The 60948-nt window shown below is 36.5% G+C and overlaps 1 protein-coding gene across 2 annotated transcripts; it reads right to left on the reverse strand.

The window, feature by feature from the left end:
- Positions 1-22042: 22042 nt before the first annotated feature.
- LOC123801434 (complement factor H-like) lies at positions 22043-60098 on the reverse strand. Of its 2 annotated transcripts, XM_087858530.1 has the most exons (12): positions 59954-60098; positions 56092-56122; positions 54808-54839; positions 47348-47524; positions 41331-41507; positions 39696-39878; positions 39398-39577; positions 32910-33071; positions 30020-30202; positions 29342-29551; positions 23016-23189; positions 22043-22568 (listed from the first exon to the last, which is right to left on the reverse strand). In XM_087858530.1, coding segments are annotated over exons 2-12 (1677 nt in total). In that variant the 5' UTR covers positions 56094-56122; positions 59954-60098; the 3' UTR covers positions 22043-22371. The 2 variants fall into 2 exon arrangements, with proteins under 2 accessions (XP_087714656.1, XP_045667405.2); XM_045811449.2 differs by lacking the exons at positions 54808-54839; positions 56092-56122.
- Between the last annotated feature and the right edge of the window lie 850 nt (positions 60099-60948).

A 60948-nucleotide genomic window follows, 5' to 3' on the forward strand; every position in this document is an offset into this window, starting at 1 on the left:
TTGGTTCACCAAGTTTTAATGTGGTGCTTTTCAGGAGTGGTTCATTAGTCTCAGATTATAATTACATCATCCCCATAATATTTAACAGAAATTCTGATTTACAAATAAAAATGAGTTAAACCATACTTGAAAATATAAATTGAGGAGTACTGGATTAATAATGGAAAATTCTGAGCAAATGTATGTATCTTAATTATATGATTGCATTTTAACCATTGTTAAATGGTTTTTGTCCTCTGAAAGGGACAGAGACCATACAAAATGAAGAAAAGATGTCTCCAAGGGTAGAGCTGTGGACACAGAGGCCTGGGCCAGTAGGATTTTATATACAGTAGTAAAACATATGACTAACAGAAGTTGGCTTCTGTTAGTATCCCACAACTGGGATACATCAGTGTCCCTTCCTGGTGGGTTGCCTCTAATATATAACATGATGTCTTTTCACAATATCCATCTTTACACAAAAATTCAACAGTATCCTCTGTTTTAGAACATTTTTTTCTCGTATTTCCATCTTAACTGTATGGTATGTTTTTCCATGATTTCTTCTATTACATATGATCTGAAAGTGAAAAGAAAAGAAAAAAGAAAAGAAGGGAAGGAAGGAAGGAAGGAAGGAAGGAAGGAAGGAAGGAAGGAAGGAAGGAAGGAAGGAAGGAAGAAAAAGAAAGAAAGAAAGAAAGAAAGAAAGAAAGAAAGAAAGAAAGAAAGAAAGAAAGAAAGAAAGAAAGAAAGAAAGAGGAAGGAAGGAAGGAAGGAAGGAAGGAAGGAAGGAAGGAAGGAAGAAAGAAAGAAAGAAAGAAAGAAAGAAAGAAAGAAAGAAAGAAAGAAAGAAAGAAAATATAAATCATTTAGCTTTACAAATTTTGCCACAGAATTTCAGACTTTCAAGTAAAATCTTCTACACTGGTCCAGAGATTCATTCTCAAAACTTTTTCCAAACCAACTCATTGAAAAACCATCAAGCACATTTAAATAATTTTAAACAATGATGTAAAACAAGATAATATATTTAATGTATGATGATTAAATGTTATAATCAAAGATTCATGATGTCAATTATCATATATAACAGACATATAAAATTTAAACCTCTATGGTCAGAGTTCAATTCCACTCCCTAACAGCATGTTTATCATTAACCTTCTTCTGTTAATTATCTCTATCCTACTTGTCATAGGATTTCCTACACTAATTGAAAAAGTTTTAGGTTATCTACAACTCCATAAAACCAAACATCATCAATCTTCATGGCCTGTGACAACGTATCATTGATGCTGTCAAACTATTCATTAAAAACCACTATGACCACTATGTCATCAATATCCAGATTTATTATTGCACCAATGCTAGCCCTCACTTTAGCCCTAACAATATGAATCCCATTACTGTTAGGGAAGGTCATCAGAAGATGTGACCGTTGGTTGACCAGTGAGCTGGACCGCAGAATTTGGAGGCTCCCCACCCCCTCTCCTTGGAATGTAGGTTCTACTTGCCTTTTTCATCCCCAGAGGCTGCTCCAAAGACTTAAGATAGTGATGAGAACACCTACACAGTACACATGACTGAACCCAGTTTGGGCCTCTTTATAAACTTTTAAGATTTGACAGGTAGGTGTGGAGATCTATTCATCTTGTTGCCACACAAGACAAGCCTCATATGTAAGTTTCCTTTGCTTATTAAAACTGCCACCTACCAACCTGGAGTGGCCTGACTCTTCAGGCTCTCCCTGCCCTCCAAGCACAGGGGCCAGTTTCAGATGACACCAGGGAAGCTGATGAAGAGCTTGTCAACCAGCAATTAGTGAGTCAGCCAGGAGACTGAAGAAATGGGCCTTGGGAATAAAATGCACATGGGAGGAAATCCCAAGTTGGCCATCAACCTCTATGTAGGGATACCTGTGGGGATGCCTCCATATGTCAGACGCCTGTGGATCACTGCATGATTACGAGGATGCCCCGAAAATGCCAGCCAGTCTCATGCATTTGTTGGAGGAACCACACAGAGCTCACTGTAGCAGATAAGGGAAGTGCACGGTAGTTGCAGTGAGCTGGTCTCCACTGTGACCACTTTGAGTTAGAAAGCTAGAGGAAGAGATGAGATTAGAGAGGGAAGTGGTTGTGTCCACTACTATGCGAGCTTCAGGGCTGGCAGACAAGATGGGAGAGCAGGATCATAAGTTAGAGGCCTCAGCCCGCAGTTCCGCAAAGGTAGGAGGGTGCAAAATGCCTCAGATCAAGATCCAGGCACTTGTGACAAAGCCTGATTAGGATGCCAAGAGGTAGGGGCGCCTGGGTGGCACAGCGGTTATGTGTCTGCTTTCGGCTCAGGGCGTGATCCCGGCGTTATGGGATCGAGCCCCACATCAGACTCCTCTGCTATGAGCCTGCTTCTTCCTCTCCCACTCCCCCTGCTTGTGTTCCCTCTCTTGCTGGCTGTCTCTATCTCTGTCGAATAAATAAATAAAATCTTAAAAAAAAAAAAAGATGCCAAGAGGTAGAAATCTCTGAGAAAGTGATGAGAATGAAGAAGAGGATTGGGTTGATTGAAATGCTCCATGCCCTCTGACCCCTAATATAAAGGAAAATTTTATATAGTTATTGCCCCAAAATTCCTAGGAGAAAACTTGCATCCTTTCTCTGTCCTCTGAAGTTGCAAGTCTTATCATGCCTTTGAAATGTATCCTGGTTATCCAGGAGATAACCAAAATGTTGCCCACAGAGACTGAAGGGGGGGGGGCTTTATAAAACACAAACTGCTGTAGGATTTTCCTTGCCCCACATCCAGGCTGCAGCCTCCACAAGAACACGAATATCAGTCAAAAGCCATGTGAGTGGACACCTGACTCATGGCTAGAGTCTGGGAATAAAAGCTGAATGGATATAGAAAGTTGCAGAAGGTTTGTGGAAAAGGAATATTGAGAAAGGAATTTTATGGGTAGTCAAGCTAAAATTGGAATGAATTTATGCAAAGTAAACAGAAAAAAGGGGGAGAGTTTTAATATCAAAAGTACACTGGTGTAAAATTAGAATTTGGTTTTCTTTCTCTTAAAAGAACAAAGTTTTCGTAGATTATTGGCCTGCTCTTCATAAAAAATTGTAAGCAAAGGTTTCTTCTTTACCTGTAATGTAATCTGACTAGAAAACAAAGAGTCTGTGTTTTGTCTTTATTAAGTCTTGATTACTTAAGAAAAACAGGTCTTCTCTATGGGAAGTATTAGCAAATAAAAAGTGATGCTAAGGGACACGTGGGTGGCTCGGTTGGTTCACACCTACCTTTGGCTCAGGTCATGATCCCAGCCCGCATCAGGCTCCCTGCTCAGCGGGGAGCCTGTTTCTCCCTCTGCCTGCTGCTCTTCCTGTTCATTCTGTCTCTCTCTCTCTGATAAATAAATAAATAAATAAATAAATAAATAAATAAGTAAATAAAAAATATATTTTTTTAAGTGACACTAAACATTTTTTAGGATATATTTCAATGAAATGCTTAAAATCTCACATGTCCTAGTATAATGGTATCAGTCATAATTTTAAAATCTGTCACAGAAATAACAAAATTCTCTTGTCAACTGCATTATAATGAACTCTTGTCACATCTTTAATCATGGCCATTTCAAGTCTTTTGTCATTTGCAGATAATTACTGTTTTACTGCTCTTGCTTTGGCAAAAAGTGTTTCTGCAAAAAGTGCTTCATTTTCAAGGAAATTCATGCAAAAGACTGACAGGTTTCTGATAACAAAGACCCAATTGCCTTCATGTGGGAGGGATAATAATAAACCTTTCAAGTGCTTCCCCAAGGCTATCTGCATAGCCCCACCTGTCATGAGATGGTAGCTGGATACCTGCCCTTGTTCTCCTTTCCCACATTGATAAAGTGGGCCTATTACATTGGTGATATAATGTTAACAGGTGAAAATTTGCCTCTGCTGCTAGGATGAACATCTGCAAGGGAGAAGGTGGGCAAAAAACCTGCAAAAAATTCAAGGCCCAGGTACCACCATCTGGTTTGAGGAGTCATCTGGGCAGGTAAGATGCATGTTGTCTCCAATGTGATTGATAAAGTACAAGGTCATCCAACCCTTAAGCACGTGAAAAGGATGTAAACCTTTGTGGGGATTTGGGGGCTTGGGAGGACTTTCATTCCCCCCTTACCCTGGCATGGTGCCTCCATCCATTATATACCCTGGTAAAGAAAGGGCATATGTGGGACTGGGGATCAGAGCAGCAAGCCATCTTTGAAAAAGCAAAAATACCACTGAGGCAGATTAGAGCTCTGGACATCTCCTAAGCAGGGCTAGATGTATTTAAGTTAGATGTGTCTAGATACTTGCGAAGGTACGGGTCAGGCACTGTGGCAGAGACAACAGAAGAGGAGAATTCCCCTAGGATTTTGGTCCTAGCTCTGGAAGGGGGCAGAAGCCCAATATACCCCCATAGAGCAACAGCTCCTAGCAATGTACACAGAGCTCCTCAAGGTAGGACCTCTCACCCAGCAGCCAATACAGCAGCCAGTGCGCTGAACTTAGAGCAATTTGGCAGGTGATTACTCATGAGCCTTGGTTATTAACCCTTTGCACTGACAACTGGGCTGTTCTAAAGAGATTAATCCTATGGCTTGGACAATGAGAAACTGAGGGATGGATAATCATAAAATAAGCCCATTGGAGGGGGGGTCAGGATATGTGGAAAGACATTTGGGGACATCTGCAAGAGCCTAAAGCAGCCCTCCTTGTTTTCCATGTCCCAGCACATTAGGCACTGACACTTCCAATCAGGAAGCTCATGTCCTACCACAGGTGTCAGCCTGAGCTACTGACCCTTCAGTAGGTACAGCAGGTTGGGTGCCTAGAAAGATGGCTACCACAGAGGCTCAATAAAATGGCATATTGCTAAGGATGCCAGATGGCCCTTAAGGTACTTGGTTAGCACAGTGAAAGCATGTCCTGTGTGTTCTAAAGAGCACCCAAAGCAACTGCCGAAGGAGAAGGAATCTGGAGCCGTCCACCAGAGTTACCAACCAGTGAAGAGTTGCCAAACTGATTCTCTTGGCCCCCTCCCTCTGCGTGAGAGTTCTAGATATGCGTTGGTTTGTGTAGATACTGCATCTGGCCTAACCCAAGCTTCCCATGTTGTCATATAAATCAGGCTGCCACCACTAGGGGATCAGGGAAGCTGGGTACCATGTATAGATACTCTTGTGGAAAAGATAGTGACTGACCAGAAGTCATGCATCAAAAGTCACTATGTGCAAGACCGGCCAACAAAATATGACATTGAGTGAAGGTTCCATATCCCCTATAATTCACAAACAGCAATGTTGGTAGAAAGACAAAATGGAGTATTAGAACAGCAGATTAAATTATTAACGAGTAAAACCTCCTTGGCTGAGTGGACTAAAATACTGTCCTTGGCTTTAATACATTTGAATAACCAATCAGTAGGGCCCCCATATGCCAGGCTGGTGACCCCTGCCAAGACACCTAATACCATAAAGTATGGAAGTCATGGGAAACAGTCATTACCAAGCTACCATATGACATCATATTCTATAGTAAGGTCAGCTAAATAAGCTATCAGGTTCATACCCCAAAATATTGCTTTATATCTTTATTGTACTAATATATCCCCTTATCTTCTTCACATTGAATGAGCTTTGAAATAAATAAACAAGCCATTATTCCAGTCTTAATTAAAAAATTTAATCCATAAGACCTGGAAATATCTACTAATTATTTTTTAACAAAAGCCACTGCATCAATACTTCTTATAATAGCCATTAGTATTAATCTAATATATCCTGGCCAGTGAATAATTACAAAAAATTTTAATCCAACAACATCTACCTTTATAACAATGGCCCTCACTATAAAACTTGGACTTTACCCATTCCACTTTTGAGTATATCCACAGTTACACAAGCTATCCCATTAATATCAGGTGTAATTTTATTAACATGATAAACACTTGCATCAATATCAATTTTATATCAAATTTCACCATCCATTAATCTAATTATACTATTAACCATAGCTATTTTATCAGTCATACTAGGAGGATGAAGAGGAGTTAATCAGACTCAATTATGAAAAATTATAACCTATTCATCAATTGTTCACATAGGATGAATAACAGCTATTATAATTTGTAACCCAACTATAACAATCCTAAATTTATTAGGTTACATTATAATAACACATACAATATTTATATTATTTAAGTAAAACTTATCTACCATAATACTATTGCTCTCATAATATGAAATAAAATATTTTGATTACCATATTCATTCTTCTTATTATATTAGCATTAGGAGACCTCCCACCACTTTCAGGATTCTTACCCAAATGAATAATTATTCAAGAAATAACAAAAAATAATAACATTATTTTATCAACATTAATAGCTATCATAGCACTACTTATCTATATTCCTATATGCAATTAATTTATTCCACATCACTAACTGTATTTCCATCAATAACATAAAACTGAAATGACAATTAGAAAACATGAAACCACCTTTTTATCACCACTAATCATAGTTTCAACATTATTTCTCCCTTTAACACCAATATCATCAGTGCTAGACTAGGAATTGAGTTAGTATAGACCAAGAGCCTTCAAAATCCTAAGCAAATATAATTTAATTCCTGAAAAATAGGGATTGCAAGACTTGATTCTGCATCAATTAAATGTTAATCAGATACTTCTATTAAACTAAATCCTTGCTAGATTAGCAGGCTTTCACCCCACAAATTTTTAGTTAACAGCTAAACACCCTAGTCAGTTGGCTTCAATCTATTCTCCCTCTGTTTAGGGGAGAAAGCCAGAAGGAGTCTAGTAGAATTGAAGGTGAAACCCTCCATGGAAGTAATATTACATGACCATCTGCCATATTATGAGTCTTAGGTTTTATTTTCCGACTTACGTTAGGAGGTCTAAAAGGGATTGCTCCAGCTAATTCATCCTTGGATATTGTTCAGAATGCATCCTGTGTAGTAGCACATTTTTGTTATGTCTTATTGATAGGAGTGGTATTTACCCATTATGGGAGGATTTGTTCACTGATTCCCATTATTCTCAGGTTATACATTCAAGTCAACCTGAGCAAAAATCCACTTCACAGTTATATTTGTAGGTGTTAACATAACTTTCTGTAACACTTTCTTGCATCTAAATGAGATGATCAATAAAATTAACTACTTAATTTTACATGACTTCATGGAATCGCTGCCCCCACCATAGCATACATCTGAAGAAACTAATGACCTACTTACATAAACTTAAAATAAGAAAATAATTTTCTGACTGGTTTCAAGACAATATTATAACCACTATGTCTTTCTCAAATGAGAAATTAGTAAAAATTGCATAACTTTGTCAAAGTCAAATTATAGGTTCAAACCTTTTATATCTCTATGGGAGCTATTCCAGCTGAGTTTTCAAGATGCAACATGACCTCTCATAGAAGAACTTACACTAGTGATCATACCCTAATCATTGTTTTCCTAATTAGCTCTTTAGTCCTTTATTTCATTTCCCTAATATTAACAACTAAATTAACTCACACGAGCACTATAGGTACACAAGAAGTAAAAACAGTTTGAATTATCCTATCACATTATCTTAATCCTAATTGTCCTACCATCACTACATACTCTTTACATAATAAATAAAATCAATAATCCTTCCCTGACTATATATTGAAGCTATAAATATACAAATTATGAAGACTTATACTTCAATTGCTATATAATTCTTATATCATACCTAAAACCAGGAGAATTATAACTACTAGAAGTTGACAATTGGGTCGTTTTAACTACAGAAATAACCTAGGTTATTTTATTCAGAGACTTCCTACATTCATGGGCTGTCCCCTCTTTAGGCATAAAAACAGATGACATCTCCAAACATCTAAATTGAACAGCCAGCATATCTTCACAACTGGGCCTATACTATGGACAATGTTCAGAGATGGTAGGTCAAACCAGTTTTATTCCTATCATTCTTTTTTTTTAATGTTTTTTTATTATATTATGTTAGTCACCATACAGTACATCCCTGGTTTTTTATTTAAAGTTCGATGATTCATTAGTTGCATATAACACCCAGTACACCATGCAATACATGTTCTCCTTACTACCCATCACCGGCCTATCCCATTCCCCCACTCCCCTCCCCTCTGAAGCCCTCAGTTTGTTTCTCAGATTCCATATTCCTATCGCTCTTGAATTAGTTCCACTAAAATATTTCCAAAAATGGCCTGCATCTATACTGTAAAGTCATTAAGAAAGTAAATAGCCTTAACCTTTTAAAGACTTAGAGTTTAAACCTCTCCTTAATGATACACCACAACTAGATATATCAACAAAATTTATTACCATTATATCAATAATTATAGTATATTTTAACAAAAAATTTCAAAACATTTCTGTCCTTCCGGTCCTAAGGGGGAAATACATAGCCACCCAAGCCTCACTCAAAAGAATAGAAAAATCTAGGTGGAGAGGAGTTAAGATGGCGGAGGAGTAGGGGTCCCCTTTTTCAGCTGCTCCCCTGAGTCGAGCTGGATAGGTACCAGACCAGCCTGAACATCCACGGAATCAGCCTGAGACGGAGGAAGATACAAATGGATCTCTACAAATGAACATCTCCAGCGCTGAGTATTGAGGTATGAAGCAGGGAGCCGTGAAACCACACACAGATATCGGAAGATACACGGAAGAGGAGGGAGCCGCCGTGTTCGGGCGCCAGGAAGCAGTAGCCACCTGCACGGGGGAGTGGACGGACTCGCGGACCGACAACCCGTGAGAGAGCAGACTGAGACCGTGAGCTGGGGAACGCATGTGACCACACTGAAATGGAGCTCCGGTGTGCTCACTGGAACCAGACTGAGACCGGGAGCTCCGGAGCATGGGGGGGGGGGGGCGGCTGGCGACTGGTTAGAAACACAAAGGACAGAGACGCGCCGGCCCTGGAAGTGAGGGCTGGGACGCCGGGTGTGGGGCGCACATCCCCGGACGCTGCAGGGTTGAGCAGCACCAACAGAAACAGAATTAAATTGGACAGAACATCAGTGGAGAACGGTCCGCAATCCCTCTGTTCTGAGACAGAGGCTGAAATTCGGCCGCTGCTGCTCTGACTCTCAGAAGAGGCACAGCAGACCGCCAGGGAAAGCTGTCAGAGAACAAAAGCCTGGAAATACCAGCTCACAGTGTGCCCATCCCCATCCCCCCTCGCAGGGGACAGGGTGACTCTACCCAAACAGGGTTGCCTGAGTATCGGCGCGGCAGGCCCCTCCCCCAGAAGGCAGGCTGAAAAATCAAGAAGCCCACATCCCTAAGATCCCTATAAAACAAGGGCGCACGGCCTGGGTCCTGGTCAATAATTTGGGCTCTGGACAACCCCGCAACCTCTCCTCATCAGAATGACGAGAAGGAGAAATCCCCCCCAGCAAAGAAAAGACAATGAGTCTGTGGCCTCTGCCACAGAACTAATGGATATGGATATAACCAAATTATCAGAAATGGAGTTCAGAGTAAAAATGTTTGAGGTGATATGTAGACTTGAAAAAAGTATTACTGAAAATGTTAATGAGAATATAGAATCTCTAAGGGCAGAAATGAGAGCGAATCTGGCAGGAATAAAAAATTCTATGAATCAAATGCAGTCAAAACTAGATGCTCTGACGGCCAGGGTGAATGAAGCAGAAGAATGTATCAGCAAATTGGAGGATGGGTTAGTAGAAGAGAAAGCTAAAATAGAAACCTGGCACAAAAAAATCCAATCTCAAGAATGTAGGTTACGGGAGATTACTGACTCAATGAAACGTTCCACTGTCAGAATCATCAGCATCCCTGAGGGGGTGGAGAAAAACAGAGGTCTAGAAGAGATATTTGAACAAATTGTAGCTGAAAACTTCCCTAATCTAGCAAGGAAAACAAACATTCGTGTCCAAGAGGCAGAGAGGACCCCTCCCAAGCTCAACCATGACAAACCTACACCACGACACGTCATAGTGCATTTCGCAAATATTAGATCCAAGGATATAGTATTAAAAGCGGCCAGGGCAAAGAAATTTCTCACATACCAAGGCAAAGGTATCAGAATTACATCAGACCTGTCTAACACAGACCTGGAATGAGAGAAAGGGTTGGGGGGGGGGCATTTTTAAAGTTCTTTCAGAGAAAAACATGCAGCCAAGGATCCTTTATCCAGCAAGGCTGTCATTCAGAATTGATGGAGAGATAAAGACCTTCCAGAATCGCCAGTCACTGACCAATTTTGTAACCACAAAACCATCCCTACAGGAGATATTAAGGGGGGTTCTATAAAGGTTAAAAGGCCCCAAGAGTGATACAGAACAGACAGTTACAGTCTATGGAAACAAAGACTTTACAGGCAACATGGCATCATTAAAATCATATCTCTCAATAATCACTCTCAATGTGAATGGCCTAAATGCTCCCATAAAACACCACAGGGTTGCAGATTGGATAAAAAGACATGACCCATCCATTTGCTGTCTACAAGAGATTCATTTTGAACCTAAAGATACATCCAGACTGAAAGTAAAGGGATGGAATACCATCTTTCATGCCAATGGACCTCAAAAGAAAGCTGGGGTAGCAATTCTCATATCAGACAGATTGGATTTTAAACTAAAGACTATAGTTAGAGATACAGAAGGGCACTATATTATTCTTAAAGGATGTATCCAACAAGTGGATATGACAATTATAAATATCTATGCCCCCAACAGGGGAGCAGCAAGATACACAAGCCAACTCTTAACCAGAATAAAGAGACATATAGATAAAAATACGTTAATAGTAGGGGACCTCAACACTCCACTATCAACAATAGATAGATCACCTAAGCAGAAAATCAACAAAGAAACAAGAGCTTTGAATGCCATACTAGATGAGTTGGACCTCATAGATATATATATATAGAACACTACACCCCAGAACAAAAGAATACTCATTCTATTGTAATGGACATAGAACATTCTCCAGAATAGACCATGTTCTGTGTCACAAAACAGGTCTCAACCGATACCAAAAGACTGAAGTTATTCCTTGCATATTCTCAGACCACAATATTTTGAAATTGGAACTCAATCACAAGGAAAAATTTAGAAGAAACTCAAACACTTGGAGACTAAGAACCATCCTGCTCAAGAAGGATTCGATAAACCAGGAAATCAAAAATCAATTTAAACAATTTATGGAGACCAACGAAAATGAAAACACAACGGCCCAAAACCTATGGGACACTGCAAAGGCAGTCCTAAGGGGAAAATACATAGCCATCCAAGCCTCACTCAAAAGAATAGAAAAATCTAAAATGCAGTTTTTATATTCTCACCTCAAGAAGCTGGAACAGCAACAGAAGAACAGGCCTAATCCACTCACGAGAAAGCAGTTGATCAAGATTAGAGCAGAGATCAATGAATTAGAAACCAGGAGCACAGTAGAGCAGATCAACAGAACTAGAAGCTTGTTCTTTGAAAGAATAAATAAAATTGACAAACCACTGGCAAGACTTATCCAAAAGATTAGAGAAAGGACCCAAATTAATAAAATTATGAATGAAAAGGGAGAGGTCACAACCAACACCAATGAAATTGGAAGGATAATTAGAAACTTTTTTATCAACAGCTTTATGCCAATAAATTAAGCAATCTGGAAGAGATGGAGGCCTTCCTGGAAACCTATAAACTACCAAGACTGAAACAGGAAGAAATTGATTTTTTAAACAGACCAATTAATTATGAAGAGATTGAAACAGTGTAAAAACCTCCCAAAAAACAAAACGCCAGGGCCTGATGGTTTTCCTGGGGAAATCTACCAAACATTCAAAGAATAAATAATACCTATTCTCCTAAAGCTATTTCAAAAAATAGAAACAGAAGGAAAGCTACCAAACTCATTCTATGAGGCCAATATTACCTTGATCCCCAAACCAGGCAAAGACCCCATCAAAAAGGAGAATTACAGACCGATTTCCCTAATGAATATGGACGCCAAAATTCTCAACAAGATCCTTGTTAATAGAATCCAACAGTACATTAAAAGGATTATCCATCATGACCAAGTGGGATTCATCCCTGGGATGCAAGGGTGGTTCAACATTTGCAAATCTATCAGTGTAATAGATTTTATCAACAAGAAAAAAGCCAAAAATTATACGATCCTCTCAATAGATGCAGAAAAAGCATTTGACAAAATACAGCATCCTTTCCTGATTAAAACCCTTCAGAGTGTAGGGATAGAGGGTACATTCCTCAATCTCATAAAAACCATCTATGAAAAGCCTACAGCAAATATCATTCTCAATGGGGAAAAGCTGGAAGCCTTTCCCTTAAGATCAGGAACATGACAAGGATGCCCACTCTCGCTACCATTATTCAACATAGTACTAGAAGTCCTTGCAACAGCAATCAAACAAAAAGGGATCAAAGGTATCCAAATTGGCAAAGAAGAAGTCAAACTGTCTCTCTTCGCAGATGACATGATACTTTATATGGAAAACCCAAAAGAATCCACTCCCAAACTACTAGAAGTTACAGAGCAATTCAGTAATGTGGCGGGATACAAAATCAATGCTCAGAAATCAGTTGCATTTCTATACATTAACAATGAGACTGAAGAAAGAGAAATTAGGGAATCCATCCCATTTACAATAGCACCAAAAACCATATGTTACCTTGGAATTAACTTAACCAGAGACGTAAAGGACCTACATTCTAGAAACTACAAATGACTCTTGAAAGACATTGAAGAAGACACAAAAAGATGGAAAATATTCCATGCTCATGGATGGGAAGAATTAACATAGCTAAAATGTCCATGCTACCCAGAACAATCTATACTTTCAATGCTATCCCGATCAAAATACCAATGACATTTTTCAAAGAACTGGAACAAACAGCCCTTAAATTTGTGTGGAACCAGAAAAGGCCTCGAATCGCCAAGGAATTGTTGAAAAGGAAAAACAAAGCTGGGGGCATCACAATGCCGGATTTCGAGCTGTACTACAAAGCTGTGATCACAAAGACAGCATGGTACTGGCACAAAAACAGACACATAGACCAATGGAACAGAATAGAGAACCCAGAAATGGACCCTTGGCTCTTTGGGCAACCAATCTTTGATAGAGCAGGAAAAAACATCCGGTGGGAAAAAGACAGTCTCTTCAATAAATGGTGCTGGGAAAATTGGACAGCTACATGCAAAAGAATGAAACTTGACCACTCTCTCACACCATACACGAAAATAAACTCCAAATGGATGAAAGACCTCGATGTGAGACAGGAATCCATCAAAATCCTAGAGGAGAACATAGGCAGCAACCTCTATGACATCGGCCACAGCAATCTTTTTCATGACACTTCTCCAAAGGCAAGAGAAACAAAAGATAAAATGAACTTGTGGGACTTCATCAAGATAAAAAGCTTCTGCACAGCCAAGGAAACAGTCAGAGGCAGCCCACGGAATGGGAGAATATATTTACAAATGATACTACAGATAAGAGACTGATATCCAAGATCTACAAAGAACTTCTCAAACTCAATACACATGAAACAAATAAACAAATCAAAAAATGGGCAGAAGATATGAACAGACACTTTTCCAATGAAGACATACAAATGGCTAACAGACACATGAAAAAATGTTCAAAATCATTAGCCATCAGGGAAATTCAAATCAAAACCACACTGAGATACCACCTTACGCCAGTTAGAATGGCAAAAATCGACAAGGCAAGAAACAACAATTGTTGGAGAGGATGTGGAGAAAGGGGATCCCTCCTACATTGTTGGTGGGAATGCAAGTTGGTACAGCCACTTTGGAAAACAGTGTGGAGGTCCCTCAAAAAGTTAAGAATAGAGCTACCCTATGATCCAGCAATTGCACTACTGGGTATTTACCCCAAAGATACAGACGTAGTGAAGAGAAGGGCCATATGCACCCCAATGTTCATAGCAGCATTGCCCACAATAGCTAAATTGTGGAAGGAGTCAAAATGCCCTTCAACAGATGACTGGATAAAGAAGATGTGGTCCATATATACAATGGAATATTACTCAGCCATCAAAAAGAATGATTTCTCAACATTTGCTGCAACATGGATGGCACTGGAGGAGATCATGCTAAGTGAAATAAGTCAAGCAGAGAAAGACAATTATCATATGGTTTCACTCATTTATGGAACATAAGAAGTAGGAAGATCGGTAGGAGAAGAAAGGGAAGAAGAAAGGGGGGGGTAAACAAAAGGGGGAATGAACCATGAGAGGCTATGGACTCTGGGAAACAAACTGAGGGCTTCAGAGGGGAGGGGGGTGGGGGAATGGGATAGGCTGGTGATGGGTATTAAGGAGGGCACGTATTGCATGGTGCACTGGGTGTTATATGCAAGTAATGAATCATGGAACTTTACATCAAAAACTAGGGATGTACTGAATGGTGACTAACATAATAAAAAAATAATATTAAAAAAATAAAAAATAAAAATAAATAAAAGCTACCTGTATTTTAGCTTTGGAAACACAAATAACCATATAATGTATCCAGCCTTCACATAGCCCTGCAATAAAATTGACCCATTCAAGTGTCAAAAGGAAGAAGAAGAAGAAGGAGAGGAGGAGGAGGAGGAGGAGGAGGAGGGGGAGGGGGAGGGGGAGGGGGAGAAGGAGAAGGAGAAGGAGAAAAAGAAGAAGAAGAAAGAAAAGGAAAGAAAAGAAAAGAAAAGAAAAGAAAGGAAAAGAAAAGAAGAAGAAGAAGTTGTTTTATCAAGAAAGTATGCAAAAACTGCTCATTCATGCCTCCATATATAACAATATGGCTTTTTCAAGCTTTTAACCGATAGACGTATTCCACTGGTCTTAGGAACCAAAAATGGGTGAAACTCCAAATTAACCTAATAAATCTATTCATCACTTCTATATTAACTTTACTATTTATGTTAATTTTGCCAATCACAGTAACCACCTCTAACAACTGCAACAATCTATATCCATACTATGTAAAACCTGTCACTTCATATGCCCTCATCGACAGCTTAATTCCCACAATATTCATTTACTCATGCCAAGAAATAATTATTCCAAACAGTTACTGAATAAATTCAAACCCTAAAACTATCACCTAGCTTTAAATTACACTATATCTCTGTAATATGTATATCAGTAGCACTTTTTGTTACATGGTCAATTACAGGGTTCTCAACATGATATATACATTCAGACTCCAACATTAACCAATTTTTCAAATACCTACTTATATTCCTTATGACTATACTAATCTCAGTCACTGCCAACAATCGTTTTCAGCTTCTCCTCAGATGAGAAGGAGTCGGAATATATCATTTCTACTAATCAGGTGATGCTACGGGCCAAGCTGATGCAGACACTGCTGCCCTCCAAGCAATCCTATACACCTGTGTTGGAGATACTGGATTATTATACCAATAGCATGACTTCTGTTTAATTTAAATTCATGAGACTTTCAACCTCAATCATGTTAATCTTCCATGAATTGGACTTTTTTTATCCACAACTGGCAAATCCGCCCAATTTGGCCCTCACCCATGACTTCCCTTGGCCGCAGAAGGCCTGACACCCATCTCAGCCCTACTTCATTCAAGTACAATAGCTGTAGCAGGTATCTTCTTACTAATCCATTTCCAGCCAGATAGAAAATAACAAAGCCATTCAAACCCCAGCACTGCCTAGAAGCTATCACCACAAGATTTACAGCAATCTGTGCTTTTACTCAAAATAAGGTTTAAAAAATTGTTGTTTTCTCTACTTGAAGGCTTAATGATACTGACTATAGGCATTAACCAACTATAATAAGCATTTCTTCACATCTAAACACATGCATTCTCCAACGTTATGCTGGTTATATGTTTTGTGTCCATTATTAAAAAATCTAAATGATGAACAAGACATCTGATAAAGAATTTATTTAAATTTGGCAGCAATAGCTAGGATTATGAATAGGTATACCTATAGGAATAGGTAGACTTAATTTCTCCATACATTCAGATTTTTTAGTGCCAGAATTTTAAAAATGCCAGAATGAATCAATAATAACAAAAACAGGATGATATGATCATGTGAACATTGTAATGGTAAAATATATAAATGGCTCTATATATTTAGACATCAGAAGTATCCTGTCTCTTTGATGACAATTGATTATTTTCAATGAATTGCACTGAAAATAGAATTTTAGTTTGCATACTGTCCTCACCTACACACTGAGGTGGAGAATTCCATTTTCCCATGTAGCACGTTATCCCGTCTTCTCCAGATATCCTGAAACCATCTTCACAAATATAACTTAATTTAGTGCCATGTGCATAAAGCCTGGGATTAAATGTTTCTTTCCTTTCTTCTGAAGAACCAGATGTTTTCATGATATCATGTTCTATATGAGGAGCTGAGAACATGGAATCTTTTCTGTATGAAGAACAGAGATCAAAGAGTCAAGCACCAATACAATGCTTACATTGAAAAATACAATCAAACACTACTTGGGATTTTAAAATAAAGACAATGTGAACAAATTAAATCATTTAAAACTGAAATATTTGCAACTTGCAAGCATATATGTCTCCATAATATCTATGCTACTATCCTCTTGTTCAATATGCCCCTTCGTTCTTGTCTTGCTCATCATAGGGAGTAAAATAGGCATAAAAGGAGATTTTATCTCATGTCTACGTAGTAACCCAAAGTTTTTGTCTGTGTTCATTTCACCGAATCCGTGAAAGAATGCTGATTGATTTGTATACTGAGATTGTAATTTACTGTTTCAAGATAAAGTGGAATATAGAGAAGGTCTTCCTCTTGCTCATCTACAGAAACCACAGGGGAGTGTTAACCTCATTTGAAAGAACATCAGAAAGCAAATTATGCATTACTGACCAACACAATGTGGTATTGACTGCCATCTTCCATCTTTGATTACAGGTGTTGGGTAGGGAATATACCATGAGCCTGGAACATTCTGTTGTGCTATGAAGAAATGTTCAAAGATTAACGGGGATATAGCAAAGCAATCAGGAGCTAGTGGCAAGAAGCACTCACTAGCCAAATTGGGGTAACAAGGTTCAAAGAATAATACTATAATAGATTGTAACAAATCGAATAAAAATTCATGAATCCACACGGATACATTTTTCAAAAAGAAAGAAAAGAATCTTTAATGCCATCATAGAAGGTCACCATTACATGAAGTCCTCATTCCAAAAATTGGAAATTAAAGAGCAAAAATAAACATTTACTAAATCATATTAGGTGAAAGTTTTAAACAGAGTTGGTATGGGGCACCTGGGTGGCTCAGTCATTAAGCATCTGCCTTCGGCTCAGGTCATGATCCCAGGGTTCTGGGATCGAGCCCTGCGTGGGGCTCCCTGCTCAGCGGAGAGTCTGCTTCTCCCTCTCCCACTCCCCCTGCTTGTCTTCCCTCTCTCGCTGCCTCTCTCTCTGTCAAATAAATAAATAAAATCTTAAAATAAATAAATAGAGTTGGTAAAATAACACTCATCTTTATACAAGAATGACAATGAATAAGTGCAGAAAAATTATAGAATTGATCTTTAAAAATGAATACTTTGCAGCCAACAATGCAATAATTGGTTATAGGCCATACTAATTATAGGTTAAGTGTTATAAGTAGATTCCAGAAGCATTAGGTGAAAGGTTTTGAGCAAATAATATATATACCAATGTTAATATTAACAGCAAAGATAACTTGACATTTAAATGTGAGAAAACTGTCATTTGTTATTCAAATTTAGATAAATTGTTTCCATTGGTGACAGCCAGGTTTCTCATTCACTTTTTCCCCAAATTTTTATTTAAATTCTAGTTAGTTAACATTCTTAGAATGCCACCTGATTTGATGCAATATGAAGTAACAAGATAACACCTTAAAATTTTTTTACCTTAATTATTTATATCTTTATTTTCATCTTAAAGTTTTCATGTTTTTGTAGAAACTTAGAATGTTTATAGTCAGGGGCGCCTGGGTGGCACAGCGGTTAAGCATCTGCCTTCGGCTCAGGGCGTGATCCCAGCGTTATGGGATCGAGCCCCACATCAGGCTCTTCTGCTAGGAGCCTGCTTCTTCCTCTCCCACTCAGCCCTGCTTGTGTTCCCTCTCTCGCTGGCTGTCTCTATCTCTGTCAAATAAAAATCTTTAAAAAAAAAAAAGAATGTTTATAGTCAACTGATTTTATTTTTTTTTAAGATTTCATTTATTTATTTGACAGAGAGAGACAGCCATCGAGAGAGGGAATACAAGCAGGGGGAGTGGGAGAGAAAGAAGCAGGCTCCCAGTGGAGGAGCCTGATGCGGGGCTCAATCCCAGAATGCTGGGATCACGCCCTGAGCCAAAGGCAGACATGCTCAACAACTGAGCCACCCAGGCGCCCCAATAGTCAACTGATTTTAACTAATTATGTAGTGTGAAATGAACATAAAACTCATATTTCAGACTCTTGTTATTGAATATTAGCAAATCCCTCTATACCAACAAAATCATGAACGTGTTTTCAGATCTGATGATCATCACCCGAGTCTTGATAGGTCCCAATATGTATTATCTTAGTTTTAAATATATCTTTATTCTAAAATAATATATTCTTGTGGTCCAAAGGTGATATATGCTAAAGATAGAAAAAAACGGAGAATACCATTGAGTATTAAGGAGCTAAATACCAACTCTGATCACTAATATTTCTAACTATAGCTATTGTAAATATTCCATTGTACTTATGCTGACCTTATTCTGTAAACATTTATTTGGTGTTCAAAGCATGGTGTGTATGTGTGTGTGTGTGTGTGTGTGTGTGTGTGTGTGTGTGTGTTTATACTTGATTGAACCTAATTTCTTGCCATAGATATTTTATGAATAAGACACATAGCATTTTGGTTTGTCAAGTTTTAATGTGGTGCATTTTTTTAAGATTTTATTTATTTATGGGGGGGAGAGTGCACGAGTGGTGGGGGGAGGGGCAGAGGGAGAAGGAGAAGCAGACTCCCCACTGAGCAGAGAGCGCAAGGTGGACTCAATCCCAGGACCCTGAGATCATGCCCATCCCACTAAGCCACCCAGGTGCCCCTAATGTGATGCTTTTAAGAAGTGATTCATTTGTTTTTGTGCCAATACCATGCTGTCTTGATGATCACAGCTTTGTAATATAGCTTGAAGTAGGCATTGTGATGCCTCCAGCTTTGGTTTTCTTTTTCAACAATCTCCTGGCGATTCAGGGTCTTTACTGGTTCCATATAAATTTTAGGATTGTTTGTTCCAGCTCTGTGAAAAATGTCAATGGTATTTTGATAGGGATTGCATTGAAAGTGTAGATTGCCCTGGGCAGCATAGACATTTTCACAATGTTTATTCTTCCAATCCATGAGCATAGAAAGTTTTTCCATCTCTTTGTGTCTTCCTCAATTTCTTTCCTAAGTGTTCTATAGTTTCTAGAGTGTAGGTCCTTTACCTCTTTGGTTAGGTTTATTCCTAGGCATCTTATGGTTTTTGGTGCTATTGTAAAAGGAATCGATTCCCTAATTTCTCTTCCTTCAGTCATATTGTTAGTATATAGAAATGCAACTGATTTCTGTGCATTGATTTTATATTCTGCCATGTTGCTGAATTGCTGTATGAGTTCTAGTAATTTGGGGGTAGAGTCTTCTGGGTTTTCCACATAAAGTACCATGTCATCTGCAAAGAGAGAGAATTTGACTTCTTCTTTGCCAATTTGAATACCTTTTATTTCTTTTTGTTGTCTGATTGCTGAGGTTAGGACTTATAGTACCATGTTGAACAAAAGTGGTGAGAGTGGGCATCCTTGTCAGTTCCTGACCTTAAGGGAAAAGCTCTCAGTTTTTCCCCATTGAGAATGATATTCACTGTGGGCTTATTCATAGATTTTATGATATTGAGGTATGTTCCCTCTATCCCTATATTTTGAAGAATTTTAGTCAGGAAAGGATGCTATATTTTGTCAAATGCTTTTTCTGCATCAATTGAGAGGATCATATGTGTCTTGTCTCTTCTTTTGTAAATGTGTTCTATCATGTTGATTGATTTGCTAATGTTGAACCACCCTTGCATCTCAGGAATAAACCCCACCTTGTCATGGTGAATAATCCTTTTAAGGTACTGTTGGATCCTATTAGCTAGGATCTTGCTGAGTATTTTGGCATCCATGCTCATCAGGGATATTGGTCTGTAATTCTCCTTTTTGATGGGGTCTTTGTCAGGTTTTGGGATCAGGGTAATGCTGGCCTCATAGAACGAAGTTTTCCTTCCATTTCTATTTTGGAAGTTTTCCTTCCATTTCTATTTTTTTGGAACAACTTCAGTAGAATATGTATGACTTCTTCTTTAAATGTTTGGTAGAATTCCCCTGGGAAGCCATCTGGCCCTGGACTCAGGGAAACAGAACAGAGATCCCAGAAATGGACCCTCAACTCTATGGTCAACTAGTCTTTGACAAATCAGGAAAGAATATCCAATGGAAAAAAGACAGTCTCTTCAATAAATGGTGCTGGGAAAATTGGACAGCCACATGCAGAAGAATGAAATTGGACCATTCTCTTACACCATACACAAAGATAAGCTCAAAATGGATGAAAGACCTAAATGTGAGACAGGAATCCATCAAAATCCTAGAGGAGAACATAGGCAGTAATCTCTTCGACATTGGCCACAGTGACCTCTTTCAAGACATGTCTCTAAAAGCAAGGGAAACAAAAGCAAAAATGAACTTTTGGGACTTCATCAAGATAAAAAGCTTTTGCACAGCAAAGGAAACAGTTGACAAAACTAAGAGGCAATCCACGGAATGGGAGAAGATATTTGCAAATGCCATTATGGATAAAGGTCTGGTATCCAAGATTTATAAAGAACTTCTCAAACTCAGCACCCCAAAAACAAATAATCCAGTCAATAAATGGGCAGAAGACAAGTACAGACACTTCTCCAAAGATGACATAAAAATGGCTAACAGACACATGAAAAAATGTTCAACATCATTAGCCATCAGGGAAATAAAAATCAAAACCACAAAGAGATACCACCTTATACCAATTAGAATGGCAAAAATCAACAAGACAGGAAACAACAAGTGTTAGCGAGGATATGGAGAAAGGGGAACCCTCTTACACTGTTGATGGGAATGAAAGCTGGTACGACCACTCTAGAAAACAGTATGGAGGTTCCTCAAGATGTTAAAAATAGAGCTACCCTATGACCCAGCAATTGCACTACTGGGTATTTACCCCAAAGATACAGACATAGTGAAAGAAGGGGCACATGCACCCCAATGTTCATAACAGCAATGTCTACAATAGCCAAACAGTGGAAAGAGCCAGGATACCCTTCAACAGATGAATGGATAAAGAAGATGTGGTCCATATATACAGTGGAATATTACTCAGCCATCAGAAAGGATGAATACCCACCACTGCATCAACATGGATGGAACTGGAGGGGATTATGCTAAGTGAAATAAGTCAAGCAAAGAAAGACAATTATCATATGGTTTCACTCATATATGGTACATAAGGAATAGCACAGAGAACCACAGGAAGGGAGGGAAAATTGAATGGGAAGAAATCAGAGAGGGAGACAAACCATGGGATACTCTGGACTCTGGGAACCAAACTGAGGGTTACAGAAGGGTGGAGCTTGGGGGGTAGCTGGGTAATGGATATTAAGGAAGGCACATGTGGTGATGAGCACTGCGTGTTATACACAACTAATGAATCACTGAACACCACATTGAAAACTACTGATGTACTATATGCTGGCTAATTGAACATAATAATAAAAAAAATTAAAAAATAAAAATATCAAATAGATTCAAATGAGAGTATAATATCCTGTAAATGCATGCTCTAAGCATACATCCATTTCAATAATTATCTGCTAGAGTACCAATGGTCTAAACTATCAAGGGAAAAACTGATTTATTTTTATTCTTTTTATTATTCATTAAATATTTTAATGTAATATTTTTCCAACTTTATTAAGATATAATTGACAAATAACATTCTGTAAACTCAAGTTGTACAACATGATGATTTGATATACATATACAGTGCTAAATGATTATCATAAGATTAATTAACACTTCTATCACTTCACATAATTACCATTTTGTGTGGTGAGAACATTTATGGTCTACTCTCTTAACAACTTTCAAATATATAACACAGTTTTGTTAACTAAAACCATCATGTTGTACGTTAAACTCCCAGAATTTAATCATCTTATAACTGAAGTTTGTACCCTTTGATGAATAAATGTACATATTTTAGGACAGCATTTTAACCATTGTTTTATCCACAAACAGGATATGCCAATTTCCCTTCCCGACAGGTTACTCGGAATGTATGTTGTGGTGTCTTTTTACGATATCCATACATACATGTAAATTCAACAATATCTCCCATTCTTGCAGAAATTTGTTTCTCATTACCCCAGCGTAATCGTATGTTAGATATTCTCATGATTTCTTTGGATAGCACACATGAATCTGAAAGTACAAAAATTTAACAAAAAACATTAAGTAGTAAATCAGCATTTTCCCCAGACTTTTGGACTTTCAAGTGGAATCTTCCACACTGTTCAAGACTTCATTCTCAAAATCTTTTCTAAACCAACTGATTGAAAATCTGTTGGGTATGTTTAAATCATTTTAAGCAATGAATGATGTAAAAATGAGGTACTATGTTTAGTCTGCAATAATTAAGCATTATAATCAAAGATTCATAATGTCAATTATGAATTAAATTATGAATTAAAGAATATTTTGCTTCCTGAACAATAATTTTTTAAACTTTATTTCCTCACATATTGATATTTGATAGCTAAGAATTCAACAGAATGACTCTTAATCCATGAAAATTCTATTATAAATAGCAAAACATCATATTCACTACACTGATTTTCCCACTATCCATGAGAACATTAAAATATTTACCTAAGCACTTCGGTGGTTCTGACCACTGTCCATTACTACATATTACATTCCTATTTCCCTGAAGTTCATAGAAGGCCTGGCATCGGTACTCAACTGATGATCCTGGAGCGTAAGCTGGTAATGGGAATGAGGTAATGTCTCCATTGTCGATAGGTGGAGGGGGCCCACATTTTCCTTTAGAGTTTAAAAGACATTATTTGATTTATTGAAAGGCCAAAGAAAAACAGGTTAAAGCAATAAAAATATAGTATGATACTTAATGCCAACACTTGTAATATCTGCTCACATAAATGACTCATTAAAGAAATTTAAATCACAGAAACTGAAAAGCACACATTTAAGCCCTATTTATCACACATGAAAGCACACAGAAGCATTAACAAATACATCTGCTTTGCAGTATTGTGATATTAAAATGTTTTTCTTAATGAATAAATGCTGGATAGATGGATCGCTAATATAAACAAAGAGACTTGCTATATACAACATACACAGCATCTATTGAATCTCTAGTCATTGTTTATTGATTTTCACTTTTATTACAAAAGAAACATCTACTTCGTTAATAAAAGTCAAAGAACTACACATTTGTATAATGTGAAAGGGAATTGGTGGCTCCTATTCTGGACATGATGAGGTAGAAACATTTCTGTTTATCACTTCTGCTAATTATAACTAAAAATCCTGAACATATTGCAAAAACCCACCATAAGAGACTATGAAAGATGGAGACAAGAAGTCAATGTTTCCAGGACCCCAGAATTTAAGGACTCATACTGTAGTGAGTTATTTGGTTTTTCATCTTGCTTTCTATGAATCCTGGACTAGGCACTGAAGAAGACTGTAACCCAGAAATGATATCAAATTCAGGCAAAAAAAAGAAAAAGTTCCCAAGAATTTCTTTTGTCTCTTTAGACAAAGGCTCAGGAGAGGAGTAACCTAACAAAACAAACATTTTCTTACAATACTTAAATTACCTCAGAAAAATATCATAAAAGAAACCTAGGACCACCCCTCTCCCCACCTTGATCGCAGAGGCCAAGTGAGGAGCCCAGACTTACACCCTGCATGGTAGTAATAGGAGCCTGATAAATAAAAGACTTCAATAAAATCCAAAGTCTTAAAACACAATACCCAAAATGTCCAGAAAATATTGAAAATCATTTGTCATGCCAAGGACCAGAAATATCTAAAAAGGGAAAGATAATCAACAGAAGACCACACTAAGATGACACAGATATTGGAATTATTTGACAATGGTTTTTTAAAATCCAATGGGAAGTATAGAACTGAAAAATATAATAATAAAAAGTTTTAGAAGCCTACTGGATGGCTCAATTATAGATCTCAGATGACGGAAGGATACACAAACAAATATAGAATACAGATTATTTACTTTGAAAATAGACTGAAAACAACAACAAAAAGTAGACAGAGCTTCAAGGACCTGTGGGAAGATAGCAAAAGACTGGGTACACAGAAAGGGAAAACAAAGAGGTTGGAGATTAAAACAATAAAACAACTTCCAAAAATAATGGCTGAAAATTTCCCAAATTGGACATAAGACATAAATCTACACATTAAAAAGGCTGAACAGGATAAACCTAAAAAAGTCGTGCTAAGATACATTGTAATCAAACTGCTGAAAACTACCGAGAAAAGGAAAAAATATATATATCAAAAGCAGCTAGGGGCAGCCGGGTGGCTCAGTCGTTAAGCGTCTGCCTTCGGCTCAGGTCACGATCCCAGGGTCCTGGGATCGAGCCCCACATGGGGCTCCCTGCTCAGTGGAGAACCTGCTTCTCCCTCTCCCTATCCCTCTCTCCCTGCTTGTGTTCCCTCTCTCACTGTCTCTCTCTCTCTGTCAAATAAATAAATAAAATCATTAATAAATTTTTAAAAAGCAGCTAGATAGAAATTATGCAAACCTATAGGGGAAAGAGGATTCCAATATTGGTGGGGTTCTCATCTGTCACCATGGAGCCAGAAAGAAGTGACAACACCTCCCAAGTGCTGGAAGACGAGAACTGTCACCCCCAAATTCTATATGCAGAGATACTATCCTGTAGGATCTAAGGGTGAAATGAAGACATTCAGAGACAAAGGAAAACAGAGACTTTGTCTGCAGCAGACCTGTCCTTAAAGAATTGCTCAAGGAATTCTTCAAGTTAAAAGGAAAAGATAACAAGGATGGAGACTTCAGGAAGGAAGAAAAAAACCCAATAGAATTAATAAAAATAGGGGTAAATGTAATACACGATCTTTTTCCTAATGAGTTTGTTATGTTTGATATTTTGTAAAATTATATAATTTACTGTGGTGCTCATTATATGTAGAGAAAATACCTAAGAGCTTTATGTTACAAATGTGGGGAGAGTAAATGGACCTTCCCACATTTCACTTGATGCAGTAAAATGTCAATACCAGGGGGACCGATAAGCTATATATGTGCATCTTCATACCACCAGCAACACTAACAAAACTATACAACGAGATCTGTTTAAAAATAATATAGATATATCAAAATAAAATAATTTTAAAATGTTCCAAAAATCCACAGGGAAGGCAAGAAAGCAGGAATGAGAAACAGAGGAAACACACATAAATAATCTTACACAGCTCCTACTCTATCAATAATTACTTTATGTGTAAATATTTGGGGTTTTAAGATTTTATTTGTCAGAGAGAGAGTGAGCAAGCATGAGCTGCAGGCAGAGGCAGAGGGAGAAGGAGGCTTCCCACTGAGCAAGGAGCCTGACAAGGGACTCGATCCCAGGACCCTGAGATCATGACCTGAGCTGAAAGTAGACACTTAATCAACTGAGCTACCCAGGCATCCCTGCATAAATGGTTTAAATACTTCAGTTAAAAGAGTGGAAATGACAGGGTGGACACATAAACAAGACTCAACTATAAAAGAAACTCACTTCAAACATGAAAACACAGGTGGGCTCAAAGTAAAAGACTGGAAAATATATATGCCAGGCAAAAGTTGATTTGAAATACTACAAGGGGCTAATATAATCTCACCCTTGTTGGCTCCCTTTATTTCCTGAACTCTAAATACTAGAGAGTTCTGTGACCAAATACTCGGACTTTATTTTCCCTGTATTCACTAATCCCTGGGATAAACAGATAGTAAGCTACCTTGAAATATAATCCACATGCTGAAGAAGCCCAAATTTATATCACCTTCTATGATCACGCCCCAGCTGCCTATTCCATGTCTCAAAGTGGAATTTCATAGGTGGTCAAATGTACTTAAGTTAGCTTAATACATTTGTTCCTCACGAAATAACTGAGTGTCTTAATGCTTAAGATAGGGAATTTTCCATGATTCCAACTGTTCTTTTAATCTGGTCAAATATTTCATGAAACAAACACTACATTACTTAGTTCAGTCTGGGGGGAAAAATTGAATTTTGATGCCTTCATAACGTACTCTCTGACCAGGTAGATACCTAGGCATCTCGTTTAATATAATAGCGTTTTTCACTCTGGGCGGATTCACACAGGAAACATCTGAGACAGAAAAAAGTAGTATCTCTAATGTAATGATCATTTTGAGTAGTAAATCAACAAGTGAGATTCCAAATATATTTCAAGGGGGACTTAAAATCAATAGTTAATCTTCCATGGAACACTGTTAATTTTAAGAAATTTAGATGTAAGATTGCAGAAAAGGAGATAAAGCAATATTTTTATAAAACTTAAGCTTCTTTGAAAATATTTTTCTGGACATTTCCCTTTGAGTTTAGTAAAATCAATATTACACATCATATAAATTCAAAATCAATTTATAAACCACAATAAATCATAATAAAAATATTATTTGACATCAGAATTTGGCTTACAATCATCAAATTTGCATTTGCATTTCTATCAATTTCCCAAAAGAGGCTGATGTGGCTATTCCAGAGACCACACTCTAAGAACCATTGGGTTATAAGATTACCCAGTGAGTACACAATTTTATCCCTTTGTGTTAAGGCATAAACCTTTGTTCTGGCCTTAAAAAAGATAATCTATGTCTATTTTTTAATGATGCTAAAGGCAATTCTATGTTATATTCCTTTTTTATGTATCTTTTTTTATAATAATATTTTTATTATGTTATTCACCATACAGTACATCCCTGGTTTTTGATGTAAAGTTCAATGATTCATTAGTTGCGTATAACACCCAGTGCTATGTTATATTCTTAAGACACTTTAACAAATAGATTTCATTGAGGCACCTCTGCATATTGGCCTTCCTATCCAGTGGCTCTTAATACACTGTACAATATTGGATTCATCCAACTGGTAATATTCTGGACATTTGTAAGTCACTTTTTCCCCTGATCTATATGATTCCTTCTTTGGGCCTATGAGTATGGCATCACCAAAGTCAGGTAAACTAGAACAATACATTTATTTCTGAAGGAAAAAGAATAGGCACTTGTTCAGTAAATCTTTAAAACCACATAATAGCCAATAACTATAATCTACAACAATTGGTACATATCAAACCAATGAATACTGTACAAAATTTTTCTTATAACTTGAAAAAAATATGTTAGAAGTCTTGACTTAATTATATTGAATGGTTGGTTCTTCTTGGTTTTCTTTTTAAAGTTTTTCTTTAAATTCTAGTTAGCTAATGTATAGAGTAATATTGGTTTCAGGTGTAGAGTTTAGTGAATGGTTCTGTTTATCTAAAGTATAACAGGGGGATGGTGATATAAAAAGCCTAGAGAAATATGGACATGTGTAATGCTTGAGACCATACTACCTACATTTGCATTCTTTTTTGCCCATACAGGCCACCTGCATTATGCATGTATTTCTCATTCTTGCTTCTGCCAAAATCTGCTGCCTTTAATTATGTCAAATATCTTAGAAAATGATATACATATAAGGAGATGACTGACAGGCTAACAGTACATTAAACAATGATGTGATATAAGAACAGAGAATAGAAGTCTGAGAATGTGTAACAGAAGTTGTCCTAAGTGCACACAAGCTGACAGGAAAGTGAAATAATTTGGTTCATGTCACTAACCTTTTATTATTAGGGCTATTAATTCTCTACCAGAATCCAGAACTTTCTGGAGATACCTTGTTAAAGTCTAGTATTATTTAGTTTCATAGTTGTACCATTTATGCTCTGAGTAGAGGATATTCATCAGCCTTAGGGTCAAATTAAAGGCACTATACTTATGCATTCTGGTGGGTGGGACCATTTTCCTCCTAAACATTTAATAAATGCAGATCCATTAATCCCAAAACCTTCGGCACGGCTGTAAGTGACTTCTCATTCCATACTGGTAACTAGGTAATGTATGAGGTAGAATAACGTGCATCATCAAATATGGTGGGTAACCCGGGAGTCCTTTAAAAAATGAAAAAAATTACTCCATGTTTCACAAACTCTGAAATTTAATTTTATGTGCCAGTTGCCATATTTTGTAGTGTTATTTAAAAAGATATGATCACATAGGAGCTACGGTCATATCACAGAGCAGGTGCACAGATGCTTCCTAAAACCATCGTTCTGTGTGTGTGTCCAGCTGCCAACCTGAGCAAGAACTTGAAACTAAAAATGTCGACATATCTAGCAAAGAGATTTCAATGCTTCTCAAACCAATAATGAATAATAAAAGGAAAAACACTGAGAATTAATCATCTTAAAAGTACCACATATTGTAAGAAGTCAGAAGGAACACTGTAGGAAAAACAAGAATTTTGTTTTCAAAGATCCATTTTGCCTTTGTATGTGTTTTTTTTTTTAAGATTTTATTTATTTATTTGAGAGACAGCCAGAGAGAGAGGGAACACAAGCAGGGGGAGTGGGAGAGGAAGAAGCAGGCTCCTAGCGGAGGAGCCAGATGGGGGGCTCGATCCCAGAACACCGGGATCACGCCCTGGGCCGAAGGCAGACACTTAACGACTGCGCCACCCAGGTGCCCCAAAAAACAAGAAATTTTTTTTAAAAACCTCCTGGCAAAGCGGGCACTACAACTCACATAAACTGAATGTGACTAGGTAAACTTATACGAATAGGGAGGTTTAGTGTTACTGTGACTCTAGTTTTAATTTTTTAAATGCCATAATTAAAAGTGACCCTATAATGAATAATAAAATGAACAAAAATAGGATTGATTTGATTATACAAAAATTGAGTTTGGTAAAATGCATAAACATAAATGATTTTTAAATACTTAGATATAAGTGATTTCATATATTTAGAAACCTAAAGGATTCTGTATCATGACTTTGATGACAACTGATTATTTTCAATGAATTGCACTGAAAATAGAATTTTAGTTTGCATACTGTCCTCACCTACACACTGAGGTGGAGAACTCCATTTTCCCATGTAGCACGTTATCCCGTCTTCTCCAGATAACCTGAAACCATCTTCACAAATATAACTTAATTTAGTGCCATGTGCATAAAGCCTGGGATTAAATGTTTCTTTCCTTTCTTCTGAAGAACCAGATGCTTTCATGATTCCATGTTCTATATGAGGAGGTTGAGAACATGGAATCTTTTCTGTATGAAGAACAGAGATCAAAGAGTCAAGCACCAATACAATGCTTACATTGAAAAATACAATCAAACACTACTTGGGATTTTAAAATAAAGACAATGTGAACAAATTAAATCATTTAAAACTGAAATATTTGCAACTTGCAAGCATATATGTCTCCATAATATCTATGCTACTATCCTCTTGTTCAATATGCCCCTTCGTTCTTGTCTTGCTCATCATAGGGAGTAAAATAGGCATAAAAGGAGATTTTATCTCATGTCTACGTAGTAACCCAAAGTTTTTGTCTGTGTTCATTTCACCGAATCCGTGAAAGAATGCTGATTGATTTGTATACTGAGATTGTAATTTACTGTTTCAAGATAAAGTGGAATATAGAGAAGGTCTTCCTCTTGTTCATTTACAGAAAACATAGGGGAGTGTTAACTTCATTTGAAAGAACATCAGAAAGCAAATTATGCACTACTGACCAACACAGCGTGGTATTGACTGCCATCTTCCACCTTTACACACAATTTCTTCTGCATCCTGAATTACATAATTTTCTTGACAGAGAATAGATATTTTTTCTCCATCCTGGTAATTCACTGTAGTTGTCATATCTTGAGCATTGGGAATCTGAGGTGGAGGTGGGCATGGCTGCATTTGTAGCTCTAAAAATATTAAAATTAGATTTCTTGATTTAAAAATCACAGGTTAAAAATATCAGAAGGATAATTAAGCAGAAAACTCAAAATGATGCATCATAAATGATCGCATTAATAATGGCATTCTGGGTTTAAATATGTTCTACTCTTCAGCTTGGACAGTACTTTAGTATATCGCGTTTGGCTTATTCTCATGGTTTTCTTTGTACTTTCTTCTTTTCATTCTTTCTGTGATCAATCTTGCATAGTTTAGATAAAACCTCTTTTAATTATTTCTAACCATTAGGATGTTCTAGCTGAATTACTCACTCAGTATCAGGCACTCAATAAAGACTGCTATCAAGATCTTTTTTACAGATGTCCACAATCAAATGTATTGGGATTGGATTAAAACCTTCACAGGATATTCTACCAAAGGAAGGTGATTAGCCACAGGAAGAATTACATTTAGTTAACTATCAATTGGTCTGATACAAATTCTTGGCCAAGATAAGAATGAAATATGTTCACTAGTGATTTATAGTATGTTACTTAACATCCCAAACTCCCTGGAGATATCATTTACTAGCTTGCCCACGCTGTTTAAAGATATATAGACTGATGAACAGTTCAATGGATTAGACAGCCTGACTTTAGTAACATAACCAGTGGGATATAAAAGACTTCTCTATAAACTACTGTCTGAACTCCCATAAAACACCTTGGATATATCTGGGCAGTTAATAATTTGAAGGCAAAGCATGTCCTGGTCAACTGAGGAAGGACTCTGGATGACTATACCTGGAAGCTTTTAGAACTCTCTATGATTTCTTGATTTTGCTTTCTCCTGTCACACCATATCTTTATTTCATTAAGGTTTTTGTGAGTATATACTGGGAAGTTGTCGAAGTCCTTTCAGTTGTCCACATTTTATATTCAGTTCAGGGAAATATCTGAGTAAACTTCATTCATGTTACTAATGTCAAATCTTCTATGAGTATTGTATATTTCATAAAAAATATTTTTACTTGGAGTGCCTGGGTGGCTCAATCAGTTACGTGTCTGCCTTTGGCTCAGGTCATGATCCCAGAGTCTTGGGATGGAGCCCCACCTCAGGTTTCCTGCTCAGCAAGGAGTCTGCTTCTCCCTCTCTCTCTGCCCCTCCCCCTGCATCGTGTTCTCTCTCTCACTCTCTCAAATAAATAAATAAAATATTTTAAATATATATTTTTCTTTTATTTAAGTATCTTGGCATATTTTTTTCAATGTATTCTCTTTTATGTCTGATGTTTAACCATTTTTTGTCCTAATAATCTAAACTTATACTTCCTCTTGATAAGCCTAGCCAGAAATTGATGTACTTACCAGATTTCCCTAAAAGCTGAATTATTATTCTGTAAACCAGATGTTTATGCTTTTTTTAGCTTCTCATTATATCAATTTATACTTTAATTGTTCATTCCTTCCAAGTTCTTTGGGTCTATGTTCTTTTCTAAATTCTAGATGGTAATTCCTATTTTTTTATTTTGTTCCTTGTCTTAGAATGCATGGTTTAAAGCTATAGATATCTTTGCCTTTGCTCTGTCCCATAGATTTCAATGTGTACTGCTATCATTGTTATTTTGTGTATTTTCTTTATTTCTGTTATATATTCTGTTATTTCTGTTATAACCACCCATTTCATTACACAAGCAGATACCTTATAGAAATTCATAAGCTTTCCTTGAAAATTTTTTGGAAATGAAAAGACCAGAATAAGTAAAACAATTTTGAAAAGCAAGAACATAATTGGAGAATACAAGACTTATTATAAAGCAATGTGGCAGGAATAAGAATAGAAAAATGGATACATGGGCTGATAGAGTCTAGAAATAGGTCAATATTTACATAGTTAACTGATTTTCATTTCAAAGTCTTTTCCACACATATTGCTAGAACAACTGGCATCTATATTTTTTAAATCAACCCCTATTTTACACCAAACTCAAAAAGTAAAGTAAGATGGATGATATACCTAAATATAAATGCTAAAACTCTAAAGCTTCTAGAATTTAATGTAGAGCACATGTACTTCATTGCATGTAAATATTTATTTCCTGTCAAAAAAGAACTAAAAAATATGTTGAAATGTAGATAGTAGATTGGATTTCCCTATTGGTATGACACTACTTTCTATGTATTCTAGGCTTGAGAAAATTGGTTAAAATATTGAAGATAGTGAGATAAGGTGTCCTACAGATAGAGAAGAGAGAGACAAAATACAAAAAGTGGAAAACTGGAATATAAAGCCTGTGCTATTCAATTAGAATTGGTAGTGTTAATAGGATGCAGAGGTTTCAAGACAGATAAACACATAAATAAAAAGATGATTAGAGAGATAATACATACATAAATATATACATGGATAGATATGTAAATGGATATATAGATACACAGATACATACTAGTTATAGGCATAGGTATGGGCATAGGCACATTTGTGTGTAATAAAAGGAGTTACAAGCCCTTGCAATAGTAATGAGTACACCTACAGCCCAGATGTTAATTTCCAACCAAGTTTCTAGGTGGTTTGTTATATAGCTAATACACATGATACAATCAATATTTAAAAGCAGTGTTTCAGTTATGTTTTATTATTTGAATAATGAATAGCTAATTTTTTAAGACATAAGATCATTCCTTTACAAGTCAGAAAGAAATCAAATTCTTGAAAATATTATAAATAAGAGCTTACTTGTACAGGCTATTTCAGGATCCCATCTTCCATTTATGCAGATTGAGTGTTTGTGTTCTGATCTTCCTTTACATCTGTAACTTATGTTGGTGTTATGACCAAATTCAACCACCTCATAGTCAAATAACTGTGACACTTTACATTTCTTAAGTTCATTGGTTGCTGTAAAATGAAAATATTCCCTTGAAAAGACTAATTATAAAAATCAAAACAACTACTACATAAAAAATAGCTATAGAGAGCTGGAACAAACAATTTTAAAATTTGTATAGAACCAGAAAAGTCCCTGAATAGCTAAAGGAATGTTGAAAAAGAAAACCAAAGCTGGAGGCTTCACAATCCCAGACTTCAAGCTGTCTATTACAAAGCTGTCATCAAGACAGTATGGTACTGGCACAAAAACAGACACATAGATCAATGGAACAGAATACAGACTCCAAAAATGGACCCTCAACTCTATGGTCAACTAGTCTTCAACAAAGCAGGAAAGAATATCCAATGGAAAAAAGACAGTCTCTTCAATAAGTAGAGCAGGGAAAATTGGTCAGCCACTTGCAGAAGAATGGAACTGGACCATTTCCTTACACCATACACAAAAATAGACTCAAAATGGATGAAAGACCACAATGTGAGACAGGAATCCATCAAAATCCTAGGGGAGAACACAGACAGCAACCTCTTTGACCTGGGCCTCAGCAACTTCTTTCTAGACAGGTCTCCAAAGGCAAGAGAAACAAAGGCAAAAATGAACTATTGGGACTTCATCAAGATAAGAAGCTTTTGCATAGCAAAGGAAACAACTGAAAAACCAAAAGACAACCTACAGAATGGGAGAAGATATTTGCAAATGACATATCAGATAAAGGGCTAGTATCCAAAATCTTTAAGAACTTATCAAACTCATCACCCAAAGAACAAATAATCCAATCAAGAAATGGTCAGAAGACATGAACAGACATTTCTCCAAAAAAGACATCCAAATGGCCAACAGACACATGAAAAAATGCTCCACATCACTTGGCATCAGGGAAATACAAATCAAAACCACAAGATACCACCTCACACCAGTCAGAATGGCTAAAATTAACAAGTCAGGAAATGACAGATGTTGGCGAGGATGTGGAGAAAGGGGAACACTCTTACACTGTTGGTGGGAATGCAAGCTGGTGCAGCCACTCTGGAAAACAGTATGGAGGTTCCTCAAAAAGAGCTACCCTATAACCCAGCAATTGGCCTACTAGGTATTTACCCCAAAGATACAAATGTAGTGATCTGAAAGTGCATCTGCACCCCAATGTTTATAGCACCAATGTCCATGATAGCCAAACTATGGAAAGAGCCTAGATGTCTGTCGACAGATGAATGAATAAAGAAGAGGTGATATATATATATGATATAAATATCATGGAATACTACTTGGCCAACAAAAAAAATGAAATCTTGCCATTTGCAATGACACAGATAGAACTAGAGGGTATTATGCTAAGTGAAATACATCAATCAGAGAAAGACAATTATCATATAATCTCACTGATATGTGGAATTTAAGAAACAAAACAGAGGATCATAGGAGAAGAGAGGGAAAAATAAAACAAGACAAAATCAAAGAGGAAGACAAACCATAAGAGACTTTTAAATCATAGGAAACAAACTGAGAGTTGCTGGAGGGGAGAGGTGTCGGGGGACGGGACAACTGGGTAATGGGCATTAAGGAGGGCACATGATATAAAGACCACTGGGTGTTGAATAAGACTGATGAATCACTGACTCTACCTCTAAAGCTAATAATAACTATATGTTAGTTAATTGAATTTAAATTTTTAAAAAAGTATAAAAATAGGTATAGAGTCCATAGTCTAATGAAATTAGACTTCATGCTCATAAATTCCACTGAGTCATCCTGATCATACCGCATGAGAGGGGCTAGCATGTATGAGTGTAAGTCTTGTACCCACTTTGAAATATCAGAGAAAATATCCATCACAAAGACATTTTGCACTTTGTGGAATGGAAGACCATAAAAGGTTTTTTTTTTTTTTTTTTGATGATGTACATAGGGAATAGTCATCACATAACTGAATTTGGGCCCATTTTTGAAATCTGTGCAAATGTTCACAATTATTTGCTTCCTTATTTCAAGCATCTCTATATTATTTGTAATCCATAATCTTAAATATTAAAATAAGAACAATTATTTGTGGAAATAGAATATATGAAATTGCCAACTTAAATACATTTTGTCAAAAATGATAATGTGATATAATTTTAAAAGTACATCTAAGATGTATAGGATATGAATATTTAAGCAAATATTTTGTATGATCACCAAAAGACAGAGACAGGTACTTGGAATAAGAAATTGGGTGTTTACACAGAAATAGTAAAAATAATCCTAAAATTTGCATGGAACCACAAAAGACCCTGAATTGCCAAAGAAATCTTGACAAAGGAAGATGCTAGAGCCATCACAATCCCTGATTTCAAACTATTATATAACAAACCTATATAAACCAAAACAATATGGTACTGGCGTACAAACAGACACATAGATCAATGTAACAGAATAGGGAGCCCAGAAAAAAATCCACATATACGGTCAGTTAATTTACGACAAAAAAGCCAAGAATATACAATGGGGAAAGGACAGTCTCTTCAATAAACAATGTTGGAAAAACTGAGGAGCCATATGCAAAAGAATGAAACTGGACAACTATACTATACCATATACAAAAATCAACTTAAAATGGGTTAAAAACTTAAATGTAAGACCTAAAACCATAAAATTCCTGGAAGAAAACATAGTAAGTTCCTTGACATCAGTCTTGATGATGTTTTTTTTGGATCTGACTCCCAAGCCAAAGGCAACAGAAGCAAAAAATAAACCAGTGGGACTACATCAAAGTAAAAAGCTTCTGCACAGCAAAGGAAACGATCGTAATGAAAAGGTGACCTACTGAATGGGAGAAAATATTTGCAAATCAGATATCTGATAAAGAGGGTTAGGAGCCAAAATATATAAGAAACTCATATAACTCAATAGCAAAGAAAACTAAATAATCTGATTAAAAAATGGGTGGAGGACCTGAAGAGACCTTTTTTTTTTTTGAGAGAGAGAGAGAGAGATGATGTGCACGAGTGCAAGCAGGGGAGGGGAGGGGCAGAGGGAGAGGGAGAGAAAGAATCTTAGGCAGGCTCCATGCCCAGCATGTAGCCTGACGCTGGGCTCGATCTCACAACTCTGAGATCATGACCTGAGCTGAAATCAAGAGTTAGATGCTTAACCAACTGACCCACCCAGGTGCCCTGAAGAGACATTTTCCCAAACAAGACATACGAATGGCCAACAGGCACATGGAAAGATGTTCAACATCTCTAACCATCAGGGAAATGCAACTCAAAACCACACAATGTGATATGGCCTCACACCTGTGGCTATTATCAAAAAGACAAGAAATAACAAGTTTTGATGAAGATGTGGGGAAAATGGATCCCTTGTGCACTACTGGTAGGAATGTAAATTGTTATAACCACTTTGGAAAACAGTATGGAGGTTCACCAAAAAAATTTAAAATAGAACTACCATATGGTCTAGCAATTTCACTTCTAAGTATTTATCTGAAAAAAAAATGAAAACACTAATTCGAAAAGATGTGCACCCCCATATTTATTGCGGCATTATTTACAATAGCCAAGGTAGGAAAGCAATCTAAATGTCCATCAACTCATGAATGGATAAAGAAGAGGTGGTATATAAATACAATAGAATATTATTCAGCCATAAAAAACAATAAAATCTATCCATTTGCAACAACATGGATGGAACTTAGGGCATTATGATAAGGAAAATAATTCAAATAAATACCATATCATTTACTTATATGTGGAATCTAAAAAAAACAAAACAAAAGCTCATGGATATAAAGAACAAATTGGTAATTACCGGAGGTGGTGGTGGGTGAAATGGGTGAAGGGAGTCAAATACAAACTTCCAGTTATAAAATAAATAAGTCGTGGGGATGTAATGTACAGCATAATGACTATAGTTAACAACACTGTGCTGCATATTTTTAAGTTACTAAGAAAGTAGATCTTGAGGGACACCGTGGCCCAGTCAGTTAAGCCTCTGACTCTTGATTTTGGCTGAGGTCATGATCTCAGGGTCAGGAGATCGAGCCCTGCCTCAGGCTTCACGCTGGGCATAGAGCCTGCTCAAGATTCTCTCTCTCCGTCTCCTGCTGCCCCTCCCCTAACCCTGCTCACACACATGCTTCTTTTCCCTCAAAAAAAAAAAAAAAAATAGACCTTTAAAGATCTCATCACAAGAAAAAAAATTCTGTAAATATATGGTAATGGACATTAACTAGACTTATTGTGATCATTTCACAATGTATACAAATACCAAATCATTACCTTGTATACCTAAAACATAATGCTGCATGTCAATTATAAATAAATAAATATATATAAATTAAAATCCACCTAAAAAAAGAAATTTGTTGTTTAAAGACATGAACTGTCTTCCGTATATACTCTTAGAATCTTTGAGAAGCAATTTTTTTACACCTGATCATCCTATAATCCAATAATATTATAATGCCATAATAATAAACATATTGCTTGCTTCGATATGTTAATTATGGACTATAGAAGCTTTTATATGATATATTTCAATAATTCAATAAAAATGGGAGTCCTTTTTAAAGTGATAAAATCTCTTTGTAGGTCTTTGCCAGTATTTGTCAATGGTTTAAAATGCAGAGTCAGGCAAGGATGAACAGAGGTAAGTCAAGTAACTGGCCAAAGAAAAGTAAAGATTTTGTAATGCAACTTTAAAAAAAAAAAAAGGAGGCTAATTCAAAACAAACTAGAGGCTCAAGGCTTAGTCCTATTTTTAGAACGGGTCCAGGGTGTTGAACAACATAAAACAAGGTATTCCTCAAGGCAGGGTAACTGAAGAAAGATCTATAATCAAGAAGAGTGGTGTTGGTTGCTGTCATGTCCAATTTTTGAAAGGATTTCTTTATTAGAAGAAAATAAACATATGGAGAAGAGTGAAAGGAAGAGTAGAGGTACAAAGTAAATGTTTAGGGGGAAAACTGGAGCAAAACCTAAGCTAGCCAAGAAGGTTCTATTAAATTTAATACAGGTAGAAGACTAATGTTAAGAAGGCAAACTCTGAGGCCGGGGGAGAGCAATCATTGAAGCAGATGTTTTGGTGTAAGTTATGCTGAAACGCTGAGAGTTTTCATGCTTGATATTACCTTGGGTTTTTCCCCCATAGGAAAGAAATGAGGTGAGATCATTTGTGGGGATAGAAGAGCACAAAAATGAGGTTTGGTCTTGGGGTGACTGGCAGTACCTTTGACAGGAATGTGTTGAGCAAACTGTGCTAATAAGCAACGAAATGTATTGACCTGGTTAACAAACTCCTATCAAATGTCTCCTCTATGTCAGCCAGTCTTCTGTGTACTGGGAATACGTCAGTGAACAAAACAAGTACAAGCCTCTGCTCTCCTGTATCTTCTCCTGGGTTAATAAATGCCTAGAAATCAGATGAATAAGTAAGACTGGGCATCCAGGGCTCTCTTTGAATGTAGAACCCAGGAAAACTCTTGGAAAGTACTCATTCAAAGGGAAAAGTGAAAGACCCAAGGTTCTCCAGGTTAGGCCTCTAAGGACAGGATGAGTCAGAAATTTTTTTCCTGGCCCACCTTCGACTGCACCCCTTGACCGAGTTATGCTCCTGTCCAAGAAAGCCTGACAGGCATCCACCCACCCTCCAGCACATGCACTTCTTTGTGCTGCATTCAAAACAGGCTGAGCAATCGTTATTGTTAGAAGCTTTGAGAGAGGCAAGATTCCTATGGGAGTGGAGCAAATGGGTATTTTCTCAACTTCATTTCTTTGTTTTCCAGGGCCTGAAAGAAAGAGTGCCATATAAAAACAAAAATGGTATTTATGTAAAGATAGTTACATTTTCTTGGTAATTGGTGCTCATAGTTTAGTCATATATATACCTGCAAATAAAATTTAGCTTCACACTTATAAACAATGTTAACATCAGGGACAGAAAAATTCATAAATTCAATTGCTAATTAATATTTTTCCTCTGTAGATACATATTGAACTATAAACAACAAATGTTTGAATTCATTATAATTTAAGACCTCACATTTTCACAAATAATCTCTAAATTTCAAAAATATCGTTATATCTATATATATCAAGAAATGCTATTTGGGGCACCTGAGTCGCTCAGTTGGTTAAACGTCTGCCTTGGGCTCAGGTCATGACCCCAGGGTCCTGGGATCGCCCTGCCCTTGTTGGGCTCCCTGCTCAGTGGGGAGTCTGCTGCTCTCTCGCCCTCTGCCCCTCCACCCAGCTTGTGCTCTCACTCATACTCTCTCTCAAATAAATAAACAAAATCTTTAAAAAAAAACACTTTTAAAAATTTTTTTAAATTAAGAAAAAAGAAATGCTATTCTTACCAACGCACTGAGGAAGTTGGGTCCACATTCCTCCAGCACATGTAATTGATCTGTGTCCAATCAATGTAAATGTTTCTCTGCAATTGAACTCCACTGAATCTCCATGGTGATAGGGAGGGGCAGAAGACTCAACAACATAGCCATAATCAAGTGCCGGTATATCTCCACATGTAGTGCCCTCTGTAAAAATTTCACAAAAACATGCTTATCTTTAAAAAATAATTTATGTGGTTAAATGAATATAAACAAAAAGTGTTGATTTAATCAAGTTTGAATATTCATGATTTTTATACATTACCAATACATATAGGCAAACTTGTCCATTCTCCATCAACACATTGAATTATATTAGGACCCTTCATCAAAAATCCAGGGTTGCAAACATATTCCACCAATTGATTGTGTTCATAATTTTCTTTGTTTGTTTTTTTAACCTCCCCACTGGGGAGTTGAGGAGGTGTACCACAGGATCTTACTAGCTCTGCAATAGAAATACTGTGTAAATAATGGTTACAGTGTCTATTTTATAACTTGAAAATCCACTAAAATGGAGAGATTTTTTTTCTTTAATCACTTTATTATTCATTACATAATTTCTTATAGCATTCTTAAGCAGTAAAAAAAAAAAAGAGGGGTTTACAACAGATTCATTTCCCAGTTCTATTACTTATATTGAACTAGCCTATTAGTATATCCACACCTTGAAAATACATTCAATATATATATAGGCATAAATCTGGCTAAAGATGTACAAAACTGATAAACTAAAAATGAGAAAGCATCATAGAGATAATCTAAAGGCCCAAACAAAAGAAGAAATACAGTTCAGAAGATTTAATATTGTTAAGATACCAATTTTCCCCAGTGATATTACCCCATTCAAAATCACTGCAGGTTTTTTTGTAGAAATTGACAAACTGATTGTAATATTCACATGGAAATGCAAAGAACCTAGAATGGCTTAAAAAATGAAAAAGAAGAAAAGTTTGAAGGGTTAACATTATGTGGTTTCAATACTTATTACAAAACAGTAATTAAGAAGCTTTGGTTTGGGCATAAAGACAACGACAAAAAACAGAATGGAGTTCAGAAATAGACTCACATCTATATGGACAATTGATTTTTGACAAAGCTGCAAAAGGCAATTCAAGGGGAAATGACCGTTTTTTCTACAAATTGATGTAGAAAAATTGGATACCCATATACAAATCAAATCAGAGCTTTGATTCTATCATATCTCATATACAAAAATTAACTAAAAGTAGAGCATAGACCTTAAATGTAAAACCTAAAACCTTTAGAAAACATAGGAGAAAATCTTCGTGAACTGAGATTTGCAAAATGTCTTAGATATGACACATAAAAAAAATAAAGACATAAAAAATATTTTCTGACTACCTTACAATCCTATAAACATAAGAAACTTCAAGGGTGGACTAAATACCTTGGTAAAACCCCAAATTCAGTTTTGAAAGTATAGTTCAGACAAGTAGGAAAAAGTAACAAAAAAACATGTTCAATGATCTAGATATTCTAAACATGTATCCAAACCAATTAGTAAATATGGCTATATAAGTATATTAATATTCATATTTCATGCACCATTTTATCAAAACCTTTTTTTTTAAAAGTACCATCATCTGAGACAAGAGACAAGCACTTGATCAACATAGTTTAACTTTGATTAAGCCATACATGTAATGGACTTGACCAAAAGTTGCTTAAATTGTTTAGACACAATCAATGAGTTAAGGCCAATGCTATTAAAAGTGTCCAATACTAATGGTGGAATTGTAGGCAAAAGGAAAAGTAACAAAAGTCCCTTTGGTGTCAGACACCCTGCAAATATCTATGGATACTTCCACATATTTCAATAAACAATTGGAGATTAATTTCTAATTCTTGTTTCAGCAATTGTAGGATAAATATTCACCTTTACATGTTGGAAAATTAGGGGACCATCCAAAGTGGTAACACTGAACTGAATCTGGTCCAACTCTTGTCAATCTTTGTCTGCAGGAGAATTTCAACACATCTCCAACTTTATATTTGTCTTTTCTGGGCTCAACAATTAGGTGTTTTTCTAATAAAGGAATCTCACATTCTCTTCCTATAAAAAAGGTAAAAAAATTAATAAGAATATATAATTAATCATTACCAAAGTAAATTTTACATGTGTCACATAATAACGGGGGGGGGGGAGGGCAAGGTATTACATATACAGAGGGGCTTCAGATAAATTCTCTTCTTCGAAAACTGTTGCATTTTAGATTTTATATACCTTCTAAATCCACAAAGGACTCTGAGAAATATTAAGGTGTTGAACAGCAATAGATGTGTCCTAATAATTTATTTGTAAAGTCAGTTTGTCTATAATGGATCTGATTTTTTAAAACTGACATTTATAAAATTTAATGTTATATTTTCCAGACTCTCAAAACAGAAAAGCATTGTCTCACATTAAAACAACTAATGCTACAATTTTTAAATTGCACACTTAAATAAAAATTGGTATTTTGGGTGGCTCAGTCGTTAAGCATCTGCCTTTGGCTCAGGGTGTGATCCCAGGGTCCTGGGATTGAGCTCCGCATCAGGCTCCCTGCTCTTCCGGGAGCCTGCTTCTTCCTCTCCCACTCCCCCTACTTGTGTTCCCTCTCTCGCTGGCTGTCTCTCGTCTCTCTGTCAAATAAATAAATAAAATCTTTTAAAAAAAAATGGTATTTTTGTTTAATATTATTTGGGGACCTAGAACTCTAAAGAGAAACATCTCTATGTATTTTAGTTAGAGGAACATTTAAAAAGTTTAATCGATACTTTGTAAGTGAAGAAATCAAACTAAAACATGAAACAAAATGAAGAAACGTGTTCAAGGATAGTCATATTCTAGGTGTCCTGAATATTTATGCAATATACAACTATCTATTCTTATTTTACCTATAATTATAGTAACTGTTAATAAATTGCTAATTGTTCTGATTCAAATTAGGAAGGTGTAAAATTATTCCTTAAAATTTGTGATATTTGTGACATTGCTAAGTATTATCAAAAACTGCATTTTTCTTATTAGGAATCCTCCTATCTTGCTAACTAACTTATAAAATTAAAAAACTGAAATTTAAAAATTAGAATATTAAAAAGAATATTCATACTATCTATAAGTCAAGTATTAACACATAATCATAAAATTAGATGTAAGACAACTATTTTTAAAAGTAATGCCAAAAATAACTCTGCAAATTTGCTTTTTTGCTTTAATGTTAAGTTTTATAGCTTAGTTGAGAAGGTCACACTTGACGAGAACTACAGGGAATCTCTCCTAAAATTCTATTTCAATCTTCTACATAGCAATTCTTTTATTTGTACGTATCTTTGTTTATACACTTTCTGTTGTATCACATTGTGAAAAAGGTTGCCTTAAACAACACCAAAAACAACAACAATAATAATAATGATAATGATAAGTCCTGGCTGTTGGCTATTTCCCAACTGTTATATAGAGATAGTGACTCTTAAAATGTAATGTAAAGAAGAGTTTGAATGGGCATACCCTGAATTAGAGATATTTATCTTTATCCAAAAGTCAAAATCATAAATCCAGGCACTGATACTTGGAAATGCTAGTACGAATTTTTTTAAGTGTACATTTATTTAAGATTGCTGGAAATACCATTTGGCTTAAGTGGTTTATGATAATAATCCTTTTATTTTTTTTTTAAGATTTTATTTGAGAGAGAGCATGAACGGTGGGGGTCGGGGAGAGAAAAGGACAAGCAGACTCCCCACTGAGTGTGGAGCCCAATGCAGGGCTCGATCCCACAATCCTGAGATCATGACCTGAGCCGAAGTCAGGTCAACCAACTGAGCCATCCAGATACCCCATATTGGAAACCTCTCCCCAAAGGAGAAAATGCCCAGGACAATAAACTCAGATAACAGCCAATCTTTGTGCAATTTTCTGCTACATGGTAGAGGGAAGTTATTTGAAAAGAACACTAAACTGTCCTTTGTTCATTCAACTTTGAGAGGCCTTACCATGCTGGTGAATTCCTACCAATGGGTTCACAAGGTCATAAGTTTTATAAAATTTGCAATAAAAGCCTTATTGGCCACATCAATTTTTACCACTGTCCCTGTCACTCCAACTTCTACTCCATCCCATTTTTCTGACATGTGGCAACATTGGAAATATCACAGGAATTACAGATTCATGACCTTGAATTCTTTTTTAAAGATGGCCCCTCAACATTGTAAAAGTTTCTGATTTCATAAAACTTGGGTCTGCCTCTAATCCCAGAAAAGAAATTCATGATCATCTTAAAAGCCTCCCCTTTTACTTAGAAGAAAATCCAATCTCTTTATGATCCATTTCCTGCCTACACTTCCAGCATAACTGACATCTCTCTCCCCCTGGCAATCCAGACTCCAGGCTTTTTGATCTTTGGATTTTTTAAATAGTTCAAGTTCTTTGCTGCTTCAGCTGTCACACAGACCCCCATCTCTATCCTGAAGTGTTTTCAGCCTTTCTTTGTGCATACGCCGTCCTATAGAAAATAGAGCCCTCCATCCCCACCCTCCCATTTTCCAAGTTCTTGGATTCTTTTGTTTCTTTGAACACAGTTACATATAAAATGTATTTAAAATGTTTTTATCATCTGGTTCATTATTTCACTTAATTCATTGGTTGGTTGGTTTTTGTTTTTGTTTTTTTTCATATTGGAATGATATCTCCCAAAAGGCCCATGTTTGTGGGTTTTCACCATTCTCTCGTGGCCTATTTCTAGCTCATAAACAGGTGTTTGTTGACAGCCTGAATTAATCAGCTTTAACTGGGACCAAGACACTACTAAGCCAGCCTACTTCATCTCAGTAATAAACTCACTGTGTGCCCCTTTCTTGAAGTCTCTATTTTAAACCTTTTTTATTCTTCCTAAGTGTTCTTCTCCTCCTTTCTCCATGCACCGTTCAATCTCAGGTGACTCTGTCTTATAGTTCAAAGGAAAATGGAAACCATCAGCTCCTGCTCCTTTCCAGCATGAGATTTATACATCTGTTTTCCTTCCTTCCTCCTATCACAAAGTTGGAAGTAGCTGTGTTGCCACAGAAACCTCGTGCTTCCGCAGAGCTTCAGTTCCCTTTCCCTCCCACCCCCACAGGGAAATGTCTACCTCGAGTATTCAGTCTCTATTATATCCTATTTAGCATTCACTTGGCTCTAATGTCCTCCATCTTTAAAAAAAAAAAAAAAGAATCTTCCCTTTGGTGTATGATTTCCTCTAGCAATATTCTACATTCCTATTCACCATATTCACACAAACGTCTTGAAAGAGTTAGGACCACACGCTGTACTGAAGTTCTTACTGATCATTTTTCTTCAGTAAACTCTATTTAGGTTCTGCACCATGTATTCCTTCCAAAACTATTTCTGTTACAGTTATTGCTGGCCTCCAAGTAGTCAAATCTGTCATATTTTCAGTCTTCTCGACAGATGTATCAACTTATTTAGTCTACAACCAAAGCAACCTATTGAAACATTAGGACAAGCATACATTTTAAAGCCTTTTACGGATAAAGAGGAGCCAACAAAGCTTCAACTAGGCTTGATACATTGCCCTAAAATACATACTTAGTAAGTAGTGGAATTAGAATGAGAGCCCATCCAGGCTGACCCACAGGTTTCACTTTAATCATTCTGGCATATTTTCTCTCCCTTTAGTCACTTTCTTCTCTCCATTTCTATGACAACATTCATTACTACATTTTTTTCCTCCCAATTTCCACATCCTCCATTTTTTCTGTCTACTTTGCTACCCCTATTCCTCTTCTGTCTGACACCTAAATGTTAGAATGCTTCTGGGCTCAGTCCTGAGCTCTCTGTTCTTGTCATTCTATATTCTTTCCCAATTTGATATCATCATTCATATGGGGATAATCCCAAATGTATATGTCCTGGCTAGACCCATCTATCCAACTCTGTAGTTTACATATCCAAGTTTTATTGTCTGTGGCATCTCAGCCATTGTGTGTCCAAATCAGAACTTGTGATATTCCTCCAAAGTGCTCTCTCTCCTGCCAGCATCGTTTCACAGAAAACCACTGGCATTTACCTGGTTACTTAAAAATAAAAATCAAATAAAACATGAATCCTTGACTTCATACTCTTTCTCACACCCAACATTTAGTAATATTTTCTGTGCTTTCTACCACCAAATATATCCCAAATCTGTCCTCTGTTCTGTATCCACTCAGTCATCACCCTACGTGATCCCCACCTTTCTCACCCTACAAGGACTCCTGAATATTTTGTTGCCTACCACAAGAATAGTATACAAGGCACGGGGGGGGGAATAAAACAACTTTCAGAAATTCAAATCAAATTACATCATTCCTTTTCTTAAACACTCATTTATAGCTTTTTTTAAATATAATAATATTTTTATTATATTATGTTAGTCACCATACAGTACATCCCTGGTTTTTGATGTAAAGTTTGATGATTCATTAGTTGCGTACAACACCCATTGCATCATGCAATACGTGCCCTCCTTACTACCCATCACCAGCCTATCCCATTCCCCCACCCCTCTCCCCTCTGAAGCCCTCAGTTCGTTTTTCAGAGTCCATAGTCTCTCATGCTTCATTCCTCTTTCTGATTACCCCCCCTTTCTTTATCCCTTTCTTCTCCTACCGATCTTCCTAGTTCTTATGTTCCATAGATGAGAGAAATCGTATGATAATTGTCTTTCTCTGCTTGAGTTATTTCACTTAGCATTATCTCCTCCAGTGCCGTCCGTGTTGCAGCAAATGTTGAGAACTCATTCGTTTTGATAGCTGAGTAATATTCCATTGTATATATGGACCACATCTTCTTAATCCAGTCATCTGTTGAAGGGCATCTCGGCTCCTTCCACGATTTAGCTATTGTGGACAATGCTGCTATAAACATTGGGGTGCATATGGCCCTTCTCTTCACTAGGTCTGTATCTTTGGGGTAGATACCCAGTAGTGCAATGGCTGGATCATAGGGTAGCTCAATTTTTAACTTTTTAAGGGACCTCCACACTGTTTTCTCATTTATAGCTTTTTATCAATGATAAAATTAATCTAAATGCTGAGATGCCCTGATATAACCTAAGTAATCCTTCTTTCGCTTCCTATCTAGCCTCAGCTCATAAAATTCTCCCACACCTTGACTGGAATCCACTTACAGAGATATCTCCCAAATACTATTTTGTTGTCAAAGCTTTGCACACTCTACATCCACTCATTTTCCCGCACATTCAAGCTCTCTTTCTAATTCTGGACAGCTGCTTGGCAAACACAAAAGAGATTCATGCAACAGTCCACAGAACTTGTCAAAGTCAGAAAATAAAGAGCTCTTCTTGGGACCTGCAAAAATTAACTCTCAAGGTGGGACGGGTCAAGCAGAAACTTGAGAGCAAATAGCTGAGGAAGTTGTAAGAAACTAAAATGTTACTAAGGAGAGCGAAGTTTAAAATTTAAAAGCTTTCATTTAGTAAAACAAAAATAATTATACTTAAATCACAAACCTGTGATGTATATGACCAATCAGAAACATTACATTAACATACTATGTTAAGGATAGAGTATTCTCTTTGGGCTTCAGAACACCTTCTCTTCCCACTTGACATTAAATCAGAAGGAGTCACCTTGAATTTAATTATTGTGCCTTAAGACACAATTATCTCCAGATAATTCAAAAAAAATTTTTTTAAAGGAACACATAGCGTTTTTTAACTCAGTTTTCCTTTTACAAACCTTATTTCCATGTAACTGATAACTGCTAGTTGAAGACAAAAAGTGTTGTTGTTTTTTTTAATTGAAGTAGAGTTATCAATGGTATATTAGTTTCAGGTGCACAACAGGGTCATTCAACAATTACAGATTTTTTTTATCCTAAAAAAGAAGAATACCTGAGAAAAGGGTACTTACTGTAACATGTGGGTGTATCAGACCAACCACTGTTACCACAGACTATGGAGCCTGTCGTGTGTCCAAGTCTGCTTTCAAATCCATCGTGGCATTCAAACTCCAGCTGGTCGTTGAGCTGAAACCTTGTGCCACCACTCTTGAGTCTGGCATTCACAAATACCGGCATATCACAAGAGTCTAATTCATAACAGAATTGAAGATTTTATTTATAATGTTAGTTCACGAACAACCTAACTTAGTAAATCCCATCCCTAGAGCAAACAGCTTGATCAATTAGTATGTGCTAATGGATTGAACACTACGTAAAATTAATCTTAAAAGACCGTGGTAAATTGTTGTCTTCAAAGAGTTACCAGAAGTGAAGACAATGTTTCTAACAGCCTTTTCTTGTCATGAAAACCCTCTGGAAATTTATGTTAGGAACATTTTTCTCAATTCAATTATACTTACGCATTCATAGCATGCTAGTAATAAAAGAGGCCATTACAGTTTATAGTACTTTTTTCTAGGAAACCAGAATAGCATTTTGTGAATTAAGATCCCAGACTTCTTAGCAGTTACAATATATATACCAGAGAAAAATGGGTAATTAAAATAAAGATCGATGTGTTTATTATGTAAGGCATTTTCTCTTCCATAATAAGAAAGGTTGAAATGGAAAATTAATTACAATTAAATCAAATCACTCTACTAGTATCTTTCACAAAGTTCAAATTTGAGTTCTGGAAGGAGGTAGGAGAGTTGTCAAAATCAGAAACATGTTTATGCTGGAATATTTGTTAAAACTCAAATGTTTCTTGAAAGCAATACCTATGTACCATTAGTGCTTGATTTTTTGCTTTTTCTATTCTATAAATGTTATCTAAAATGCACGGAAAAAAAGAATACTCATGAGCAATTTGTACTTAAGAAAGCTTGACCAAGGATCAGGAAGACGAACTGCGTAAGGATAGGATTATTTTACGGGTGGAATGAAACCTCGCTATGGTTCTCTTCAGGCATGCCTAGAATTCTAGTGCCAAACCCAGGCCAAGATAAGCATGGGATATGGTACCTAGTGATTTATAATTTGCTGTTTAAGTGTGAAACTCCCTTGGAGACACCCTGTACAAGCTTGTCTACATTTTGGAGGAATATAGAGTTGTGGTTTACACCTGTTTTAACTGGTTACACAGACTAGTTTTAAGAGTGTAAATATAATGCTATGAGACCTCTTTGTAAATTTGTGCATTAGCCTGCCTGAAAATGAGATACCTTGCGCATATCTTGGTGGTTTGGAACCGACGGATGAAGAACATCCTGAGACATGATACTGGATAGCTGTGCCTGTAAGGGTTCAAGCCTCCCTACGATTGCCTTTGTTTCTTTTTCCTTTTGGGCTGTGTCCTTAATCTTTACAAAGCCTGATGTAAATCTATGCTGTGGAGTCCTGTTAATCTTCTTAATCATCAGATACTCTATAATTGATGTAATAACCTATAGAACCTACAAAAATATTACCAAACTAATAGTACATTAAGCAAGATCATGATAAAAGGTCAATATATTAAATGAAATTGTATTTCTATACAGTAGTAATGGGAAGCGGAAAATCAAAACTTGAAATTTCATTTATAACAGTACTAAAAGAAAAAACTTGTGCCACAAAAGGGAAGATTTAACAAAATGTGTACGTGACTTATAGTCTGAAAATTATATAACCTTCCTGAGAAAAATTAAAGGAGGCCTAAATAAATGGAGAGCCAGACCAAGTTCTCAAAATGGAGAAAAAAAATTTTTTACAGTCCACTATCCCTAAAGTGATACACAGATTCACTGAATTCCAGTGAAAATCCTAGTAGGCTTTCTGTAGAAATTAATAATACTAAAACTCAAAGAAAATGGAAAACAGCTAGAAAAGCCAAAAAACACTAAAAATTAATGTATGGATTTTTTACTGCAGCTACAAAAAAAAAAATCCACATACTTACAGGCTTAAACAATACTAATTTACTTCTTAAAATTGTGTCAGTTCAAAATCTGACAGACATATCACTGGACCAAATCAAGGTGTTACAGGGCTGTGTTCCTTTCCTGAGGTTCCAAGGGAGAATCTGTTTACTTGTCTTTTCTGGCTTCTAGAAGCTTCTTGCATTTCTTGGTTCATGGTGTCTTTCTTTGTCTTCAAAGCCAGCAACTGTCTCTCTCTGATCCTTCTTCAACCTCATGTATCCCTCTTTCTGTCAGTCTCTCTCTCTCTTTCTCTCTCTCCGTCCCATCCCCCTTTTTCATGTGGTATTACCCTGAGCCCATTTAGAAAATCAAGAATAACCTCTCTATTTCAATGCCTTTAACATTAATAATATCTGAAAATTTCCTTTGTCCATCTAAGATACCATATTCACAGGAACCAGGAATTAGACATGGACATCTCTGGGGAGACCAATGTTCTACCTTCCACAATTAAGAACAAATTGCAGGACTCACATTAATCAAGGCAGGACATAATGATATAAGGATAAATATTTAAACTAGTGGGAAAGAATAAAAAGTCCAGATATAGACAAAAACACATACACACCTATATTCAGTGGGTTTCTGACAAATATGACAGGTTACCCAGTGAGTAAAAGGATACTATTTCCAACAAATTGTGCTAAACAACTGAAAATCCTTATGAGAAAAAGAGACGAAACCTATCCATACACAAAACACCTGGAAATCAATCACAGACATGAATGTAAAAGTACATATATAAACTTTACAGAAAAAAAAAAAAGTATGACAAATCTTTGCAACTTTAAAGTTGGAAAAAAATGTCCTAGAGTACAATGATTAAAAAATTGGTCAATTTGGATTTCATCAAAAGTGAAGGCATATGTTCCTGGAAATAAACTGTTAGAAACTCAAAAGATATGACACAAAATGTGAGAAAATATTTGCAAATCACGTATTTGATAAAGGAATTGTTTCCCAAATATCAAAGTGTCTATTACAACTGAATTATACTTAAATTTGGGAAAAAATTAAGTTTCACAAAAGAAGAGATAACAATGACCAATAAGCAGATGGAAAGGTGTTCACCATCATTAGTCAACCAGCAAAGTAAAATTAAAGCAAAATGATATAGCACAACATGTATATCCTAGTGGTTAAAATTTAAAACAGGACCATCCTGCATGTTAATAAAGATGAGAATCAACTGGAATTCTCATATATTGCTGGTGGGAATGTAAAACGCTAAGTAACCTGAAATTCAGCATGGCAGTTTCTTACAGATTTAATCATGCACATAACCCAGCAATTTTCCTTTTAGGTATTTATCCATTTTTCCTTTAGGTATTTACCACTTAGGTAAATACATGGTCGTTCAAAGACTTGAATTCAAATGTTCACAAATAGCTCAATCATAATTGCCAAAACCTGGAAAAAATAATTGCCAAAACCTGGAAACCCTCCAAAAGTCCATCAATATTGGAATGGATAAACAAATTTTAAATCCATATAATGCTACACAAGTCCATGATGGAAAGAAATGAGCTACTGATGCAAGAAACAACACAGAAGAATGTCACAGACATTATGCTAAAATAAAGCAGCCAGATTTAAGAATCCATTTCTATAAAGCCACTGATACGCAACTGTGGAAAGGAAACACTAATCTATACCAACCAAAAGAATATTGGTTGCCTGGTGTGGTGTTATTAGGGGAGACTGAATGGCAAGAGAAGAACAGAACTGGTTCAGAAGATGAAAATTGTCTCTAGCTTAACTGGGTTTGTGGTTACACAGAGGTATGCATTTGTCAAATCACTGGCCTACACACTAATATGTGTGAATTTTATGGAATATAATTCATACCTGCATGAAGATGATTTTTTAAATGGGCATTTGGAAACTAAACATATAGTTGTCAAAAAACTTGTGATTAACTAGAAGAAAAAAAGCCAAAACATTCCGTCTAAATAAAAAATAAAACATGAAAATATATGGAATTATGAGAAAAATGCTATGTTTCAAAGAAAATCAAGCCAAATAACAAGAAACTCCAGAGAGAAAGAACTGAAAATATTAAGAAATAAAAACAAAAATAGTGAGACAGGGAAACTGAAGGACTCCATAAAAATCTGCTTTTTATTCCTTTTCCTGCTTCTATTCCTGCTAGGTCCTGCACCCCAACCCCACTTTACACATGCGTTGTAATGTAAATAGCATATGTCCTCCTTGTAAGGGACGAGAAATTAATGATTTCTCTAGAATAGATAACATCTAAGGAAAGACCAGATGAGAATGACCTGATGAAGCTATCATATATGTATTTGAGACCACTAGTGCTAGACATCTTGATGCCAAGGCCTCCCGACTCCAAGGAATAACACCTGGGCTCTCATCTTGGTTCTAACCAGTTCATGGATGTCTGAGAAGACATGTACACCAGGCCACCATCCTCAATAAAAAAACCCAGACCTCGAACAGAGGTCTCAAGACTCAAGTTCCTTTGTTTCTAATCTCCCAGACACTGTATCTGCTCTCTATCTTCCGTAAACTCTGCTTTCACCTCCTGCTAGCTCATGTTTGACTTCCCTCCTACACAAAGCCAAGGATTTTGGCTGGTACTGTGGAATTCCCTCTGGGTCCCCAGACCCAAACTGCCAGCATCAATAGCACAAGGAATGAGTAACATCAGCAAGATGGTGGATGACACATGCCTCACAGTATCCACCCCCCAACAAGTTGGCACCTATTTACAGACAACAGTGCCTTTGTGGGAGATGTGGGATCCAGGTAGGAGATTGTGAAAACCTGCTGCAGTCTAAGAACAAGGAGAGTTGTTTTAAGAAGACAGGCCTGCACCTAGGCGGCTTACTTGCCAACTGTGGTCCTGGCTAGAAACACAGAAACAGCTCCATAATCCTGAGGACTGGAATACAGTCCTATTTGGCTTTGACCCTGTAACTAGCACCAAAAGCCAAGGGACCTGGGAGGAGTCTCACCCACCCATGTATATAGTAATAGGTACACAGACCTTGGCCCTGCTATAGACCCTGAAGCAGCCCATGAACCAGCACCAGCTTCTCTCACAGTCTAGTAGCCCCTGGAGAACACTAATTTAAACAATTACCCGTGGACAAGAGAGCCTTTGTAGAAGTCCAGTTCAGCAGAGACACTCCAGCACATGGTTGCAGCAAAAGATCCAAAATTGGTTGCTTTGAAGAGGGTCAATTTGGCTTTACCATTGATCTCTCTCCAACAAGGTGGCATAGCCCAGTGCCAAGAGAGGGCTTCTTGGCACATTTCTCCCACAGGTGAAAGTGATGGTGTGTGAATGAGCACAAGGCTTCCCAGCTGTGTGAGATGCTGCCCATTTCTCTCTTGCTGCATCCAGAGTGCTGATCCATGACCTGTGCAGGTGGGGAGCAGTGAGCAGCTGAGAGACCAGCCGCCAGTGCTTTGAATGAAATATATCAAAGAAATCAAGGGACTTTTTTCTAACCTTTTACTTAGAGTCAAACTATATTTTCAAGTTTGAAGTGAAATTTTTGTAGATGGCCTATATTTGGGTCTTACTTATGTGTCCACTCTGCCATTGTCAGTCCTTTATTTTTGTTAACGATTGACTGATTGATTTTAGAGAGAGAGAGAGTACATGAGCAAAGGGAGGGGCAGAGGGAAAGGGAGAGAGACAATCCACAGATTCCCCAGCTGAACACAGAGCGCCAACACAGACCTCAGTCCCAGTACCCTGAGATTATGACCTGAGCCAAAACCAAAAGTCAGTGGCTCAACTAACTGAGCCATCCAAGTGCCCCTGTCAGACTTTTAATTTAAGTATTTATACCATTTACATTTAAAGTAATTATTGTTATATTAAAGCCTATGTCAGCCATGTTATTATTTGGTGTGTGTGTGTTTCCTCTGTTTCTCATTCCTGTTTCCTTTTCTTGCCTTCCCCGTGGGTTTCTTCAACATTTTAAAACAATTTTGATATATCTATATTGTTGACTATGCTTCTTTGTATAGTTTTAGTAGCAGTAGTATAAGTATTAATATAGACATATACAGCGTATCACTCCCTCCTGGTATTGGCACATTACCACTGCAAGTAAAATGTAGAAACCTTACTTCCATTTGGCTTTCCCCACATCTTAAACTTCACATACAATGAATATGTCTTTTCTGTTATCACTTACTGTGTTAGTCACGTTCAGTCAGAGAACACACCAATCTAGCTATTTCTACCAGTGAGAATTAAATATAGGAAATTAGTTGCAAAGATGTAGAAAAGTCTGCAAGACCAAATGGGAGGGTGAAAGAGCTGGAAAACATAAAGAGCAATAATATAAAAAAGTAAATGATTCTATTGCTTTCAAGATGGCACCTAAAGCTTACACCTATTGCTCTGTTGTTGGGTCTAGTGAAGAACAGCAACAAACTGCAGGACTTCCAAAAATGGTATTTCCTCTGGATCACCCAACCTCCACTTGAATACATCTGTTCCTGACTACTGTTGGGAACTGCCACACCAGTAGAGCCAGAATGATCTTGTTTCTGATTTCCTACTACTGCTTCTATAGGCAAAACTCAATGAAAACAAACAAAGAACAATGGGAAATGTGGTTTATATGCTCTAAATCTTAACAGTACATAGCACTTTTTAGAAGTTTGGGTGTGGTGCCTGATGTCGTCAATGAAATAATCAATGTAGCCCACCACTGTCCATCACAATAACAGTAATGATAGCTCCACATAGCAAGATCAAATCTGCCTTCCTGTAATGAAGATGACCTTGTTCTCTTCCTATAAGTGGGAGTCAGAACTTCCAAGAGTCATTCTATTACTATTTGGTGATGTTATTACCTTATTTAAGTCACAATCCCACAGAGGTATTCTGCACCTTAAAAGCTAATTCATTCCCTTTCACAAAAGCATAAGGTCAAGGAAGAGAAAACAGTTTAAAAATATACAAATATATCTATAAAAATCAAAACAGAAACTATACTGCCATATAGTCCTCATGTAAGTTATTGATCATTAGGCTGTTGTTGATATTATAAACTTTTTTCTACACCCCATTATGTTTCCTTCCTCTTCAGCCAGCATCTAAACTAGTCCAGGTCCTCTACCTGATGGGGTTAACCAAACTTCATTTCCAAATTGACAGGGTCCATAGCAACCTTACATTTAGTAGGTTGTTGATGTCTTCTATTAACCTTTATTGATAGATACACAGAGAAGTATAAAGGAGAAGCCTCAGAGAAATTTCTGCATTCAAATATAATTTCCCTGCTCTTGTCATGTAGCAGTAAACAATGACCCTTTGGCAATTCAGTTCAATATCCTAGCCTGTGTACATAATCCACTCCTCTGCCTGTTAGTTCAATGACATGAGAGGCCCAAGATAACAACAGAGTTACCATCAGCTTCCAGTAAAGGGAAATATTGATTTGGTCCTGGTGAAAGCATTGTATCTTATGACCTACCTTCTAAACTAGCAGAGTACAAAGTCGTAAGCCTGGAAAGAGAATGTTATTAGTGATTAAACATCTTAACAGAGGCAGATATAGTGATAATCCAATATAGTTTAACACAAATTCTTGGTCAAAAAATAAAATAAGCAAAATTCTTGCAAACACAAAAAGAAGGAAATTTCCTTAAGCAAACAAAACAGAGCTGTTGAGATACTATGCTGCCAATATGCTACAATCCCAATTTACTTGCAACAATGTTAACAGTTGTGATACTGTGATTTATAATAATATATAGTCTTTGTCCCTACATCTGACACAGAGCTCTTAAAATGCTTGGAATTTCTAAGTGATGAGTGTGATAAAGGTGTTTTTAGTTATGTTAATGAGGCAACTTTTAGAAAACACCAAGCGCAGGGGCGGGTTGCAAGAGCAACCAGCCCTTTCTTTAAAGTTGGAACTTGCAGTCCTATCCTCCCACCCTCCAGGTAGGGGGAGGGGCTAGAGGTTGGATCTATTGCCAATGGACAATGATTTAAGCCTTACAAGAAATGATGAAAACAGTTTCTCAAGTTAAAACAAAGTATCTTTCACAGTTACATGAAAACATAAAAATAAACAACACACTGTAAGGTAGATACAGTCAGATTCAAAGTATTCTAAAACTTTAATATGGTGGTGTGTTAACCACTTAATTCTAATATAAAGGCTGAAAGATGAAGTAAAAATAGGTATAACTGCAATAATTTAATGAATACAGAAAATAAAAAGAAGTAAACTGTGACATGAAAAACATAATACTGGGGGGAAGTAACAGGTAGATTTTTTATACACAATAGTAGCTAAATTGTCATTAGCATAAAACAGTGTTATATCTATAAGATGTTTGAAGCAGGCCTCATGGTAACCACAAAGCAAAAACCTACAGTAGATATACAAAAGATAAAGAGAAGGGATTCAAAAGATACCAAGGTGAAAAATCATCAACTCACAAAGAAAGACCATAAGAGAGGAAGAAAGGATTAAAGAAACTGCAAAACACCCCAAAACAATTAATAAGATGATGTTAGTAAGTCCTTACCTATAAATAATTACTTGAACTATAAATGGATTAATTTTCTAATCAAAAGGCATGGAGTGGCTGAATGAATGGAAAAAAACCAACAAAAGCATAACTATATACTGCCTACAGGAGATCCACTTCAACTTTAAAAATACACACAGAATCAAGATGTAGCGATGGAAAAAAATATTCTATGCAACTGAAATTCAAAAATAAGCAAGGGTATCTATACTTACATCAGATAATACAGACTTTACGTAAAAAACACTGCAAGAAACAAAACAGGTCATCATATAACAAAGAATGAGGTCAACTCATTAAGAAGATATACAGTAGTAAATAAATATGCACCCAATATTGTAGCACCTAAATATTTTAAGCATTAAAAACAAATCTGAAGGGAGATATACTCAATGCAATAATAGTAGGGAACATTAATAGTGCATTATCAATGACGGATAAATAATCCAGATTGAAAGTCAATAAGGAAACAATGGACTTAAACTACATTTTAGACCAGATGGAATTTACAGGCACAGAGCATTTTATCCAATAGCAACAGAATGCACATTCCTCTTAGCTCACATGCACATTCAACAGGAGAGGTCACAGGATAGAATGTAGGCTATTATTTTTAAGTATAGAAAACTACTCATGGCCTTTCATCTGAATCTTTTTTCTTTGTCTCTTATGGAGGGGAGTGGTATAAGTCTTTGGCCTTCCATATACCTTTTTAAATCAGCTTATCAAGTTCCTTTTAATAACCTTGTTTATTTTTATTTGGAATTACCTTTAAATTTCATATTTTATTTTAAAAAATCATAACTTTAGGATGTTGTGCCTTCCTATTCCTGAATGGTATAAAATATAAATGTATTTGGGGGGGGGCCTGTGTGGCACAGTCATTAAGCGTTTGCCTTCGGCTCAGGGCGTGATCCCAGCATTCTGGGATTGAGCCCCGCATCAGGCTCCTCTGCTGGGAGCCTGCTTCTTCCTCTCCCGCTCCCCCTGCTTGCGTTCCCTCTCTCGCTGGCTGTCTCTCTCTCTGTCAAATAAATAAATAAATAAATAAATAAATAAATAAATAAATAAATAAATAATAAAATCTTTTAAATAAATAAATAAAAATATATAAATGTATTTAGGTCTTTTAGAATGCCTACTATTGTCTTCTATTGTGTACTTTGGGGAAGTTTTTAGGTTTTATGAGCTCTGTTTTCCTGTAGATAACATGGTTTGTTTGTTTTGAGATTTTATTTACTTACTTGACAGAGAGAGCACAAGCAGAGGGAGCAGCAGGCAAAGGGAGAGGAAGAAGCAGGCTCCCTCCTGAACAGGGAGCCCAGTGCAAGGCTTGATGCCAGGACCTGAACCAAAGGCAGACACTTAACTGAGGCACCCTGATAACGTGGTTATTATTTATTTGAGCTCTAAGAATGTTCTTTTTACCTTTGGTGATTTGAAACTTCACAAAACAATATTATATATTAGCTTAAAATTTGGAATGAACTTTATTGATGATCTTTGGCTTCCTTTGTGCTATTTTTAAATAATTTAATGTTAAGATTTATTTTTTGAGCTTTATTGAAACATAACAGACAAATAACATTATGTAAGTTTTCTTCTGAGAAATACCTTTTATATCAACAACTAATATTTTTTTGGTTTTATAAGTTTATTGCTTTGTGTATGATATATAAACTCCTGTAGTACTATATTAAAATGTAGGTATGCCTGGGTAGCTCAGTAGGTTAAGCATCCAACTCCTGATCTCAGCTCAGGTCTTGATCTCAGGGTTATAGTTTCAAGCCCCGTGTTGGGCTCCACAGTGGCAACGGAGCATGCATGCATGCATAATGAATGAATGAATGAATGAATGAATGAATAAATAAATAAATAAATAAATAAAATGTAGGTGATACTTCAGAATGTAATAAATATTACTTGTAAAAACTGATGCCCCAAAGTGTACATACAAGATGATCCCATCTTGATTTAAAAAAAAAATTAAAAGACATCTTCTAGGAATATACACAGAGGCAAGCACAATGTGTAGAGAGATAGCAAGGAAATAATGACCAGGTCATACTGGGTGGTGATTACTCCAAGTGCTGGGAGGATAAGGTCACCATAATAATCAGCTGTAGGGTCCTTTTTTTGCAGGGATTCTAGCTTTCATTTTGGCTAGTTTGTTTAAGGGAGTTCACACATTATTAATAGTTATTAACTTCATATTTTTAAAGATTGGAAATCAGCCATACAAATGACACTAACATGATGAGAATGGTCATAAACCATGGATGGATGACTAATCTCTGTGTAATTTTAATTTAAAACTCTGAGTTTTAATTTAAAAAAAAGATATGGTTTTCTATTGCTATCAGATGGAAGACTAGGTGTCCTAAGAAATCTGCAATTGTGAAACACCTACCAACCAGTAAAAGATGGTGCTCATGTTACTTTAAATGTATAGTCATCCTCAGAAGAAAATGGAATCTCCAGACACCAGATATAAAAGGAAAGGTGAAAACTTTTGCCTCATGCAGATTTACTCCTCGTTAAATGTTTTTCTTTTCTAAGTGAAGTGCTGTGTGAGAGGTGGTTGTGCTTTTCCTTCCCTTCCCAGCCTCTTGACTGCAACCAAGGACAAGAGATTGCACAATAAAACCATGCTACTGAATATACAGAAGACTTCTTCTACTATGTGGGTTGTCTTCTCCCTTGGCATCTAAACATAGGTGCAGCATAAATGTGCAGGGCATTCAGCTCAATGCATTTAGCTCAAAAAGCCCCTTTTAGAAAGAGTTCACTAGTTCTTATAAGAAGATTCATTTTCAACTGAAATATCAGGTAAAGGTTTGTCCATGTTTCATATTTACCTTAGCATATTTGCATATTCCCTCTCCTCTATTTCTCTTGTCTAGAAATATCCTTTTCATACCAATTCTAATACAGCCTAGGGGACTAGACCGTTTAACATACAGTTGGGAATTAGGAGAAAAAGACCATCGAATGGCGCATCCACCAGCTCCTCAGCAAGTACGCTGACTCTAGAGCCCCCCCTATTGGTGAACTGGGGTACTTTACATTGAAACGCAAGAATAGACCGGAAGCTTTGTTGTGTTGCTGTGCATTGTTGTTGATAATGAAGGAAATTTCCCAAATACAGACTTAAATAAAATATAAAACTCAGCATGTAACAAATTATTAAAGGAATAATACAGTGATGCATATTCCAATCATACCTGGCATTTAATGAGGTATCACAAAGCTCATTAGAGGTTTCATTTACAGTAACTTGGAAATAGAAGATGGGAGAATAAAATAAAATGACAGGTTTTTTAAAAACTATAATGAAGAATTTATAATTTTAATATTAGAAATGACTTTAAATTTTCTTTTATTTTCAACATCTGCCAATGATCTCAGAAAATGAATTAAAATTTGTTGGCATTACGCTAAGGATTAAGAACATATTCCATTTTTTGGATGTACTGTATGGTGACTAACATAATATAATAAAAAATCATTAAAAAAAAGAATATATTCTATTTTTTATTAAAAGAGATATGCCTATTACCCATAGCTAATTTTGTTAAAGTATTAAATTGATGGTAACATTAACGATGTTTAGGTACAACTGAAATACAGTAATATTTTAAATTATTATACATATTTTAAAATGTATGATTTGATGTGGTTTGACACATATATCCATAAAACCATCATCATATATGAGATTATGAGGATGTTCATATGTCCCCAAAGTTTCCTTGCATTATATATAAGAATTCTGGATACATTCTGGAGTTACTAGCCAGCTTTTTTGTGACATATTTTCTAGTTAAGTCTTCATGAAGATACTTACATATCTCCATCATCCTTCAGTGGCCTTTCACACTGTAGAACTCAGAAAATAGAAAACATATTTTTCATTTTACGCTTCGGTGAATATGTAATTTTTTCATAAAGGTATTCTTTATTACTGTCTAACAACACAGACTATTTCTACCAGTCAATTCAATCAAAAATACACACACATGAAAGTAGATATATATATACGAGAGAAGCTGAGTGTTCAGATCCGTTTCAACTTACCTTGTCCATGAGAACAAGAAACCCACAAGATGAGAATGGCATTGATTAGTAACCACAGGTCAGATATTCCCAAAGGCATGTTAATACAATCTTCCAGTTGTGCTGTTTGGGGTTGCAAATCTGCTTCATTGGCAGTTATCAGGTGGGACCCTGAATTTAAGTGCATTACAATGAAGCTAGTTAATTGTTGCCATCCAGTAAATAACAAAGTTCAAAGAGCTTTGCAAAACCCCTAAATAATTCCCATCAGTGGTTTCACAATCCTTCCTTGCATTCAACATTTGATTGGAAAAAAAAAAAAGTTATACATATGCAACTTTATGTAGAACCAGAAATTGGCTCTGAAAATAAGATAAAACACTAATGTTTAACGAGACAGCTTTGAAAAGTAGGTGAGGTTCTTCCCAGTTAGCCAAATTATCTCTATGGTCATGGGCTTAAGAAAACAAATGATTTTTTTTAAATCAAATAAGATCTAAACATCCATTACAAAGGTTAAAGCAAAATCCTTAGTATTCATTTATTCTATAACTAATATTCTTTGAGCCACCTTTTAGTTAGGGCCCAGTTTACTCTGAAATATATAATGATTTTCCCTCTTAGGAAAAATATCATATAAATTTCTGCCTGATTATAGTTGTTAATTTTTAGGATATCATCCTATGCTACAAAAATTGTTTTCAAACAGATGATTATAATCTAAAATACAAGTTTACTATAAAAGAGAAAACCAATCAGAAAACAATTCCAAGCACTAACCTACCCAGTATCTTCCATTTCCGCCAACAAGAGATCTGGAAGGAACCCAACTGACTTGCCAGGGTAAGGTGAGCTGATCAGAGTATCACCCAGTAAGAGACCACTGGAAGCCCTGGTTGCTGAAGAAGCCTGAGTCTACATCAGGCAGCAAGTCCAAATGGGGACAGACTGTCATCAATTTGTAGCTGCCACCCCACAGTGCTTTTCAGGGGACGGGCCCTGCTATTCTGGAGACA

The sequence above is a fragment of the Ursus americanus genome, chromosome 2 (assembly GCF_024610735.1).
Source record: "Ursus americanus isolate L20-20 chromosome 2, mUrsAme1.1.p, whole genome shotgun sequence".
NCBI lineage: Eukaryota > Metazoa > Chordata > Mammalia > Carnivora > Ursidae > Ursus > Ursus americanus.

Bases quoted from the DNA above. Each gene is read 5' to 3' on its own strand.
- LOC123801434 (XM_045811449.2), bottom strand. From the start codon at position 60,032: ATGCCTTTGGGAATATCTGACCTGTGGTTACTAATCAATGCCATTCTC. The intron at 33,072-39,397 runs GTAAGAATAGCA...TTCATTTTACAG, and splicing joins CCAACTTCCTCAGTGCGTTG to CAACCAATGAACTTAAGAAA. The intron at 22,569-23,015 runs GTAAATATTTTA...TTGTACTTTCAG, and splicing joins AGAACCACCGAAGTGCTTAG to ATTCATGTGTGCTATCCAAA.